This window comes from Oryctolagus cuniculus, unplaced genomic scaffold (assembly GCF_964237555.1).
Source record: "Oryctolagus cuniculus unplaced genomic scaffold, mOryCun1.1 SCAFFOLD_50, whole genome shotgun sequence".
Taxonomy (NCBI): Eukaryota; Metazoa; Chordata; class Mammalia; order Lagomorpha; family Leporidae; genus Oryctolagus; species Oryctolagus cuniculus.
In genome coordinates this window covers 383,102-455,190 of record NW_027208298.1, presented here as the reverse complement: position 1 = coordinate 455,190, position 72,089 = coordinate 383,102, and the positions used below count along the sequence as shown (strand labels likewise).

Sequence of the window (72,089 nt, the reverse complement as noted above, 5' to 3'; positions counted from 1 at the left end):
TACTTTGCCGTGGGCACAGTAAACAGGCAAAACCTCCCTTTCAGACCAAACAAAGGGAGTGAATGTTTAAAAGTGATGACATAGCTTTCCTCATGGACATTCTCTACCTCAGAAAAACACTACTAGAATATGCCAGTGACTATAGACTTCCAGTTTAGGCCACTGGAGACTAGGGATGGGACTTGAGCACTCCCTTGACTTGCATCCTCTGGTCTGTTTTAACAAAACAAGGATCAGAAGAAAGCTAGGTATCAGACACAATGTAAAGATAGGTAGCAAGCCTATTAACAGCAGCTCTCTTCAGTGATCTGCCCTCAAAGAGACCCAACAGGTCAGTCCATTGCAGTGGCTTTCAATGTGGAAAGCTAGGGCTTCAGCAGAAAGTCAGCTCATGGAGAGCCTTGGCAGCTCTGCCAGCAAAGAGGTGGATCATCGGAAATGGAACTGTCCTGGAGTTGAAGACACCCAGGTCAGAGCCACATATCTTTCTAGCTCTAAGCTGAAAATCCCTTCACTCAGCCCAGCTTCCAAAGTAACCACTGCTGCTGAGGGGTTGGCCAAGTACAGCCAGTAATATTGCAGACAGAAATGTAAATTTCCTGTTAGAGTTGCCAACTTCCTTTGCCTGGCCAGCTCTCCTCCCATGCCAGATAGGTAATAGAAATCAACAGGGTGTTTTCCCCAAGGAGGTTCACACCTCCCTTGGGATGTACCCATTGGGCAGAGATAGATAGGCCTGGGCCACATAACTGACAAGGCATTAAAGCCCAACAGATTATTATCTGGCCTCTTCTGTCAGTTTATATTTTCCTCCCAATTGGGGGACTTATTTGTGGCTTTGAAAGCACCTTTCTTAGGTTCTCCAATAATGACTATGTCTTTTGTTCTAGACCCTATCTAGCTCATCTGGGGCCTTGTTCCTTTGTAATTATAGCTTCTACTCTAACATCAATGCCTCTACTCCCAACCTGTATGTATTTATGGTGCTCTAGCCCAATTAATATTGCATAATTGTTCAGTATTTCTCTACAGACAAACTCCTCTATCCGAAAAAAAAAAATGATGAGTGGCTTTTCTCCTGGTTTTGGCTGGGATCAGCTTTAAACCACATCTGTCAAACAGTCCTCACAAGGGTCTAGAGACCACTCTCATTTCCTCTTTTATATGAGATCCTCTCATTACTTGTTTAATGACACTCTTAGGATCATTGGTTGCTTTACTCACCCTGTCTTTTATACTACCGTGTCTGTTTAAGTGTTTACAGGTGATAATGGAATGAACCAGGCCTTCAGCAACCAGGTGGTGAAAAAAAATGCTGCTACAAGGATATACTGGGCTCCCCACCAAGGAGAAGTGAAGTGGCTTGAGACGTCACTCCATGCAGGCAGAGTGTACCTCATCACCCCATGTCAGTGGAAAGTAGCTCTAAACAGATAATCAGGGCCAGTGCTGCAGCAAAATGGGTTAATGCCCTAGCCTTAAGTGCTGGCATCCCATATTGGCACCACTTCAAAACCCAGCTGCTCCACTTCTGATCCAGCTTCTGACATGGCCTGGAAAAGCAGTAAAAGATGGCCCATGTCCTTGGGCCCCTGCACCCATATGGGAGACCCAGAAGAAACTTCTGGATCCTGGATCCTGGCTTCAGATCAGCATAGCTCCAGTCATTGCAGCCATCTGGGGAGTGAACCAGCAGATGGAAGTCTCTCTCTTTGCCTCTCCTTTTCTCTCTATGTAACTCCAACTTTTGATAGTTTATGAACTTAAAATAATCACTTTAACAAGTAAGATGGCATTGGTACATTCTACCTTGATGGGATTGAATTGAAATCCCCTGGGACATTTCTAGCTCTACCATTAGGGGTAAGTCAGAGTGAGCAGGTGCCAAATTGTACATCTCCTCCCTCTCTTATTCCCACTCTTACATTTAACAGGGATCACTTTTCATAAATCTAAATGCCTAAAAATTATTGTGTGTTACCTAAAGAGTTCAACCAATGGTATTAAGTAGAACAACAACAAAAAACACTAAAAGGAATAAAACAGTAAGTTGTTCCTTGACAGTCAGGACAAGGGCTGATCAAGTCATTGTTCCTTTTAGTGTCCATTTCTGTTCAACAGGTTTCCTTTTAAGTGATCAGTTAGTTGTCACTGATCAGGGAGAACATATTATATTTGTCCCTTTCAGACTGGCTTATTTAACTCCGCATCCTATTGAATGGGGAAAAATTGGAAGCATTTACACTGAGATCTGGTACCAGACAGGGATACCCATTCTCAGCATTGCTTTTCAATATAGTACTGGAAGTTTTAGTCAGAGCCATCAGGCAAGAAAAAGAAATTAAAGGGATACAAATTGGGAAGGAAGAACTCAAACTATCCCTCTTTGCAGATGATATGATTCTTTATTTAGGGGATCCAAAGAACTCTACTAAGAGACTATTGGAACTCATAGAAGAGTTTGGCAAAGTAGCAGGATATAAAATCAATGCACAAAAATCAACAGCCCTTGTATATACAGGCAATGCCATGGCTGTGAAAGAACTGCTAAGATCAATCCCATTCACAATAGCTACAAAAACCAACAAATACCTTGGAATAAACTTAACCAAGGATGTCAAAGATCTCTACAATGAGAATTACAAAACCTTAAAAAAAGAAATAGAAGAGGATACCAAAATATGGAAAAATCTTTCATGCTCATGGATTGGAAGAATCAATATCATCAAAATGTCCATTCTCCCAAAAGTAATTTATACATCCAATGTGATACCAATAAAAATACAAAAGACATTCTTCTTAGATACGGAAATAATGATGCTGAAATTCATATGGAGGCACAGGAGACTTCGAATAGCTAAAGCAATCTTGTACAACAAAAACAAATGCAGAGGGTCACAATACCAGATTTCAGGACATATTACAGGGCAGTTGTAATCAAAACAGCATGGTACTGGTACAGAAACAGATGGATAGACCAATGGAACAGAATAGAAACACCAGAAATCAATCCAAACATCTACAGTCAACTTATATTTGAACAAAGAACTAAAAGCAATTCCTGGAGCAAGGACACCTATTCAACAAATGGCGCTGGGAAAACTGCATTTCTACATGCAGAAGCATGAAACAAGACCCCTACCTGAATACCTTACAGAAAATTCCACTCAACATGGATTAAAGACCTCAATCTACAACCAGATACCATCAAATTATTGGAGAACATTGGAGAAACCCTGCAAGATATAGGCACAGGCAAAGAGTTCTTGGAAAAGACCTTATAGTCATAGGCAGTCAAAGGCAGAATTAACAGTTGGGATTACATCAACTTGAGAAGTTTCTGTACTGCAAAATAAACAGGAAAGTGAAGAGGCAACTGAAAGAATGGGAAAAAGTATTTGCAAATTATAGAACCGATAAAGGATTAATAACCAGAATCTACAAAGAGATCAAGAAACTCCACAACTACAAACCAAACAACCCACTTGAGAGATGGGCCAAGGACTTAAATAGATATTTTTCTTTTTTTTTTTTTTTTTTTTTTTTTTTTTTTATCTTTTATTTAATGAATATAAATTTCCAAAGTACGACTCATGGGTTACAATGGCTTCCCCCCCCATACCGTCCCTCCCACCAACAACCCTCCCCTTTCCCACTCCCTCTCCCCTTCCATTCACATCAAGATTCATTTTCGATTATCTTAATATACAGAAGATCAGCTTAGTATACCTTAAGTAAGTATTTCAACAGTTTGCTCCCACACAGAAACATAAAGTGAAAAATAATAGATGATTTTTTTAAAATGATGATGAAATCAGATCAGACCTATTGTCATGTTTAATCCCAGTGAGAGTCAAGTTGGGAATTGAAAATTTCTTTCTTTTTTTTTTTTTTTTTTTTTTTTTTTTACAGAAGATCAGTTTAGTGTACATTAAGTAAAGATTTCAGTCGTTTGCACCCCCATAGAAACACAAAGTGTACAGCACGTTAAGGACCGAGATCCTACATGAGGAGTAAGTGCACAGTGACTCCTGTTGTGGACTTTACCAATTGACACTCCTGTTTATGGCATCAGTAATCTCCCTATGCACCAGTTATGAGTTTCCAAGGCTATGGAAGCCCCTTGAGTTCTCCGACTCTTATCTTGTTTAGACACGGTCATAGTCAAAGTGGAGGTTCTCTCCTCCCTTCAGAGAAAGGCACCTCCCTCTTTGAAGACCTGTTCTTTCCACTGGGATCTCACTCACAGAGATCTTTTTGCCAGAGTGTCTTGGCTTTCCATGCCTGAAATACTGTCATGGGCTTTTCAGCCAGATCCGAGTGCCTTTAGGGCTGATTCTGAGGCCAGAGTGCTATTTAGGACATCTGCCATTCTATGAGTCTGCTGAGTATCTCACTTCCCATGTTGGATCACTCTCCCCTTTATTTATTCTATCGGTTGGTGTTAGCAGATACTAGACTTGTTTATGTGCTCCCTTTGACTCTTAGTCCTTTCATTATGATCAATTGTGAACTGAAATTGATCACTTGGAGTAGTGAGATGGCATTGGCACATGCCACCTTGATGGGATTGAATTGGAATCCCCTGGTATGTTTCCAACTCTACCAATTGGGGCAAGTCAGCCCGAGCATGTCCCAAATTATACATCTCTTCCCTCTCTTATTCCCACTCTTATGTTTCACAGGGATCACATTTCGGTTAATTTTCAACACTTAAGAATAACTGTGTGATAATTACAGAATTAAACCAGTCATATTAAGTAGAACAGACAAAAAAAAATACTATGAGGGATAATGTATTAAGTTGTCCATTAGCAGTCAGAGCTATGCTGATCAAGTCACCATTTCTCATAGTGTCCATTTCACTTCAGGAGGTTTCCTTTTTGGTGTTGAGTCAGTTGTCACCGATCAGGGAGAACATATGGTATTTGTCCCTTTGGGACTGGCTTACTTCACTCAGCATGATGTGTTCCAGATTCCTCCATTTTGTTGCAAATGACTGGATTTCGTTGTTTCTTACTGCGGTATAGTACTCTAAAGAATACATATCCCATAATTTCTTTATCCAGTCTACCGTTGATGGGCATTTAGGTTGGTTCCAGGTCTTGGCTATTGTGAATTGTGCTGCAATAAACATTAGGGTGCAGACCGCTTTTTTGTTTATCAATTTAAACTCCTTTGGGTAAATTCCAAGGAGTGGGATGGCTGGGTCGAATGGTAGGGTTATATTCAGGTTTCTGAGGAATCTCCAGACTGATTTCCATAGTGGCTTGACCAGTTTGCATTCCCACCAACAGTGGGTTAGTGTCCCTTTTTCCCCACATCCTCTCCAGCATCTGTTGTTGGTAGATTTCTGTATGTGAGCCATTCTAACCGGGGTGAGGTGAAACCTCATTGTGGTTTTGATTTGCATTTCCCTGATTGCTAGTGACCTTGAACATTTTTTCATGTGCCTGTTGGCCATTTGGATTTCCTCTTTTGAAAAATGTCTATTGAAGTCCTTGGCCCATCTCTTAAGTGGGTTGTTGGTTTTGTTTTTGTGGAGTTTTTTGATCTCTTTGTAGATTCTGGTTATTAACCCTTTATCTGTTGCATAGTTTGCAAATATTTTTTCCCATTCTGTCGGTTGTCTCTTCACTCTCCTGACTGTTTCTTTTGCAGTACAGAAACTTCTCAATTTGATGCAATCCCAATAGTTGATTTTGGCTTTGACTGTCTGTGCCTCCCGGGTCTTTTCCAGAAATTCTTTGCCTGTGCCAATATCTTGAAGGGTTTCTCCAATGTTCTCTAATAACTTAATGGTGTCAGGACGAAGATTTAGGTCTTTAATCCACGTTGAGTGGATTTTTGTGTAAGGTGTAAGGTAGGGGTCTTGCTTCATGATTCTGCACGTGGAAATCCAGTTTTCCCAGCACCATTTATTGAATAGACTGTCCTTGCTCCAGGAATTAGTTTTAGATCCTTGATCAAATATAAGTTGGCTGTAGATGTTTGGGTTGATTTCTGGTGTTTCAATTCTGTTCCATTGGTCTATCCATCTGTTTCTGTACCAGTACCATGCTGTTTTGATTACAACTGCCCTGTAGTATGTCCTGAAGTCTGGTATTGTGATGCCTCCGGCTTTGTTTTTGTTGTACAAGATTGCTTTAGCTATTCGAGGTCTCTTGTGCCTCCATATGAATTTCAGCATCATTTTTTCTAGATCTGCGAAGAATGTCTTTGGTATCTTGATTGGGATTGCATTGAATCTATAAATTGCTTTTGGGAGAATGGACATTTTGATGATGTTGATTCTTCCAATCCATGAGCATGGAAGATTTTTCCATTTTTTGGTATCCTCTTCTATTTCTTTCTTTAAGGTTTTGTAATTTTCATCGTAGAGATCTTTAACGTCCTTGGTTAAGTTTATTCCAAGGTATTTGATTGTTTTTGTAGCTATTGTGAATGGGATTGACCTTAGCAGCTCTTTCTCAGTCATGGCATTGCTTGTGTATACAAAGGCTGTTGATTTTTGTGCATTGATTTTATATCCTGCCACTTTGCCAAACTCCTCTATGAGTTCCAATAGTCTCTTAGTAGAGTTCTTTGGATCCTCTAAGTACAGAATCATATCGTCTGCAAAGAGGGATAGTTTGACTTCTTCCTTCTTGATTTGTATTCCTTTGATTTCTTTTTCTTGTCTGATGGCTCTGGCTAAAACTTCCAGAACTATGTTAAATAGCAGTGGTGAGAGTGGGCATCCCTGCCTGGTGCCAGATTTCAGTGGAAATGCTTCCAACTTTTCCCCATTCAATAGGATGCTGGCTGTGGGTTTTTTATAAATTGCTTTGATTATATTGAGGAATGTTCCTTCTATACCCAATTTGCTTAGAGTTTTCATCATGAAAGGGTGTTGAATTTTATCAAATGCTTTCTCTGCATCAATTGAGATAATCATATGGTTTTTCTTCTGCAGTCTGTTAATGTGGTGAATCACATTGATTGATTTGCGAATGTTGAACCATCCCTGCATACCAGGGATGAATCCCACTTGGTCTGGGTGGATGATTTTTCTGATGTGTTGTTGTATTCTATTGGCCAGAATTTTATTGAGGATTTTTGCGTCTATGTTCATCAGGGATATTGGTCTGTAATTTTCTTTCAGTGCTGCATCTTTCTCTGGCTTAGGGATTAAGGTGATGCTGGCTTCATAGAAAGAATTTGGGAGGATTCCCTCTTCTTCGATTGTTCTGAATAGTTTGAGAAGAAATGGGATTAGTTCTTCTTTAAATGTCTGGTAGAATTCAGCGGTGAATCCATCTGGTCCTGGGCTTTTCTTTGTTGGGAGGGCCTTTATTACTGTTTCAATTTCTGTTTCAGTTATGGGTCTATTTAGGTTTTCGATGTCTTCATGGTTCAATTTAGGTAGGTTGCATGTGTCCAGGAATCTATCCATTTCTGATAGGTTTTCCTGTTTGCTGGCGTACAGGTCCTTGTAGTAATTTCTGATGATTCTTTTTATTTCTGTGGTGTCTGTTGTTACGTTTCCTTTTTCATCTCTGATTTTATTGATTTGGGTCTTTTCTCTTCTTTTTTTAGTTAGTTGGGCCAATGGGGTGTCAATTTTGTTTATTTTTTCAAAAAACCAGCTTCTCGCTTGGCTGATTTTTTGTAATGTTTTTTTTGGATTCAATCCTATTAATTTCTTCTCTGGTTTTAATTATTTCTCTTCTCCTACTAGATTTGGGTTTGGTTTGCTGCAGTTTTTCTAGGTCCTTGAGGTGCGCTGAAAGCTCATTTATTTGGTACCTTTCCAATTTCTTGGTATAGGCACCTATTGCTATAAATTTGCCTCTCAATACTGCTTTTGCTGTATCCCATAAGTTTTGATATGTTGTGTTGTTGTCTTCATTTACTTCCAGAAAGTTTTTGATTTCTCTTTTGATTTCTTGAATGACCCAGTGTTCATTCAGGAGCATGTTGTTCAGTCTCCATGTGTTTGCATACTTTCTGGGGTTTCCTGAGTTGCTAATTTCCAGCTTCATCCCGCTGTGGTCTGAGAAGCTGCATGGTATGATTCTAATTCTTTTAAATTTGCTGAGACTTGCTTTATGGCCTAGTATGTGGTCAATCCTAGAGAAGGTTCCATGCGCTGCTGAGAAGAATGTGAAGTCTGTAGATGTAGGGTTGAAAGTTCTGTATATATCTGTTAGATCCATTTGGGCTATAGTGTCATTTAAATCTGCTGTTTCCTTGTTGATCTTCTGTCCGGATGATCTGTCTATTTCTGAGAGTGGAGTATTGAAGTCCCCCAGTACTATTGTATTGGAATCTAAATCTCCCTTTAAGTCCCTTAACATATCTTTTAAATAGACCGGTGCCCTGTAATTAGGTGCATATACATTTATAATAGTTACATCTTCCTGTTGAATTGAACCCTTAATCATTATATAGTGTCCCTCTTTGTCTCTCTTAACAGTTTTTGTATTAAAGTTTATTTTGTCTGATATTAATATGGCTACACCTGCTTTTTTTTGGTTTCTGTTGGCATGGAATATCTTTTTCCAACCTTTCACTTTCAGTCTGCATGCCTCTTTGTTAGAGAGATGTGTTTCTTGTAGGCAACAAATAGTTGGGTTGTGTTCTGTGAGCCAGTCAGCTAAACGGTGTCTTTTAACTGAAGAATTCAGACCATTAATGTTCAATGTGACTATTGATATGTAGTGACTTTGCCCTGCCATTTTCCCGGAAATATTTTCTAGTATATGCTTTGAGCTTCCCATGCTCTTTTACTGGTAGGTGTTCTTCCCTTCCCTTCTTTCATATTGATGGCCGTGTTTCTGTGTTTCTGAGTGTAGCACATCTTTAAGTATCTTTTGCAGGGCTGGACGAGTGGCCACAAAGTCTTTCAATTTCTGTTTGCTATGAAAGGTCTTTATTTCACCTTCATTCACAAATGAGAGCTTGGCAGGATATAATATTCTGGGCTGGCAATTTTTCTCTCTTAGCACCTGTGCTATGTCTCGCCATTACCTCCTAGCTTGTAGGGTTTCTGATGAGAATTCAGCTGTGAGTCTGATTGGAGATCCTCTGAGAGTAATCTGACGTTTCTCTCTTGCACATTTTAGGATCTTTTCTTTATGTTTCACTGTGGTAAGTTTAATTACCACGTGTCGTGGTGAGGATCTCTTTTGGTCATGTTTATTGGGGGTTCTATGAGCTTCCTGTACTAGGATATCTCTGTCCTTCTCCAAACCTGGAAAGTTCTCTGCTAGTATCTCACTAAAAAGGCCTTCCAATCCTTTCTCTCTCTCCATGCCTTCAGGAACTCCTAGAACTCGAATGTTGGTTTTTTTGATAGTATCCTGTAGATTCCCAACAATATTTTTTAGGTTTCTAATTTCCTCTTCTTTTCTTTGGTTTGACTGTATGTTTTCCTGTGCTCTATCTTCTAAGTCCGATATTCTCTCTTCTGCTTCACCCATTCTGTTTTTAAGGCTTTCTAATGTGTTTGTCATTTGATCTATTGAGCTCTTCATTTCATTTTGATTTCTCTTCACTATAACACTTTCCTGTTCTACTAGTTTCTGAGTTTCATTTTGACTCTTCCTTAAAATTTCGTTTTCACGAGAGAGATTTTCAATCTTGTCCATTAAGGATTTCTGTAGTTCAAGGATTTGCTTTTGAAAACTTCTAAATGTTCTTATCATAAATTTTTTGAAATCCGTATCTTGCATTTCTTCTATCTCATCATCTTCATACTCTTGGCTTGGGGTGTTTTGCTTATTTGGAGGCATCATAGTGTCATCGTTGATCTTGCTCCCTCTATTTCTGTGTTTGTTACTCGGCATAGTTAATTCTTCTTGCGTCACTGTGCGTTTTTTTTTTCTTTTCTTTTTTTTTTTTTTATTTATACTGTGTCCGTGTTAAGTGGACTGCCTGCTGTTGGAGGAGCCTTGGAGGCTTGAGATGGGTGCGGCCTGAGAGCTCTGCCTGGTTCTTCCAGGTTAAGGGTGTGCAAAGGTGACACCCTCAGGTTATGCGTGGTAAATCTCTCTCTTTTTATTTATTTATTTATTTTATTTATTCAGGGGGTAAGTAACACCGCAGGGCAAGGCTGTGCAGAATTGATGGTATTTAGCTTCCAGTCTTTGGCTCCTCTGGACTCCCACTGGGTTGCCTAGGCTACTGAATTGTAGTGACTCAGTTCCTTAGCTCTCCCCCATTGATATGTAAATCCAGAGCGCAGGCCTGCTCTTTGTCTCTTGGGAATTCTAGCCTTCCAGCCTTGTAACCTTTGCAAGGTTAGGGGGAAGAGAAACCCCGAAGCTTTTTTTTTTCCTTCTTTCAGGTAGTGAGTTTGCTGCACTTTCCGGCCCCCCTCTAGATTCTGACCCCCGTTTCCCCACCAATGTCTCGGGTTATTGAGCTCACCTCCCCTTCCAGCGCCGATGTGTGGAGCGTCCCAAGTCTCCCCGCTGTTGTCTGTGTGGCATGCACTCCCCTTGGAGCACTCAGATATTTTTCAAAAGTGGAAATCCATGGGTGTGGGGACCCATGAGCCGGCCATTGGCCCACATGCTAAGGCTTAGCTTGCTGACCATTTGCAATAGTTACTGCTGTGTGGATGTTTATGGTTTCTGTTGAGCTGTGATATCAGGACCGTTTCATAACCCCAGGCTAGAATCAAAACAACTATGGCCTTGGGGCTTCCTGTACTTCTTTTCCCACTGACCAAGGCTAAGAAAACACCAGGTGGAAGCTTGTTGTTAGCACCCGAGTCGTCTGCTACGTGACCAGGAGCTTGATTGGATGAAGGTGCGTGATCACCTTTATGGTTGGACAAGGAGCACATGGACTGTGCATGATCAGGCACCCGATTGGAGCACCGCTGCATGGACTGTAGCATGGACTAAGCTTTCATTACATGCTTCTGCAATGATATACTATATAAGCCATTTGTGATGTGGTACAGGAGCTTCCCCTTTCTTTTGGAGCTCCCCTTGCTCAAGGGTTTCTTTTTCTATCCTGTTTAAATAAAAGTCTACTGAAGACCGATCAGCTGGGAGCAGCATCGTTCCTTTGTGGGCAAGGGAGCGACACATGGGCCAGTGCCATGGATCACTTATTTAATCCCCTGCATGCGGTGCCGGAATCATATAAGGGAATCAGGTTCTAGTCCCCGCTGCTCCTCTTCCAGCCAATCTCTCTGCTGTGGTACTGGAAGTCAGTGGAGGATGGCCCAAGTGGTTGGACCCTTGCACCTGCATGGGAGGACAGGAGGAAGCACCTGGCTACTAGCTTTGGATCAGCATAGTTCTGGTCATAACAGGCATTTGAAAGGTGAACCAATGACAGGAAGATCTGTCTCTCCTTCTCTCTCTCTCACTATCTGTCAAATAATAATAATAAAAAAAAGAAAAAATCCATACAGCCAACAGATAATAATAATAAATATTCTTATATAATATAATATATAATAAAAATTAATAAAATTATAATAATTATTATAATATAATAATAATCCAAATAGCAAACAGATCACTAGCCATCAGGGAAATGCAAATCAAAACCACAATGAGTTTTCACCTCACCCCAGATAGAATGGCTTACATACAGAAGTCAAATAACAACAGATGCTGGCAAAGATGTGGGAAAAAAGGCACATTAATCCATTGCTGGTGGGAATGAATACTGGTAAAGCCAATATGGAAGACAGTTTGGAGATTCCTCAGAAACCTGAACATAGCCTTACCACATACCCAGCCATCCCACTCCTTGGAATTTACCCAAAGGAAATGAAATCGTCAAATAAAAGAGCTGTCTGCACCTCAATGTTTATTGCAGCTCAATTCACAATATCTAAGACATGGAATCAACCTAAATGCCCATCAACAGAAGACTGGATAAAGAAATTCTGGGATATGTACTCTATAGAATATTATGCAGCAGTAAAAAAGATGAAATATGGTCATTTGCAACAAATTGAAGAATCTGGAAAACATCATGCTGAGTGAAATAAGCCAGTCTGAAAGGGACTAATATCATATGTTCTCCCTGATTGCTGACAACTAACTGAGCACTTAAAAGGAAACCTGTTGAAGCGAAATGGGCACTATGAAAAACAATGATCTGATCAGCCCTTGTTCTAACTGTTGAGGAACAACTTACTATTTTATTCCTTTTAGTGTTTTTTTTGTTCTACTTAATATCATTGGTTGAACACTTTAATTAACACACAATTTTTCTTGGGCATTTAAATATATGAAAAGTGATCTCTGTTAAATCTAAGAGTGGGAGGAGATATACACTTTGGCACCTGCTCATTTGGACTTGCCCTAATGGTAGATCTAGAAATGTGCCAGGGATTCCAATTCAATCCATCAAGGTGGCATGTACCAATGCCATCTCATTAGTCAAAGTGTTCAGTTTAATGTTACAATTGATCATAATGATAGTATTAAGTGTCAAAAGCAAAACATAAACAATACTAGTGTATGCTAATAATAACTGAAGAATAACAACTGAAGGAGATAATGGTCTGACATGGGTAGCAGGATACACAGCAGACTTATAGAATGGCAGCTGTTCTAAACAGCACTCTGTCCTCATAATCAACCCTTAAGACATTTGGCTCTGGCTAAAAAGCCCTTGAGAGCTTCTTAGGTATGGAAAGCCAAGACAGAGTGCCAAAAAAATAACCTAAATGTAAGATCTCTGTGTGTGAGATCCCATCAGAAAGAATGGGCCATTACAAAAGGAGGTACCTTTCTCTGAAGGGAGGAGAGAACTTTCACTTTGACTATGGCCTTCTCCTAATAAGATAGGAGTTTGTGAACTCAAGAGGGTTCCATAGCCTTGGCAACTCATGACAAGCGCCTTGACTGATTACTGACGTCATAAATAAGAGTGTCAATTGTTAAATCAACAACAGGGGTCACTGTGCACTTACTCCCCATGTAGGATCACTGTTCTTTTTTTTTTACTTTTATTTAGTAAATACAAATTTCCAAAGTACAGTTTATGAATTACAATGGCTTCCCCCCTAATAGCTTCCCTCCCACCTGCAACCCTCCCATCTCCCGCTCCCTCTCCAATTCCATTCACATCAAGATTCATTTTCAATTATCTTTATATAAGAAGATCAATTTAGTATATATTAAGTAAAGACTTCATCAGTTTGCACCCAGACAGAACATAAAGTGTAAAATACTGTTTCAGTACTAGTTACAGCATTAATTCACATTGTACAATACATTAAGGACAGAGATCCTACAAGAGGAGTAAGTGCACAGTGACTCCTGTGTTGACTTAACAAATTGACGCTCTTGTTGAAGGCGTCAGTAATCTCCCTAGGCTCTAATCATGAGTTGCCAAGGTATGGAAGTCTTTTGAGTTCACTGACTTCGATCTTATTTCAACAAGGTCATAGTCAAAGTGAAAGTTCTCTTCTCCCTTCAGAGAAAGGTACCTCCTTCTTTGATGACCTGTTCTTTCCACTGGGATCTCACTCACAGAGATCTTTCATTTAGGTCCTATTTTTTTTTTTTTTTTTTTGCCAGAGTGTCTTGGCTTTCCATGCCTAAAATACTCTCCTGGGCTCTTCAGCCAGATCCCAATGCCTTAAGGGCTGATTCTGAGGCCAGAGTGCTGTTTAAGACATCTGCCATTCTATGAGTCTGCTGTGTATCCTGCTTCCCATTTTGGATCATTCTCTCCCTTTTTTATTCTATCAGTTAGTATTCGCAGACACTAGTCATGTTTGTGTGATCCCTTTGACTCTTAGTCCTATCATTATGATGAATTGTGACCTGGAATTGATCACTTGGGCTAGTGAGATGACATTGCACAAGCCACATTGATGGGATTGTATTAGAATCCCCTGGCACGTTTCTAACTCCACCATTTGGGGCAAGTCAGCTTGAGCATGTCCCAAATTGTACATTTCCTCCCTCTCTTATTCCCACTCTTACATTTTACAGAGATCACTTTTCAGTTAAATTTCAACACCTAAGAATAACTATGTGTTAATTACAGAGTACAACCAATGATATTAAGTAGAACAAAAAAATTTGAAAAGAGATAAAGTATTAAATTGTACATGAACAGTCAGGACAAGGGCTGATCAAGTCACTGTTTCTCATAGTGTCCATTTCACTTCATCAGGTTTCCTTTTTGGTGCTCGGTTAGTTGGCACCAATCAAGGAGAACATATGATATTTGTACCTTTGGGTCTTGCTTAATTCACTCAGCATAATGATTTCCAGATTCCTCCATTTTGTTGTAAATGACAGGATTTCATTTTTATTACTGCTATATAGTATTCTGTAGAGTACATGTCTCATAATATCTTTATCCAGTCTACTGCTGATGGGCTTTTGGGTTGATTACAGGTCTTAGCTATTATGAGTTGATCTGTAATAAACATTAAGGTGCAGACAGTCTTGTTTTTGCCTATTTAATTTCCTTTGGGTAAATTCCAAGGAGTGGGATGGCTGGGTCGAATGGTAGGGTTATATTCAGGTTTCTGAGGAATCTCCAGACTGACTTCCATAGTGGCTTGACCAGTTTGATTTATCACCAACAGTGGGTTAGTGTCCTTTTTTCTCCACATCCTTGCCAGCATCTGTTTTTGGTAGATTTCTGAATGTGAGCCATTCTAACCGGGGTGAGGTGAAACCTCATTGTGGTTTTGATTTGCATTTCCCTGATTGCTAGTGATCTTGAACATTTTTTCTTGTGTTTGTTGCCATTTAGATTTCCTCTTTTGAAAAATGTCTATTGAGGTCCTTGACCCATCTCTTAAGTGGGTTGTTTGTTTTGATCTCTTTGTAGATTGTAGATGCTGGTTATTAATCCTTTATCTGTTGCATAGTTTGCAAATATCTTTTCCCATTCTGTCAGTTGCCTCTTCACTTTCCTGACTGTTTCTTTTGCAGCACAGAAACTTCTCAATTTGATGTAATCCCAAATGTTAATTTTGGCTTTGACTGCCTGTGATTCCAGGGTCTTTTCCAAGAAGTCTTTTCCGGTACCTGTATCTTGCACGGTTTCTCTAATGTTCTCTAATAAATTGATGGTCTTAGGTCATAGATTTAGATCTTTAATCCCATTCAAAATAGGCACAAAAAAACACAAATACCTTGGAATAAACTTAACCAAGGACGTTAAAGATCTCTTCAATGAGAATTACAAAATCTTAAGGAAAGAAATAGAGGAGGCTAACAAAATATGGAAAAATCTTTCATGCTCATGGATTGGAAGAATCAATATCATCAAAATGTCCATTCTCCCAAAAGTAATTTATACATCCAATGTGATACCAATAAAAATAGCAAAGACATTCTTCTCAGATCTGGAAAAAATGATGCTGAAATTCATATGGAGACACAGGAGACCTCAAATAGCTGAAGAAATCTTGTACAATAAAAACAAATCCAGAGGCATCACAATACCAGATTTCAGGACATACTACAGGGCATTTGTAATCAAAACAGCATGGTACTGGTATAGAAACAGATGGATAGACCAATGGAACAGAATAGAAACACCAGAAATCAATCCAAACATCTACAATCAACTTATATTTGATCAAGGATCCAAAACCAATCCCTGCAGTAAGGACAGTCTATTCAATAAATGGTGCTGGGAAAACTGGATTTCCACGTGCAGAAACATGAAGCAAGTCCCCCAACTTACACCTTACACAAAAATCCACTCAACAATCAGTATTTATTAAGATTTTTTGGACTCGTGGCATCCCCACAAGGAACACTGCTTGACCATGCTCCTCCTGTGTCTGGGGAAAAAACCTCACTTAAATCACAATGCCAAGAATTATATGTTAAACAATCAATAGCCAGGGCAAACAGAATGTGAAGCATGTTAATTAGATGTCTTAGCAAATAAGAACTCTTACATTGTCTGCACATTGATAAATAGAAATTAATTCAGTCTCCAGAATTTTAGGAATAGCAATTTAATATAAAATAACATTGCTGTTATAGCCTTGATGCACATCCGAGGTTTGATTTACACCATGATTTACTTTACTCAATTTAAAATTTTTCCCTAAACTCCATTACTAACTCTGAGAGGGAGAGAAAAAGAAGTTTAGTGATAGAGACAAAGAGAAATCCTATTCAATGCCTCACACCTCCTCAACCCCAGTGCTTGTACCTGGGTCGAGGCTACAACCAACAACAGGGAGTCAGACCCAAGAATTTTACATGGATGGCCAGGACAAAGTTACATGAAGATTCACCACTTCCTCCAGGGAATCAGTAGCCCAGGTGAGGAGCAAAAACCAGAGCCAGAAACTGATGCCATTCTCTCAGATCACTAGGCTAAACACCCAACCCACCAGTTGTATTTAAAGGAAAAATCAATTTCATTTACTTCATATATCTTAAATGCCACTTCAGTCTGGATTATCGGTCATAAACTCTGAATATGTGACAGCAAAACAAGTGGAAATCTTTAGAATCCCTTAGAACTTGCTCTTTTCTTTAAGTCTTTCAAAGAATTCTTTTCAGGCCTTATGAGAATAATGTAGCACTTGGGGAGGAAGATGCAGCCCAGGAGCCCTGCACTGGAGGCCAAGATGGAGAAGACCTCCACAGCCACCATGACCTTCCCCTTGGTGCTGTGGTAGACAGGCAGGAAGCTCACCCAGACACTGCAGAACACCAGCATGCTGAATGTCAGGACCTTGGCTTCATTGAACGTGTCAGGCAGGTTCCTGGCTAGGAAAGCCAAGGTGAAGCTCACCAGGGCCAAGGAGCCCAGGTATCCCAGGACACAGTAGAAGGCAGTGACCGAGCCCTTATTGCACACCAGGATGATGTGGCCATGCTCAGAGTGTGTATCTAACTCAGTGAAGGGAGGAGAGATTCCCAACCAGATGCCACAGAGAGCCAGTTGGATCAGGAAGCAGATGGGAATGAAGGAGTTAGAAGCTCCTGATACCAGCAATCGCCTGATAGTTCTTCCAGGTTTTGTAACCTTGAAGGCCAGAATCACAGTGATGGTCTTGGCCAGCACAGCGGAAACAGCCACTGTGAACACAAGGCCAAATGCTATTTGCTGGAGGAGGCAGGTGGCTGTGTTGGGACGGCCAAGGAAGAGTAAGGAGCAGAGGAAGCACAGGAGGAGGGCAATGAGTAGGATGTAGCTGAGGGTCCTGTTATTGGCCTTGACGATGGGAGTGTCTCAGTGCTTCACAAAGACCCAGAGGACCGCAGCCGTGAGGACAGAGAAGCACAGAGCCATGCAGGCCAGAGCTATCCCCAGGGATTCCTCAAAGGCTAAGAAGGTCACCAGCTTGGGGAGGCAGTGGTTTCTCTCCATGTTTGGGTACTCGTGATCTGCACATGGGATGCACTGCTCTGCATCTGAGGAAAAAGAGAGACTCAGGATTGATACTTAATTGCTGCCTTTTTCTATCCAGGAAAGGCGTCAGTTTTGCACTGCCACTTTGAGAACAGACTGCCTCTATCATATACCAAGATGCACTAGGGTAACTCTGCATTCCCAATCCAGGGAGAATGCCTTCTTCCTAGAATCAGTAGGTGCTCCTAGCTTTTGTCTCAGAGACAATCTGAACACACACAAGCACCTATGTGATGAGCTATGAATTCTCATATGATGGTAATTTATTTTTGTTTCTTGTTTCATATACTTAGTGGGTGTTGCACATCACTCTGATAAATTATTTGTTATAATCTTTACACCTGATAAATCTATTCTTTCTCTGAAGTGTGAAAAATTAAGTGCTTTCTACTGCTGCATTAATGGTCATTGAATTATTATTTTTGAGCAATAAAAACTATTTTTTGGCTGGTGATGTGGCTCAGCAAGTTAATGCCCTGGCCAGCACCCCATACAGGTGTAGGTTCCAGTCCCAGCTGCCCCTTGATCCAGCTCTCTGTTATGGTCTGGGGTAGCAGTAGAAGATGACCCAAGTCCTTGGGCCCCTGCACCTGCTATGGGAGACCTGGTAGAATCTCCTGGCCTCTGGCTTCAGGTCAGTGCAGCTCTGGCCATTGCAGCCATCTGGATAGTGAACCAGCAGATGTAAGACTTCTTTCTCTGTCTCTACTTGACCCTGTAACTCTGTCTTTCAAATAAATAAAATAAATCTTTTAAAAAGTATTATCTGCTCTGTATTTTGAATAATGGAAGCATTTTCTAATTAGTGTATGTCTACTTTACATAATTTGATATATTTGGCTTTCATAGGTAATTCCTTAAATGTTTATCTTGTGCAAAGACCCTTTTTAATGATGCCAATCTGCATCCTTTATGATTATATATTGTCTTCATATTTCACACTGCATAATGCTAAATATGGTACAAGAGTAATAAAACATTTCTGTATCAACTTGCACCGTCCCTGTACATTGCATTTATGCATGAAAATACAAGGATTTGCTCATCTAAGGAAGCATAACTAAGCTTGGTGGTGATGCTTTTTACATGTATTGCCTAGATTTAAGCACAGCCCATTGGAAGAGCTCAGATTAGGACTGCCTCTCTCAGAATTGGAGGGTAAAATAAGATGTCTTGTCAAATCAATAGCACAATTAAGCCCAAAAGGATGAGCGCCACCAGAAACCAGTCTACACATAATGTGGTAGACATAGCGATCATAAAATGGATGTATGGAGATAACAAGTGAATGTTTGTATTCATAGCAATGGTTCACTACAATCTCATTATAAATATTCTTGGTTTTTTTTCATTTTTTTAAACTTTTAATTAATAAATATAAATTTCCAAAGTACAACTTTTGGATTACAGTGGCTTTTCCCCCCTATAACCTCCCTCTCACCTGCAACCCTCCCATCCCCCACCTCCCACTCTCTCTCCCATCACATTCCCAATCACAATTCACTTTGGGTTATTTATTCTTATTTTAAATTTTTATCAATGTAAAGAGAACAGATTTCATATATTTTATAGAAACAACTCTAAGATGGTAGCCATACTTCCCTCCTCCCTTCCCTCCCAGAATACTCCTCCTTCCTTCTTTCCTTTCTTGTTTTAACTTTTACAATAATACAAATTCAATTGCTTTATAACCACAGACTTAATGCACCATTAGCCATAATATTCAAGAAGTAAAATGTAGAAACAGCACACTGTTCCACAGGGGTATAGAAAAGAGCTAAAAAACATAATGAAATCCTAAGATGTCAGTTTCATTCTTAAGCAATGCTTTTTTGTAGTCTATATTAACTACTAAATATCAGAGAAAACATATGATGATATTTATCTTTTGGGGACTGGATTATTTCACTGAGCATAATGGCTTCCAGTTGCATCACTGTTGTTGCAAATGGCAGGATTTCATTCCTTTTTTGGCTGAGTAGTATAATTATGACAGTGGAGATATCAGTAGAAATGGATATGGTTTCTACCTGTCTGATTGGAAATGTCTCTGTCTGTGCAAAAAGTGCAAGTATAGCAGCAGACAGGTCTTCCTTCCTGTGGCACTTTCCTGAATCCTGGGCCACAGCTCTGGCTACACACAGATTGAGGAGTCTGAAAGGAAAAAGTAGAAACACTCATCTTGATTATTGGCCACATTGATAGAATTTCAATGCTTAACCCCTCACCACAGAAAATGTGACCTTCAGTTGAAGGTCACCACTGTGTCTCCTCTTATGCCTGCCAAGTCATCATTACCTAGGCAGCTAATGTGGAGCTTCTGTGGTCATCATTGTACTTTATCAACATGTAGCAAATATTACAAATGCAGTTAATCACTTTTATTTCACACATCACCAACTAACATCCTCTGCCATTTATCTCTTATTGAACCACTATATCCAAAATATGTTTAATGTGGGTTTCTATGTGGCAATGATTCTGAAAACTAGAATGTCTGAGAAAAAAATTGACCATGAACTCATACTTAGTTGATTAGAATATTTTATATCACAGATAAAAGAAACAAAAGACATGATACGGAGGCACACCACTGAGAGTAACTATGAAAAATTCAGGTCAACATAGAAATGGTTAGAATGTGTTACAAAACAATAATTGTGTTTAGTACATTTATGATATTTTCCATTCAGGCAGACCATTAATTTTAGAGATAAACACATCACTTGGGTGCAATGCATTGTTGTTATATTTGGTCATGCAGAAAATATATTTTGGAAACATGACAAATTATTGTCAATATCTCAAGATGTTATGTAGAATAAATTGTGGAAGACTGAGTAGCATGTGGAATGAAAAAAGGAAATACTATCTACAAAGAGGTGAATGATAAGTCAACCCATAATCCACTGTGTTCATCATGCATCACAACATAAAGACCTTCACCATATGTGATTAAGGTCTTCAGAATATATAGATATATTTAGGATTTATGTGTCTATACACTAATCTCTCTATTTCTTTTCATTTATAGCCTTCATTCTATTCACTAAACATCTACAAAATGTATGTGCTCGAATTAAAAAAAAAAATCAGGGGCTGGTGCTGTGCCACATTAGGTTAATCCTCCACCTGTGGCACCGGCATCCCCTATGGGCACTAGTTCTAGTCCTGGCTGCTCTTTTTCCAATACAGCTCTCTGATGTGGCCTGGGAAAGCAGTAGAAGATTTCCCAAGTCCTTGGACCCCTTTACCCATATGGGAGACTGGATGGAAGCACCTGGCTCCTGGCTTCAGATCAGCACAGCACGGCCGTTGCAGCCATTTGGGGAGTGAACCACTGGATGGAAGACATTTCTCTCTGTATCTCCCTCTCACTGTCTATAACTCTACCTTTCAAATAAATAAAATTAAAAAAATAATAAATCAGTAGATTATTCCAAGTTGCACATTCATTCAACATGCATTACCTAAGACTATATAAGGATTACCTCTCTCTATATATATATAAGAATACATAATATATATTACCTATATACAGGATAACCTACATATATTTTATATATATATAGGATTACCTATTTATATATATATATATATATATATATATAATATGTAAGGATTATATATATTATAAGGATTGTAATATATATATTATAAGGATTATAATATATATATATATAATAAGGATTATATATATATAAGAATATGTAAGGATTAGCTACATATATAAGTATTACCATGTATTTGGAAACCATGATGTGAACTGAGACTCTGATGCTTACATAAAGGCTTTGTAATTAATCTACTCCCAAGATTCTACTCAGACCTCTATGTAGGCCTGTGGTATTGAAAGGGATCCATACCTCTTTGAACGCAATAGGCCATTCTATCATGTCTTCATTGATAACCATGGCTTGATCACGTGAACTCTTAGAGAAAAACTTTCCAATGTTGACCATCAACCCAAGGCCCACAGGAAAATTCACAATATTCTGGATATCATATTGTACCACATCGTGCCTTGTTTCATGGAAAGATATGTCACTTCCAGCACTGTTCCTAAACTGGATTTTCTTCAGGAGTGGGTGAAGCTAGAGGACAAACATAATTGTAAGATGTACAGCATTCAAGTTTAGGTGCTAGCGATGGGATTAAAATGGTGGAGAAGAGAGGGTGATGGCTGCTGTAGCCTAGGAGAACATAGTTTAAGAAAAAGTAGAAGGACTGCAGGCTCAGGGAAGTGTTAGGAAGAAAACAGCAGAGGAAATTCTACACAAATTGGAGGGACACAGTGGATCTATGTGGAGGGTAAGGACATGCACAACTCAGGACCCCAGCAGCTGAGAGCCTCTGCACCAGTGTTGGAGAGTGAGGTGAGACCAGTCCGCAGGAGCCCAAGCCACTGGCGAAAAGCTGCAGGAAGAGCTTAGAGGGAATCCAGCTTGGAGTCCCATGGGGGATAGTGTACCTGACAAACTACAGGAAAATAAACAAAGTAGGGGGCATGTTTTCTCTCTCCAATTACCCTGCAACTGTGTCCTGTAACAAGCTGATAGAGAACAGGCATAACCTTGGACATACATAACAGCTGCACCAGCAAACAGCCAAGCAGAGACTCCTGAGTCTGGTGAGGAGGACAGGGGGCTGAGTGCTTGTGACTATGGGAGGCTTGTGTGCAGGAATGTGTTGTGTTCTTACCTGAGCTTCTTCTAGAGTTCAACAAAGTAATCATAAAAGTCACATTATTAATGCTTTTAAAATTTGACATAAGCCTATTTTTTAGATACACATTTTTCTAAAACTGAAGATTTCCAGCAGTCCCTGTTGATCCAAAACAAGACAAACATATAAGAGGACTCAGCCTGTGGCTGAGACTTTGGGCACTCACTGCTTGAGGCGCCATATGATCAGGGCTCCCTGGTGAGCTGGCCAGGGACATTGCTGGAGAATCTGAGCTTACACTGAGGACTGCACAGATCCTCTGTGTGGTCCTTATGGCAGAGCAAACAAATAATATACACACTGGAGCTAGCACCCAGTAACTGGCCTCCTTTGAGTAGAGGAGCTCAGCTGAGTCTACACCAACAGACAAAAACAAACCTATCTGATCAAAAAAAAAAAGAGAGAGAAAGAGATAGAGATTTACTATGCCAAACCTGGGTGTGTCACCTCAGATACAAACCTCACCCTGGAGCACTGAAAAGAGCTTCCTGGACATATCTACCACAAAGCTCTAGGGATTCCCTGGAAGCAGACATTCCATTAATCCACACATAATCCAAAGATGAAAGCCACCACAGTGATAAAACACAGAAACCAACTAGTATCTCCACAAATGACGATCAACAAATGCACCAGTTCAAGAAACAGAATAAGCAAGACACTATGATGGCCACAAAAGTACACAACACTTCAATACGAGATTGTGAAGACAATGAGATTGAAGAAATCCCAGAAATGGAATTCAAGTTACAGGTTATTGAGTGGTGTACATGCACTAAGCAGTCACTTCCCAGGCTCATAATCCTCAGGGATTCTTCTTAGGAGAGACTTAGTTGGGTTTGGGTGGTCACCATGTCATGGGTTCATGTGAGGGGAACTATTCTATCATTGCCTGAAGAAATGATGGGAAGTGATTTGATACAAACAGTAAATTATATTAGCTGGCTTAGGCATGCACTCTGCTGTATCCATGACCAGGAAGGAGGTTTAGTTGGGGCTTTAGGGAAGGTAAGCTTTGCACTTAAACATGGGTCTGTCATGGATGGGTGTGCTAAAGGATAATTTTAATGATGGTAACCAGTTGTGTTCTTACCTGAGCTTCTTCTAGGGTTCAACAAAGTAAACTTAAAAGTCAGAATATTAATGCTTTTAAAATTTGACATAAGTCTAGTTTTTTAAAGATATACATTTTTCTAAAATTGAAGATTTCTAGCAGTCCTTGTAGATCCAAAATAAGACAAACACATGAGTTATATGTGTTAAATTATCTATACTTAGAATTTTATATCTCACTAATGCTTAAAATTGATACCGTGTGGGTTTTTCTCTGCTCTCCTATAGAAACTTAGTTGAGAATTTGATTAGCTTTTTAAACCTTATCTGGCAGTATATGACAAAAACCATGGAGTTCTACTTCAGTAAAAAAAAAAGTGCAAATATATTAGGGTTTCATGCCTGTCCTGTTTTGGAGGAGGTTTACCTGCCAAGGGAGAAGCTTAGGTTGAGCTGCATCTCCTGGAGATCCCATTTCTACTTTCTCTAGAAACATCTTATGGAGGGCATGGGCCACTGCATACACAGCATTGTAGATGAAATAGCTAGAGTCAGATATGGTCATTATGTCGATGTCTCCTGGGGAAAACATTAAGGAAGTGTTTGGTGGGCAGTCTCCTATTTCTCCACATAGTGACCCAGAAGGTAGGCAGGTGAAAATGTGAAACCAGAGTTTAGTGAAGTAAAAGTCTTCTGGGTAGTGGGAAGGGTCCACTGTCTTGAGAAAATGTTTGAGGCCTGGGATTTCCCCCTTGTGTGGTGAAAATGAGAAGCCTCCATGGAAAGAGTGCAGTGCACGGTATGTCTCATGCACAACAATGTTCCACTTTGCTACCATGATCCACACCTTGCCCACAGTTAAAAAGTATCCTCCTGCAAAGTCCACATTGGTGAGTCTCCTTACTTCACCATAGAGTACGTGCACATTTGCAGAAGAAAGGCTGATCCCAGTCATGAAAGTGATATCAGTGGAGGCATACAGTCTCTTAGTGGCAGGGAGCTTTTGCGTGAAGGCCACACAGAGACCTCTCTTTACTATCTCTGTCTCAAAGTACCGAAGGAACTGCTCTCCTTTCATATCATCAGATACAAAGAGCGCCACCCAAGTCCAGCCAAAATGCAGCAACAAGGAGATCATTCCATGGACCACAGAGCTGTCACTGGTGGCCATCTGATAGAGTGAGGGAAACTGGTCTTTATCATTTAGCAGAGGATCGAAAGGGCCATAGGTGATCTGAAAGCCAAAGTAGTCATGACTGTGAATTATCTTTGTTGGGGTAAGGCTGAGATATTCTCTCCAAGGGAGGCCTTTGAGGAGAATGTTACTGGGTAAAAAGAAAGATTGCTCTAGAGATAGCTGAATTCTGTTATTCTGCACACAAAGAACACCATGCTTCTCATGCCCTTAGCCTTTGGAAGAAAGGTGATAGCATGAAAATGTGTCATATCCCTATTTTCTCTTCACATCCTGCAGTGCAAACTGGGAAGGCATCAATTCTGAATGCAATACCACCAAGATAATATCCTGCTCTCTCTCACCCAAATGTGGGATAGAACCCATGTGGCATGTAAACCATGACAAAGTCTGTATGGATCTCCTGATACACTGGATTTCATTTCTTTTCACAACATCACATAACTTGTCATGAAAATCACAGTTACTCACTCTGATTTTTGGTGAAATAATTTTTCCAGCTTAGAATCCTCTTATGGGACTGAAGTCTTTTTTTTTTGGTAGTAATGGGCCTATATTGCTGATGGTGTGTACTGGGTCTTACATAAATCACTGATCTCCTAATGCAGATCTTGGAAGGCAGCTGTAATGTCTTGATTAATTGAAACAGTTAACCCTCATGGAAGACCTGAACAGAATTCCTATACCCAGGGCCTACAATTGCCAGACTCCCAGCACATTAGTGAGTGTACCAATGAATGGAAGACCTCTGTTATGTCTCTTTCTGCCTCTCAAACCAAAATGTTAGGAAAAACCATCTGTGATGTCAGGAATTGTAAATAGAACACTCAGTGAGATTCTTCTGAAGGAATCTTTCAGTGCAGGTGAGTGAGGGAGGTTTGGATGATGGAGTGCAGGAACACCCATTTCACTGGAACTGAGCCTCAAACGCTCTTAGCAAACTTAGGGAAGGCATGGTCCTCTGTGATGTCCCAAAGGAAAAGCAAATGTCCAGGTTTTCAAATCCCCACATCTACATTATCACTTGTGGATGCCACCTTGGACAGTACACTTCTTGGTGCTGTGGAAATTTCCTTTGAGATACTTAGCTGTGAATACAATGAAGTCAATAAATCCAATGGTAGGGATGGATATATTGGCCCTAGGTAGGAATCTGAGTGGAGACCCTCAGCATTCACTGCCACTTCCCTTTCTTCCTACCTCCTTCCTTCTGTTAATTTCACAGGCCAGGGTTTTCCCACTTAAAATCATGGTGGGATATATATTCTTGGTTTCTTTTTTTTTTTAGTATTGGATTTCTTTTTTTTTTAACTTTTATTTAATGAATATAAATTTCCAAAGTACAGCTTATGGATTACAATGGCTTCCCCCCCATAACGTCCCTCCCACCCGCAACCCTCCCCTTTCCCACTCCCTCTCCCCTTTCATTCACATCAAGATTCATTTTCGATTATCTTTATATACAGAAGATCAGTTTAGCATACATTGAGTAAAGATTTCAACAGTTTGCTCCCACACAGAAACATAAAGTGAAAAATACTGTTTGAGTACTAGTTATAGCATTAAATCTCAATGTACAGCACACTAAGGACAAAGATCCTACATGAGGAGTAAGTGCACAGTGACTCCTGTTGTTGACTTAACAAATTGACACTCTTGTTTATGGCATCAGTAATCACCCTAGGCTCTTGTCATGAGCTGCCAAGGCTATGGAAGCCCTCTGAATTCACTGACTCTGATCATATTTGGACAAGGCCATGGTCAAAGTGGAAGTTCTCTCCTCCCTTCACAGAAAGGTACCTCCATCTTTGATGACCCGTTCTTTCCACTGGGATCTCACTTGTGGAGATCTTTCATTTAAGTTTTTTTCCCCCCCAGAGTGTCTTGGCTTTCCATGCCTGAAATACTCTCATGGGCTTTTCAGCTGGATCACATGCCTTAAGGGCTGATTCTGAGGCCAGAGTGCTGTTTAGGACATCTGCCATTCTATGGGTCTGCTGTGTATCTCACTTCCCATGTTGGATCGTTCTCTCCCTTTTTTATTCTATCAGCTAGTATTTGTAGACACTATTCTTGTTTATGTGATCCCTTTGGTTCTTAGTCCTATCATTATGATCAATTGTGAACAGAAATTCATCACTGGGACTAGTGAGATGGCATTGGTACATGCCACCTCGATGGGATTGAATTGGAATCCCCTGGTATGTTTCTAATTCTACCATTTGAGGTAAGTCAGCTTGAGCATGTCCCTAATTGCACATCTCTTCCCTCTCTGTTTCTAATTCTACCATTTGAGGTAAGTCAGCTTGAGCCTGTCCTGAACTGCACATCTCTTCCCTCTCTTATTCTTGGTTTCTACATTGCCTTTTCAACACAGATGAGAGAATGGTGTTAGGAAAAACTTAAACATTCTTCTCTGAAATTCAGAACCCATGTACCTGTGGGGTTTTGTAGAGCTCCAAAAGGGTTCCAATTTCAGCAGAAAATGTTGCTGTGATTCCTGCAATGATGGCGACTGATTTGTCTTGTTTTTTTTGCAGTTGTAGTTAGGGACAAATATACCCTGTCCTGAGAGCCAGTGCAGAGTGCTCCACAAGGTGAGCTGATCACTGGGAAAACCATTGTAGAATTGGTAACCCAGGGACATGTTTGGTAATAAGTAGGGATTCTTATTGATCTCCTGGATGGCAAAGTGAAAGGCCAGGGCATGTTGGTAGTTCTTCCACAACCACCTATGAAGAGGGTCAGATTCATGGAAAGGAGTGAGTTCTTCAGTGCAGATGTGGGAAAGAAGCAAACTGCCTATGCAAACACTTCTCTTCATGAACTTTTTAGACAAGCCTTGATGTACCTCAATATGGAATCTGAGTCTTACTCAGAGACAGAAATCAAGATGCAATTTTTGTTTTCTGTTAGTTCTGAAAGAGTTTAAATGCAACTGATTTGCCAATTGTTTAAATATTATCCCCTCTAAACGCATTCACCTGAATTAATTTTTCATGTTCCATTTCTGCAATTTTCTGCTCTGATGTATCAAATCTTGTAAAAGAAGCGTCATTAAATTATATTTACTTTGAAGCCGGCACCGCGGCTCACTAGGCTAATCCTCCCCCTTGCGGCACCAGCACACCGGGTTCTAGTCCCGGTCGGGGCGCCAGATTCTATCCCGGTTGCCCCTCTTCCAGGCCAGCTCTCAGCTGTGGCCAGGGAGTGCAGTGGAGGATGGCCCAAGTACTTGGGCCCTGCACCCCATGGGAGACCAGGATAAGTACCTGGCTCCTGCCATCAGATCAGCGCGGTGCACCGGCCACAGCACACAGGCCGCGGCGGCCTTTGGAGGGTGAACCAATGGCAAAGGAAGACCTTTCTCTCTGTCTCTCACACTCACTGTACACTCTGCCTGTCAAAAAAAATTAAAAAAAAATAAAAATAAAATAAAAAATAAAAAATTATATTTACTTTGGAGGCCGGCACTGTGGTGTAGTGAGTGGAGCCGCTGCCTATAGTGCTGACATTCCATATGGGTGCCAGTTCAAGTCCCAGCTGCTCCTCTTCCAACCCAGCTCTCTGCTATGGCCTGCAAAGGCAGTGGAGGATGACCCAAGTCCTTGGGCCCTGGCACCCATGTGGGAGACCCAGAGGAATCTCCTGTCTCCTGAATTCAGCTGAGCACAACTCTGGCCTTTGCAGCCAGTTGAGGAGTGAACCAGCAGTTGGAAGACCTCTCTTACTCTCTCTCTGCCTCTCCTTTTCTCTCTGTGTAACTCTGGTTTTCAAATAAATAAATTAATATTTTAAAAGTATATTTATTTTGAAAATAAGCATTTGATTTGGGATTTCTTCTTTTTCCTGTTTTATTATTAATATGAAGAGAACTGATTTTGTGTATTTCAAAAAAACAATTCTAAGAATATGACACTTCCCTCCCTGCCTCTTCATTTATTTCTTTCTTTTTTACTTTTAATTTTTAACAACAAACTTTCAACTCACTTTATAATCACTAAATATAGTGATTGTTTATATTTATAATTCAACAAGTAAAAATAATAGATTTAGGGCTTCTAAGTAATAAGAACTCAAATTATATCACTTTGTTGTCCTTTCTCCTCTTCACTGAACTTTCTTAACATTTCACATTGAACATTCTTTTCCTTTTTTGTGAAAAAATATGAATTCCTGAAAATTGCTCTGAACTTTCTCTAATTTATACATTTCATCCATAATTTCATTCATATGAAAAATCTCACTTCTTAATAATGTATATGCGACTGGAGGTTTGCATTGATTCTTATGTTTCAATGTGGGGATTAATACTAATATATATTTTACTTTTTTTTAACTTTTATTTAATGAATATAAATTTTCAAAGTACGATTTATGTATTACAATGGCTTCCCCCCCATACCGTCCCTCCCACCCACAACCCTCCCCTTTCCCACTCCCTCTCCCCTTTCATTCACATCAAGATTCATTTTCGATTATCTTAATATACAGAAGATCAGCTTAGTATACATTAAGTAAGGATTTCAACAGTTTTCTCCCACACAGAAACATAAAGTGAAAAATAATAGATGATTTTTTTTAATGATGATAAAATCAAATCAAACCTATTGTCATGTTTAATCCCAGTGAGACTCAAGTTGGGAGTTGATAATTTCCTTTTTTTTTGTTTTACAGAGGATCAGTTTAGTATGCATTAAGTAAAGATTTCAACAGTTTGCACCCGCATAGAAACACAAAGTGAAATATATTGTTTGAATAATCGTTATAGCATTAATTCTCAATGCACAGCACATTAAGGACAGAGATCCTACATGAGGAGTAAGTGCACAGTGACTCCTGTTGTGGACTTTACCAATTGACACTCCTGTCTATGGCATCAGTAATCTCCCTATGCTCCAGTCATGAGTTTCCAAGGCTGTGGAAGCCCTCTGAGTTCTCCGATTCTTATCTTGTTTAGACAAGGTCATAGTCAAAGTGGAGGTTCTCTCCTCCCTTCAGAGAAAGGTACCTCCTTCTTTGAAGACCTGTTCTTTCCACTGGGATCTCACTCGCAGAGATCTTTTGCCAGAGTGTCTTGGCTTTCCATGCCTGAAATACTGTCATGGGCTTTTCAGCCAGATCCGAATGCCTTTAGGGCTGATTCTGAGGCCAGAGTGCTATTTAGGACATCTGCCATTCTATGAGTCTGCTGAGTATCTCACTTCCCATGTTGGATCACTCTCCCCTTTATTTATTCCATCGGTTAGTGTTAGCAGGTACTAGACTTGTTTATGTGCTCCCTTTGACTCTTAGTCCTTTCATTATGGTCAATTGTGAACTGAAATTGATCACTTGGACTAGTGAGATGGCATTGGTACATGCCACCTTGACGGGATTGAATTGGAATCCCCTGGTATGTTTCTAACTCTACCATTTGGGGCAAGTCAGCTTGAGCATGTCCCAAATTATACATCTCTTCCCTCTCTTATTCCCACTCTTATGTTTAACAGGGATCACATTTCAGTTAATTTTCAACACTTAAGAATAACTGTGTATTAATTACAGAATTAAACCAGTCATATTAAGTAGAACAGACAAAAAAAAAACTACTAAGAGGGATAATGTATTAAGTTGTTCATTTACAGTTAGGGCAATGCTGATCAAGTCACCATTTCCCATAGTGTCCATTTCACTTCAACAGGTTTCCTTTTTGGTGTTCAGTCAGTTGTCACCGATCAGGGAGAACATATGGTATTTGTCCCTTTGGGACTGGATTATTTCACTCAGCATGATGTGTTCCAGATTCCTCCATTTTGTTGCAAATGACTGGATTTCGTTGTTTCTTACTGCGGTATAGTATTCTAAAGAGTACATATCCCATAATTTCTTTATCCAGTCTACCATTGATAGGCATTTAGGTTGGTTCCAGGTCTTAGCTATTGTGAATTGAGCTGCAATAAACATTAGGGTGCAGACCTTTTTTTTGTTTGCCAATTTAAATTCCTTTGGGTAAATCCCAAGGAGTGGGATGGCTGGGTCGAACGGTAGGGTTATCTTCAGGTTTCTGAGGAATCTCCAGACTGACTTCCATAGTGGCTTGAACAGTTTGCATTCCCACCAAAAGTGGGTTAGTGTCCCTTTTTCCCCACATCCTCGCCAGCATCTGTTGTTGGTAGATTTCTGTATGTGAGCCATTCTAACCGGGGTGAGGTGAAACCTCATTGTGGTTTTGATTTGCATTTCCCTGATTGCTAGTGACCTTGAACATTTTTTCATGTGCCTGTTGGCCATTTGGATTTCCTCTTTTGAAAACTGTCTATTGAGGTCCTTGGCCCATCTCTTAAGTGGGTTGTTGGTTTTGTTTTTGTGCAGTTTCTTGATCTCTTTGTAGATTCTGGTTATTAACCCTTTATCTGTTGCATAGTTTGCAAATATTTTTTCCCATTCTGTCAGTTGTCTCTTCACTCTCCTGACTGTTTCTTTTGCAGTACAGAAACTTCTCAATTTGATGCAATCCCAATAGTTGATTTTGGCTTTGACTGCCTGTGCCTCCCCGGTCTTTTCCAGAAATTCTTTGCCTGTGCCAATATCTTGAAGGGTTTCTCCAATGTTCTCTAATAACGTGATGGTGTCAGGTCATACATTTAGGTCTTTAATCCATGTTGAGTGGATTTTTGTGTAAGGTGTAAGGTAGGGGTCTTGCTTCATGCTTCTGCACGTGGAAATCCAATTTTCCCAGCACCATTTATTGAATAGACTGTCCTTGCTCCAGGAATTAGTTTTAGATCCTTGATCAAATATAAGTTGATTGTAGATGTTTGGGTTGATTTCTGGTGTTTCAATTCTGTTCCATTGGTCTATCCATCTGTTTCTGTACCAGTACCATGCTGTTTTGATTACAACTGCCCTGTAGTATGTCCTGAAATCTGGTATTGTGATGCCTCCGGCTTTGTTTTTTTTTGTACAAGATTGCTTTAGCTCTTCGAGGTCTCTTGTGCCTACATATAAATTTCAGCACCATTTTTTCCAGATCTGAGAAGAAGGTCTTTGGTACTTTGATTGGTATTGCATTGAATTTATAAATTGCTTTTGGGAGAATGGACATTTTGATGATATTGATTCTTCCAATCCATGAGCATGGAAGATTTTTCCATTTCTTGGTATCCTCTTCTATTTCTTTCTTTAAGGTTTTGTAATTTTCATCGTAGAGATCTTTAACGTCCTTGGTTAAGCTTATTCCAAGGTATTTGATTGTTTTTGTAGCTATTGTGAATGGGAATTATCTTAGAAGTTCTTCCTCAGCCATGGCATTGTCTGTGTATACAAAGGCTGTTGATTTTTGTGCATTGATTTTATACCCTGCTACTTTGCCAAACTCTTCTATGAGTTCCAATAGTCTCTTAGTAGAGTTCTTTGGGTCCCCTAAATACAGAATCATGTCATCTGCAAAGAGGGATAGTTTGACTTCTTCCTTCCCAATTTGTATCCCTTTAATTTCTTTTTCTTGCCTAATAGCTCTGGCTAGAACCTCCAGAACTATATTGAATAGCAGTGGTGAGAGTGGGCATCCCTGTCTGGTACCAGATCTCAGTGGAATGCTTCCAACTTTTCACCATTCAATAGGATGTTGGCTGTGGGTTTTTCACAGATTGCTTTGATTGTATTGAGGAATGTTCCTTCTATATCTAATTTGCTTAGAGTTTTCATCATGAACGGGTGTTGTATTTTATGAAATGCTTTCTCGGCATCTACTGAGATAATCATATGGTTTTTCATATTCTGCAGTCTGTTAATGTGGTGTATCACATTGATTGTCTTACACACATTAAACCATCCCTGCATACCAGGGATAAATCCCACTTGGTCTGGGTGAAATAAGCCAATCCCAAAGGGACAAATACCACTTGTTCTCCTTGATAGGTGACAACTAACTGAGCACCAAAAAGGAAACCTGTGAAAGTGAAATGAACACTATGAGAAATGGTGACTTGATCAGTCCTCACCCTGACTGTTGATGAGCAGCTTAATATGTTATCCCTCTTAGTATTTTTTTTGTTTGTTCTACTTAATATTTTTGGTTGAATACTGTAATCAATACACAATTATTCTTAAGTGCTGAAACTTAACTGAAAAGTGATCGCTGTTAAATATAAGAGTGGGAATGAGAGAGGGAAGAGATGTGCAATTTGGGACATGCTCAAGCTGACTTACCTCAAACGGTAGAGTTGTAAACATACCAGGGGATTCGAATTCAATCCCATCGAGGTGGCATGCACATATGCCATCTCACTAGTCCCAGTGATGAATTTCTGTTCACAATTGATCATAATGATAGGACTAAGAACCAAAGGGATCACATAAACAAGAATAGTGTCTGCAAATACTAGCTGATAGAATAAAAAAGGGAGAGAATGATCCAACATGGGAAGTGAGATACACAGCAGACCCATAGAATGGCAGATGTCCTAAACAGCACTCTGGCCTCAGAATCAGCCCTTAAGGCATGTGATCCAGCTGAAAAGCCCATGAGAGTATTTCAGACATGGAAAGCCAAGACACTCTGCGGGGGGGAACCTAAATGAAAGATCTCCATGAATGAGATCCCAGTGGAAAGAATGGGTCATCAAAGAAGGAGGTACCTTTCTTTGAAGGGAGGAGAGAACTTCCACTTTGACCATGGCCTTGTCCAAATATGATCAGAGTCAGTGAATTCAGAGGGCTTCCATAGCCTTGGCAGCTCATGACAAGAGCCTAGGGTGATTACTGATGCCATAAACAAGAGTGTCAATTTGTTAAGTCAACAACAGGAGTCACTGTGCACTTACTCCTCATGTAGGATCTTTGTCCTTAGTGTGCTGTACATTGAGATTTAATGCTATAACTAGTACTCAAACAGTATTTTTCACTTTATGTTTCTGTGTGGGAGCAAACTGTTGAAATCTTTACTTAATGTATGCTAAACTGATCTTCTGTATATTAAGAGAATCAAAAATGAATCTTGATGTGAATGAAAGGGGAGAGGGAGTGGGAAAGGGGAGGGTTGCGGGTGGGAGGGACGTTATGGGGGGGAAGCCATTGTAATCCATCAGCTGTACTTTGGAAATTTATATTTATTAAATAAAAGTTAAAAAAATAAAAAATTAGAAAGTAAAAAAAAGAGATTAGGAGAATGAAAATGAAATAAAGAACTTCAGAATTGAAAAGAAAAAAGGTAGATGTCCATGTTAGCAGTTGTCATGAGAAAAAAAAAAAAAAAAACTACTCCACCAAATCTATTAGAATTGATAAACCAATTCAGCACATTCACAAGGCACAAAATCAACAAACAAAAACCAACATTTCAATATACCAATAATTATCTCATTAAATGGAAATCGAGAAATAAATCTCTTCTGTGTATAAAGTTAATTGAAAATGGATCTTAGTGCAGAATGTAACTGGGAATGGGGAAGTGAAGAGGAGGAGGGGTGTGCGTATGGGTTGGAGGGCGTGTATATTGGGCAGAATCACTACATTCCTAAAGTTGAAATTTATAAAATGCATAAAGTTTGTAATCCATAAATAAAAAGTTTCTTTGAAAAAAATATTTCAACCGTTAGATAACAACTTAGGAAAACATTTACCAGAAGGTCTAATGCCTTCTATAAATTCTAAGAATACATGTGACAACTAACAGAGCACCAAAAAGGAAACCTGTGAAAGTGAAATGAATACTATGAGAAACGGTGACTTGATCAGTCCTCACCCTGACTGTTGATGAGCAACTTGATATGTTATCCCTCTTAGTATTTTTTTTGTTTGTTCTACTTAATACTTTTGGTTGAATACTGTAATCAATACACAATTATTCTTAAGTGCTGAAACTTAACTGAAAAGTGATCACTGTTAAATGTAAGAGTGGGAATAAGAGAGGGAAGAGATGTGCAATTCGGGACATGCTCAAGCTGACTTACCACAAACGGTAGAGTTACAAACATACCAGGGGATTCGAATTCAATCCCATCGAGGTGGCATGTACATATGTCATCTCACTAGTCCCAGTGATCAATTTCTGTTCACAGTTGACCATAATGATAGGACTAAGAACCAAAGGGATCATATAAACAAGAATAGTGTCTGCAAATACTAGCTGATAGAATAAAAAAGGGAGAGAACGATCCAACATGGGAAGTGAGATACTCAGCAGACCCATAGAATGGCAGATGTCCTAAACAGCACTCTGGCCTCAGAATCAGCCCTTAAAGCATGCAGATCTGGCTGAAAAGCCCATGAGAGTATTTTAGGCATGGAAAGCCAAGACACTCTGGCAGAAAAAAAAAAAAAAAAAAAAAAAAAAAAAAAAAAAAAAAAAAAAAAAAAAAACCTAAATGAAAGATCTCCGCAAGTGAGATCCCAGTGGAAAGAATGGGTCATCAAAGAAGGAGGTACCTTTCTCTGAAGGGAGAAGAGAACTTCCACTTTGACCATGGCCTTGTCTAAATATGATCAGTCAGTGAAATCAGGGGGCTTCCATATCCTTGGCAGCTCATGACAAGAGCCTAGGGTGATTACTGATGCCATAAACAAGAGTGTCAATTTGTGGCCGGCACCGCGGCTCACTAGGCTAATCCTCCACCTTGCGGTGCCAGCACACCGGGTTCTAGTCCTGGTCGGGGCATCAGATTCTGTCCCAGTTGCCCCTCTTCCAGGCCAGCTCTCTGCTGTGGCCCGGGAGTGCAGTGGAGGATGGCCCAGGTGCTTGGGCCCTGCACCCCATGGGAGACCAGGAAAAGCACCTGGCTCCTGGCTCCTGCCATCGGATCAGAGCAGTGCGCCGGCCGCAGCGCGCCGGCCGCGGCGGCCATTGGAGGGTGAACCAACGGCAAAAGGAAGACCTTTATCTCTCTCTCTCTCACTGTCCGCTTTGCCTGTCAAAAAAAAAGTGTCAATTTGTTAAGTCAACAACAGGAGTCACTGTGCACTTACTCCTCATGTAGGATCTTTGTCCTTAGTGTGCTGTACATTGAGATTTAATGCTATAACTAGTACTCAAACAGTACTTTTCACTTTATGTTTCTGTGTGGGAGCAAACTGTTGAAATCTTTACTTAATGTATGCTAAACTGATCTTCTGTGTATAAAGAGAATCGAAAATGAATCTTGATGTGAATGAAAGGGGAGAGGGAGTGGGAAAGGGGAGGGTTGCGGGTGGGAGGGACGGTATAGGGGGAAGCCATTGTAATCCATCAGCTGTACTTTGGAAATTTATATTCATTAAATAAAAGTTAAAAAAACAGGAAAAAATAAATAAAATAATGGTTTTCACTTAGGAGAAAAAAAAAAAAAACACTTCTTGGGATTCCTGCAACCCATAGTAGAGTGCCAGTGTTTGAGCTATGGTCTGCTTCTGATTCCAGCTACCTGCTGATGCACACGCTGGGACACAGCAGTAACAGCTCAAATACTTGGGTCTCTGCCATCCTGGATTGACTTCTGAACTTCTTCTGTGGCCTGGCCCAGCCCGGCTATTGCTGGCATTTGAGAAGCAAACCAGTAGATGGAAGATATCACTTTCTCTCCTTTCTCTGTTTCTCTGCCTTTCAAAGAAAATGGAAATAGAAGTTCTTCCTCAGCCATGGCATTGTCTGTGTATACAAAGGCTGTTGATTTTTGTGCATTGATTTTATACCCTGCTACTTTGCCAAACTCTTCTATGAGTTCCAATAGTCTCTTAGTAGAATTCTTTGGGTCCCCTAAATACAGAATCATGTCATCTGCAAAGAGGGATAGTTTGAGTTCTTCCTTCCCAATTTGTATCCCTTTAATTTCTTTTTCTTGCCTAATAGCTCTGGCTAGAACCTCCAGAACTATATTGAATAGCAGTGGTGAGAGTGGGCATCCCTGTCTGGTTCCAGATCTCAGTGGAAATGCTTCCAACTTTTCACCATTCAATAGGATGTTGGCTGTGGTTTTTTCATAGATTGCTTTGATTGTATTGAGGAATGTTCCTTCCAAACCCAGTTTGCTTAGAGTTTTCATCATGAACAGGTGTTGTATTTTATCAAATGCTTTCTCGGCATCTATTGAGATAATCATATGGTTTTTCTTCTGCAGTCTGTTAATGTGGTGTATCACATTGATTGTCTTGCGCACATTAAACCATCCCTGCATACCAGGGATAAATCCCACTTGGTCTGGGTGGATGATCTTTCTGATGTGTTGTTGCATTCTATTGGCGAGAATTTTATTGAGGGTTTTTGCATCTATGTTCATCAGGGATATTGGTCTGTAATTCTCTTTCAGTGCTGCATCTTTCTCTGGCTTAGGAATTAAGGTGATGCTGGCTTCATAGAAAGAATTTGGGAGGACTCCCTCTTCTTCGATTGTTCTGAATAGTTTGAGAAGAATTGGAGTTAGTTCTTCTTTAAACGTCTGGTAGAATTCAGCAGTGAATCCATCTGGTCCTGGGCTTTTCTTTGTTGGGAGGGCCTTTATTACTGTTTCAATTTCTGTCTCAGTTATGGGTCTGTTTAGGTTTTCGATGTCTTCCTGGTTCAATTTAGGCAGGTTGCATGTGTCCAGGAATCTCTCCATTTCTGATAGGTTTCCCTGTTTGCTGGCATACAAGTCCTTGTAGTAATTTCTGATGATTCTTTTTATTTCTGTGGTGTCTGTTGTTACATTTCCTTTTTCATCTCTGATTTTATTGATTTGGGTCTTACTGCTAACGCTAACTGATGGAGTAAATAAAGGGGAGAGTGATCCAACATGGGAAGTGAGATACTCAGCAGACTCATAGAATGGCAGACGTCCTAAATAGCACTCTGGCCTCAGAATCAGCCCTAAAGGCATTCGGAGCTGGCTGAAAAGCTCATGAGAGTATTTCAGGCATGGAAAGCCAAGACACTCTGGCAAAAGATCTCTGCGAGTGAGATCCCAGTGGAAAGAACAGGTCATCAAAGAAGGAGGTACCTTTCTCTTAAGGGAGGAGAGAACCTCCACTTTGACTATGACCTTGTCTAAACAAGATAAGAGTCGGAGAACTCAGAGGGCTTCCATAGCCTTGGAAACTCATGACTGGAGCATAGGGAGATTACTGATGCCATAGACAGGAGTGTCAATTTGTAAAGTCAACAACAGGAGTCACTGTGCACTTACTCCTCATGTAGGATCTCTATCCTTAATGTGCTGTACATTGAGATTTAATGCTATAATGAGTACTCAAACAATATATTTCACTTTGTGTTTCTATGGGGGTGCAAACTGTTGAAATCCTTACTTAATGCATACTAAACTGATCCTCTGTTAAAAAAAAAAAAAAAAAAAAGAAAAGAAATTATCAATTCCCAACTTGACTCTCACTGGGATTAAACATGACAATAGGTCTGATCTGATTTCATCATCATTTAAAAAAAATCATCTATTATTTTTCACTTTATGTTTCTGTGTGGGAGCAAACTGTTGAAATCCATACTTAATGTATACTAAGCTGATCTTCTGTATATTAAGATAATCGAAAATGAATCTTGATGTGAATGGAAGGGGAGAGGGAGTGGGAAAGGGGAGGGTTGTGGGTGGGAGGGGCGGTATGGGGGGGAAGCCATTGTAATCCATAAGTCGTACTTTGGAAAATTATATGCATTAAACAAAAGTTTAAAAAAAAGAAAATGGAAATAAATAAAAATAATAAATAATAATTTTAAAAAGAAAGAAATCGTATTCACAGTAGCTTCAAAAATTAAATATTTAGGAATAAATTAACCTGAAAAGATAAAGTTATCTAGAATGCAAATAATAGTGAAATTTATTAAACATTTATGAGAGGCATCATTACAGACACACAAAAAAAACGGAAGGATGTCTCTTGTTCATGGATTAGAACAATTAGCTGTGTTAAAATGCTATCTAAAGATTCATTGCAATCCCCATTAAAATTCTAGTGACTGAAAAAAGTAAAAGAGGAACAAGAAAGAAAGGAAGAAAAAAAAGAAACAACGAGAAAAAATTCTAGTGACATGATTTATAGATTTAGAAAAACAGGGGCTGGCACTGAGGCGCTGGCATCCCACATGGGCGCCAGTTCTAGTCCTGAATGCTTCTCTCCCAATCCAGCTCTCTGTTGTGGTCTAAGAAAGCAGTGCAAGATGGCCCAGGTCCTTGGGCTCCTGCACCCACGTGGGAGACCTGGAGGAAGCTCCTGGCTCCTGGCTTTGGATCGGCACAGCTCCTGCGATTGCGGCCATCTGAGGAGTGATCCATCGGATGGAAGACCTCTCTCTCTCTCTCTCTCTCTGCCTCTCCTTTTTCTGTATAACTCTGACTTTCAAATAAAGGAAAAAAAAGAAAATAAAAACAGTCTTAAAGTTCATATGAAAGCACAAAAGACTGAGAATAGAACAGGAATTTTAAGAAGAAAAACTCAAATTGGAGGCATTACTATCTCTTAAAGGAATTATTTTCTTCTGATTCCACTTACAAATCTTGATGCAATCATTTCACATAATAACGAATGCAATATAATATAGTGTCAGTTTATGACATATACATGTTTTAGAATATTCATTTGGTGCAACTAAAGTGAATAACAGTGCATGTTTATCAAACATTTTAGAAACAAAGGACAACTTTTAAGAACCAATGATAAAGTAAGATTGAATCTGGAAACTAATTTCTGCAGGCAAAAGAATATTTATGGTTGCTCCACTTGGGAATTTTTTTCTGATTGTTTAAATTATAGAAAATGCCAATGGTACAAATAATACCCAGAACATTGAGGAACAAATAATACTCCTTGCCTGCTATGAGCCAACAGAAAGATCTTCATTTCAAAAGCAGACTTAGATATTAAGATATTATGATGATAACAGTATACTATGCACTGCTATAAGCTCTTCCATGGATAAAATGTGAAAATAATATGCAGCCAAAACCCAGTCAAAAAGATCACAAAGACATGAATCAGTTTACAGAAAATGTCCAGAATAGACAGCTCCACAGAGACCAAGGATGGATTAGTGTTATCCAGTGCAGGAGGGAAGGTCAGAGGGATGGGGATGCACTGAAAACAGGTATTTAGATTTTGAAGGGGAGATGAACGTCTCCTAGTTAACAAGCAAGTATTTGGCAATAAGCACTGAGAGTTTTATGAAACGGCATACCTCGTGTCCTATTAATTAGCCCAATTATCTGAGTAAGAAAAAATATGCAAGCTTTATTAACTAAAAATGATCATTATATATTACTCAAAATCACACACAATTAATGATTTCCTAAATATGCACATTGAGTAAACAGGTGTGCATTATTAACATAAAATAAAACTTGGTTGGCATGGAAACAGTAACACTATCCATCAGTTATAGGGAAATACATTCATGATATATGGAAGCGTAATTGAGGAGAAACTGAGTCTGTCTGCCTATAACAGGGCTTACCTTGGTTGAGGCCTAGAACATTCTAGGACACAACAAGCACATGATGGTTGGCACTCTTCAGCACACAGGGAGTGTGGCCAGACATGTTTTGGGCTGGAGGACATAAGGCAGAGTACAGAGTTTGGCCTCTAAACTTGTGGCATAAACAGAACTCTCCTCTGGGAATCATGAACAAGGCAGGTCCTCACTTTCCCTACACAGAGCCCCACCACTGGCAGAATGCAAACAGAAATCAGCTGCCACCTAAGCAGAGAATCCACAAGCATGAAACATTTTCCATCACATGTGCCATTACACATTGGGACTAGCAATGAAGAAAATACAAAGAGGTAAGGAAACTCAAAGTGAAACACTGAAAAAGAATGGAAGTATTTAACAGTACACATTAGAAGTAATTACAAGGTGTGATTCTGACCCAAAGATCAGCACCCCCACTTTCTCACTAGCACAACACTACCTGCGGAGGTAGTAGGTGCTATACACGAGAAAGAACTGACAAGGACAGACTCACATCATTTAAACAAATTGCACACTGCAAAACTCTCCTATCACATGAGCATGTGGATCTCTGGGGCAATTGAGAAGCAAACTCCTCTGCTGGCACCAACAAGGTGTGTAGACACAGGCCTTTTACTAAACCCCTCCTTAAGCACCAATGCAGTGACTGAGTTACCAGACACACCACTAATGCAAAGCTCAGAATTATCACAGTTTCTGCATTGTTTCTGGAGAAGAAAATGTCAGATTTTGAGAAAAAGCCATTAACTATGTATGGGAAATTATTTCCCTTGCTTCTGATGTTCAGGATCAGGGTTCAAATGCCTCCAGTGTAGTAGGATTTAATTATTGATCTGTGAGGGTACCGGGTCTGCCTCATGGCTTCAAGTCACAAGCAAAATGAGTATTGCCCTTGTCGGCAGTGGCTACCTAGACTAAGGCCCTCCCAACATTGACCTCAGGACATAGTCTTAGGACTCCTGTGTGCTTCCTTCACAGGTGCTAGCAATAGGGGACCTGAGGTCCCAACCATCTCACTGACTCCAAGAACAGAACCCCAGGGCTTAATTACAGAGACCTGGCCAATGGAGTAGGCACAAAAATTGTGATGCCTCTCCTATGTCTCTGAAGGAGTCAGAAAGCAAATGGAAATGAAAGGTAGTGAAATGTTAAAGAAAGGAGAGGACCTTAGCGTTCATGGAACTGTGTTTCTGCCATTCTTAGAAGAATTATCAGAACTCGCAAGAGGTGTTGAACACACGCAGACATGAGCATGTACTCAAATGCAGGCATAACAACACTTAACAGCTAGAGAATATCTAAAATATAGTGGATAAGATTGAAATTGACATTTTGAAATTTGATGGCTATTTACAGCCCTTGGATTACTGTTGAGGAACAGTGTTTTTTCCCTCATCTTATTTGCTTACTGTAGGGTTAATCTTATAAGGGAAAAGTAAATTGAAAATAGATTTGTAAAATTAGGAGTAGGAATAGGAAAGGAAGAAGGGTGAGGGCAGAGGAGGGAGGGAAGGATTATTATTCCTGATTCTGTATATATGAAAGCAATGAAATATGTGTACCTCAAATAAAACTTGAAAAACACATATGCACACACCTTGAACTTACCAAGATGCCACCATGTTATACTCAGGCTTGAGTAAAAAGGATAATTGGACCATCTCTCTTTCTGGGCCCATGTAGTACAGGGGAAAAAACACTCCCAGCACTAGGTCTCCATCTCTGAAGACACTTGGCTTCAGATACTCATGGCAGTTCTCAACAATTCTGTCCTGTGAATTAGATAAATCCTGCAGGAGTAGGTAGAGAAAAATCAGAGGCAATGACATGTTACTGTCTCCCCAAACTATAGTGAGAGCCTTAAGTCTCAACTGAGAGGAGGAGACACAGAGCTGGATCAGGTCTGAGGGCTCATCAATCAGCAGTGACAGTGGAGCTCTGTGTAGAGCACAGCTGACTCCAGGTATTGACGTGTGCCCTCTGCCTGTAGGAACCTGTGTGCCAGTCTGGTGAGCTAGACCAGAGCACAGCTAAAAGCAGAATGCAGAGTTCAAAACAAGACACAGTGCTGAGACCTGGCTCTGAGTGTCCTGTGATCAGAGCTGCTCTGGGTTCCCTGTATTTTCAATGCTTCCCATTTGTCTCATCAAGAAACTCAGGGGATCCACCTGTCTGAGGCTCTGCACCTGTTGTCCTGCATTATGGGGGAAAACCCTTTGGAAAAACATGTTTTGCACTTGTCTACCTCCTTTGCCTTTAGGGTTGCATCATAGTCCAACAAGGCTTTGGCAATCATAGCATCTTGGTACAAAGCTCTGTTAAATAGTATGCACAGTGGCCAAGGGTTTTGTGAATAGACATCTTTGAGGAATTCAGCAGGGTTAGAAAAAGTTGGTTTTGGAATAAACAAAACACCCAGCTGCATCTTCCCACATGATGCTGTAGACATTAGGTGAAGGGCTGACATCAGTCACAGATGACTTCTGACACCACAGGAATGCTCATCATTATCGTGCCTAATGTCACTCCCAGGGCCACGGTATTCTGCTGCCAAAAAAATGGGCTTCCTTATTAATAAGTGAATAAGCCTGGCACTGCAGCTCACTAAGCTAATCCTCCGCCTTGCAGCGCTGGCACACAGAGTTCTAGTCCTGGTCAGGACGCTGGATTCTGTCCCAGTTGCCCCTCTTCCAGGCCAGCTCTCTGCTGTGGCCACGGAGTGCAGTGGAGGATGGCCCAAGTGCTTGGGCCCTGCACCCCATGGGAGACCAGGAGAAGTACCTGGCTCCTGCCATCAGATCAGCGTGGTGCACCGACCGCAACGCGCCAGCCGCAGTGGCCATTGGAGAGTGAACCAACGGCAAAAGGAAGACCTTTCTCTGTCTCTCTCTCACTGTCCACTCTGCCTGTCAAAAATAAATAAATAAATAAATAAAATTAAAAAATTAATAAGTTAATAAACCACATTCTAGAGAGAGGAAGTACTCCGTCCTCCACACCTACTCTTCCCCCACAGCTGAGCTCCCCATCCATCATCCTGATGCCCTCCACATAGAGAATGCTTGAATCACCAAGGAGGAGCAGCATCAGTGATTTCAATATGACAACTGAAAGAAACTGTGTTGGTTCTCAATCACTTATTTTCTGTTGTCATATCTATTTTCTCCCACTTTTCAGAGACAATAGAATGTCCTTCATGTGTATTTTCATTTTGAAATTCATAACTTTAAATTATGTAGATGTATATCTACCAGAGAATGATTTGATACCTGTACACAATGTTGAGTGGTATAATACAACTGTTTTGTGTTTCAGCTTTACTTCATTGCCTTATTTTTTCTTGTGTTGACCACACTTAAAAGTCTACTATGTCAACACTTTCTGAAGTATACAACATGTTGTTCACTGAGTTATCTCATGATTTGTGACAGTTCAATTGTACTCCTTGGTCTTGCCTAATTTTGACTGCTGTGATTAACATGTTCTGAGTTTCCCACTTCCTAGTGTTTTAATCACAAAGCTCTATTTATTTTTTTCAAAAAATATTTATTTATATTAAAGTCAGAGTTACACAGAGAGAGAAAGAAAGGCAGACAGAGAGAGAGGTCTTCCATCAGCTGGTTCACTCCCAATATGTCCCCAATGGTTAGAGCTGTTCCGATCAGAAGCCAGGAGCCAGAAGCCAGGAGATTCTTCCGGATCTCCATGTGGGTGCAGGGGCCCAAGGACTTGGGACATCTTCTACTGCTTTCTCAGGCCATAGCAGAGAGCTTGATTGGAAGTGGTGAGCCAGGACTCTAACTGGCATCCATATGGGATGCTGGCACTACAGGCGGCAGCTTTACCAGCTATGCCACAGCAACAGCCCCAAAAGCTCTCTTTCTAAAGTTGACTTTGGACACCAGACCTAGGGGTGAGGAGGGGATATATTGTGTGTGTGTGTGTGTTTGATGTATTTCATGCATCCAAATATCCTCAAGACTCATCCATGTTGTCAAGTAATAAGATTTTCCTTATTGTTAGGATTGAATAATATTGCATTGTATGTACAGACCACATTGTCTTTATACATTTATCTATTGATGGACACTTAGGTTGATTCCACCCTTGGAATTTTTGAATAATGTTGCAATGAACATGGGAGTGCAGATGTCTCTTTCACATGCAAATTCCAAATCCTTTAGATATATAATTACAGGTAGCACTGGGACTGCTGGGTAATATGAAGGTTCTATTTTTCATCATACAATTTTCATTATATTTATACTAATTTACCTTTCTACCTTCATCCTTGTTAAGATTTATTTCTTCTATGTTTTTTAAATATTTATTTTATTTATTTGAAAGTCAAATTTATACTGGGGAGGAGGAACAAACAGAAAGAAAGAGAGGGGGTGAGAGAGAGAGAGAGAGAGAGATTAAGAGAGAGAGAGATCTTCCATCCACTGGTTCACTCCTCCTAAATGGCCACAACAGCTAGGGCTGGACCAAGCCAAAGCCAAGAGCCAGGAGCTTCTTTCAATTCCCCCATGTGTGTTCAGGGGCTCAAGCACTTGGAACATCTTCTATGGTTTCCCAGGTCATTAGCAGGCAGGTGTATTAGCAGTGGAGCAGTCAGATCTGAAACTATCACCTATATGGAATACCAGTGTCACAGGCAGTAGCTTTACCTGCTATGCTACATTGCCAGCCCCCTTTTTATGTTTTTTCTAATAACTCTTCTAACATGTGTGTGGTGATATCTCTTTATAGTATCAGTTTGCAACTCTCTGATGATTAGTGATGATGAACATTTATTCATATACCTGTTCACTGTGAAACTTCTTTTCAGAAATATTTATTCAAGTCTTTTGGAAGCATTTAGTTCTGTTTTTTTTTTTTTTCTACTTTAAGTCCATGAGTGCAGCAGCCATTCCATCTCTCTTGATTACAGCAAGAAATCAGTGTCTGCCTGTTACAGAAAAAGAAAAAAAAATCATGATTTCTTTTCCTGTGTTCCCACAGCTGCAGAAGCTGCACTGGTACAGCTGTGCCATGTCAGGATGAAGTGGTGCCCTAAGGAATCCTGAAGGTAAGTTTTGGGGTCCCACCCAACTGCTTAGGCTCCAGGACCCAGGGAATGTCCATTGGTTAGATTCCTAAGGGTTTCATGAGGGTGACATTTCTGGATGGACATGCAGAGCTAGATGAGGAAGCTGGGGTTGAAGGTAGGGCTGTCCCCTGCCCTGTGCCCTGATTGCTGTTCCCCAACAAGCCCTAACTGCTGGCTTTTCCCCCCAGCTGCTGTAGAGGGCCAGCACCCAGATGATCGTGGTGGTCTTGGAAGCGGGAACAGAGCTGCAGCTTCGCCTGGGAGCTGAGGGCCTGGTGCTGGCCCCACAGACAGCCCTGCAGCTCACCTTGGGTCATGTGGTAGTCGTGGTGGTCCCTGAGCACGTCCTGACAGCAACAGAGGGGCTCTGGTTTCCTGCTCAGGCACGCTGGCTCCTGCTCACAGGTGCTGACCCCACCTGGGAGATCAGCATGGAAGACGGGTCTGCTGTTCCCCAGGGAGCAGTCACTGTGTGTGTCCCACAGGCAGACAGGGAGGCTGGTGCCCCCATGGCCCCCAGCCACTGTTGGCATGCCCAGGCAATGCAGTGCCAGGAGCTGCTCCTCTCATTGACCCAGCCCCCTCTTTCTCACCCCTCGCTACAGAGCTGCTGCCACTCTGGGCTACTCCCATATGCCCAAGCCTCACCCAGAGAGGCATCCTCTGCCAGCTGAGTTCCAGTTGAGTCTCCATGGCCTGGAACCCCTGGCCTGCTCTGTCCTCAGACCTCTGCCTCCCTCTCCCAGCACAGGTCCCAGAGCTTGCATCAAGGCCCGCCCCAGGCCAGGCTGCAAGGCACACAGATGTCTCTTCCAACACTGATGCACCAGGAGCCCTCAGGCCCCACACAAACTGCAGAGATGCTTACATAAAGGCCATGGACACCTGCCCCTTCTGGATTCACCCATCCCTGACATCACCCCCGAGTATGCGCGGGGGACACTGCAGATGTGTGGTGCTTTCAGATCTGCCACAGGTGCTGGAGAGATAAATAGTGGTAGTGATGAATTTGGGGTGTCAGTGATTTCCAGTGTCCTCACTGTCAATGGGATGAGAATTTTGGGTGACACCATTGTAAATACCTAAAATCCAATTGTAAATACTAGAACACTGTGATAAAAATCAAAATAGCAGCACTGTGAGTCCTTACACATCTTGCAATTATTGAAGGTGAATTTGGACAGTTTGGGATTGTCAGGTTTATCTGGGGCCTGTAACTCTTGTGAAACCTCTGTACATACCTGATGTGTATGATGAACTAAAGTTTCTTATGGAGTCCTGTATGTGTGAAACACACCCTGGATTTAGACTTTGGTGAGATGGCATTGGTATATGCCACCTTGATGGGATTGAATTGGAATCCCCTGGCATGTTTCTAACTCTATCATTCAACCAATACTATTAAGTAGAACAAAAAAAATACTAAAAGGAATGAAATAGCAAATTTTTGCTTGACAGTCAGGACAAGGACTGATCAAGTCATTGTTTCTCATAGTGTCCATTTCACTTCAACAGGTTTCCTTTTAGGAGCTCAGTTAGTTGTCACCAATCAGGGAGAACATATGATATTTGTCCCTTTGGGACTGGCTTATTTCATTCAGCATGATGTTTTCCAGATTCCTCCATTTAGTTGCAAATGACTGGATTTCATTTTTTTATTGCTGAATAGTATTCTATAGAGTACATATACTATAATTTCTTTATTCAGTCTCATGTTGATGGGCATTTTGGTTGACTCCATGTCTTAGCTATTGTGAATTGGCTACTCCTCTTCTTATCCAACTCTCTGCAATGTCTGGGAAAGCAGTGGAGGATGGCCCAAGTCCTTGGGCCACAGACCCATGTGGGAGACCTGGAAGAAACTTGTGACCCCTGGCTTCAGATGAGCCCAGCACCTGCCATTGCAGCCATTTGGGAAGTGAACCAATGGAAGGAATTCCTCTCTCTCTCTCTCTCCTTCTCTGTTACTCTGCCTATAAATGAAATAAATAAATCTTAAAAAAAGAAAATCAGCCATTTTGAATGTCTGTATCCAATACAGAAGGCTTGGGGTCTAGTCCTAGCTCTTCTCCCATTTCCAGCTTCTTGCTGATGTGACCTTGGGAGATGAAAGTGGTAGCTGAATGTTTAGGTCCATGCCACAGCTGTCTGAAACCTGCATTGGGTTCTGAGCTGGTCCAGACCCTGGTCTGCCTATTGTAGCCATCTCTCTCCCTGTCTCCCCAATTCTCCCTCTCACCATTTCTCTTTCAAATAAATTTTCAAAAAATAATGAGTAGCGGGGCCAGCGCTGTGGCACAGCATGTTAACGTCCTGGCTTAAAGCGCCAGCATCCTATGTTGGCTCCAGTTCGAGTCCCGGCTGCTCCACTTCAAATCCAGTTCTCTTGTATGGCCTGGGAAAGTGGTAGAAGATGATCCAAGTCCTTGGGTCCCTAAACCCACATAGGAGACCAGAAGGAAGCTCTTGGCACCTGGTTTTGGGTCAGCACAGTTCTGACCATTGCAACCATCTAGGGAGTGAATCTAGGGAAGATTCTCTCTCTCTCTCTGCCTCTCCTCTATGTGTAACTCTGACTTTCAAATAAATCAAAATCTTTTGAAAAATGAGTTAGTAATACATCTTCAGAAAATAAAAATAAAGTATAAACCCTCCACATCTACATTTTTGCAATTAAAATTTCATCATGGTTATAAAAACATAATATCCACAAAGTTAATCCTTCCTTCTTGAATGAATTTGTTAAGTCTCAAGAAAAGGAAACATCATATTATTCAACCCCTATAAGATGGGTGGGTGGGGGTTTGAGGAAGTTACAGATATGATGTCTTTAAAAGATTTATTTATTTACTTGTTAATTGAAATTCAGATTTACAGGGAGAGACAGAGAGAGCAAGCAAAATTTTCCATCTGCTGGTTCACTTCTCCAATGGCCTCAATGGCCAGGCCTGGGCCAGGCTGATGTCGGAAGCCTGAATCTCCATTCTGATCTCCCACAGAGAAGGCACAGGCTTAGGTAATTGGGCCATTACCCGCTGCTTTCCCAGGGTCATTAGCAGAAAGCTAGATGGAAAGTAGAGTAACTGGGACTTGAACCAGCTACTGGGACTTGAGCCAGCCATAGAAAGTGGCAGTCAGTGTCACAGTGGCAGCTTAGTGCACAGAGCCACATTGCTGACCTTGTCTTTTCATTCTAAATAAAAGGAATCCTACTCTTTTTCTTTTAAGATTTATGTATCTGAGAGGTAGAATTGCAGAGAGAGAGAGAGAGAGAGAGAGAGAGAGAGAGAGATTTAAAGGACTTCCATCTGCTGGTTCATTCCCCAAATGGCCCAAACAGCCAGAGCTGAACCAATCCAAAGCCAGAAGATTCTTCCAGGCCTCCCAATCAGGTGCAGGAGCCCAAGCACTAGGACCGTCTTCCACTGCTTTCCCAGGCCATGAGCAGAAACCTGAATTGGAAGTGGAGCAGCCAGGACACAACCTGGCATCAATGTGGGATGCTGGCACCACAGGTGGAGGCTTAGCCCACTATGCCACAGTGCTGGCCCCAGGAATAGTACTCTTGACCCAGTGTCTGTATGTCATGCCACATTTCCATCATCAATTTCTCTGATATGTGGTTGTTCTCAGTATCTCTTAGTACACGAGCCTGATGCTTAGGAGGAAGAAGGAACCGACAATGCCTGCACACTCATGGAAAAGTGCTCCCCCATCATATTTGGTCATGGCCCATGCTGGTTTCCAGTTTCACATGACTATACATTTTTGGACCCTAGACTTCATTTTTATACAGCTTCATTCTCAGTACATTTAGGCTTTGTTCCCACATTTTGTGGAAAGCAGGAGTCATGTTTAAATCACATGCAGTAGTTTCTCTTGATGATTTTCTTATTTGCAGGACTGGATGTCCTAGCTGGTGATTCTTGTGAGTGAATTGATAATACAGAAAGAGGGACACTTTTTTCTTGGTTTCCTTAAAAATATTTTTTTTTATTTCTTTGAAAGTTAGAGTTAAAGAGAGAAGAGAAGGAGGAGGATGGAGGGAGGGAGAGAGAGAGACAGAGAGACACACACACACAGAGAAAGAGATACAGAGAGATAGATACAGAGAGAGATATAGAGATACAGAGAGAGAGGTCTTCAAATCATTGGTTTACTCCCGAAATGGCCACTACAGCTGGGGCTGGGCCAGGCTGAAGTCAGGAGCTAAGAGCTTCACCTGGGTTTCCCACATGGGTGAGGGGCCCAAGCACTGAGGCTGTCTTCTGCTGCCTTCCCAGGTGCATAAGCAGGGAACTGGGGAAGAAGGTGAGCAGCCGATGCTTGAATCAGTGCCCATATGCGATGCCGGCATCTCAGGCAGAGGCTTAAACTGCTACGCCCTAACACCAGCTCTAGAAGGAATATGCTGACCACTTGATCCACTAATCTCACTGCTTCCTGGTGAGTTGGACGAGATTTGCTCTTTTATCCAGAAAATATTTCATAGTAGTGATGTTCACATTTTGCTATACTATATCATTCATTCCCTGAAATAATTGCTTATGAATGTTTACACTGTTAAATTTGATTTTTGAAAAGAATATTACAAAGAATGTTACTCATAATTTGTATGAACTCCTCAGAGAAGTAGAGATAAATTCATCACCTTATGTGAGTTTCTGATTAGAACTCCACCTAATTGTCCAAACAGACCACCTGGGATGTCCTTAAAGGAAAGAGTGTTTGGGGTGAAAAAGATTTACTTTATTTATTTGAGAGAGAGCAAGATCCCAATTGCTGTTTCATCCCCAAATGCATGCAATCATGGGGTAGGGATAGGCCAGACCAAGTATTGGGAATTCAATCCCAGTAACCTCATAGGTGGCCAGGACCCACCTACTTGAGCTATCACCTGTTGCTTCCCAAGGTACAAGGACATGGAGTAGAGCCTGAACTTGAACTCAGTTACTCCAGTATTGGAGTGTGCATATGAAGCATGCTCCACAACTCCCAGCCCAGAAAAGACTGGAAAAGACTCATGGCATTGAGAAATACTGAGGGATATGAAGATCACCTTAAGTGAACTTATGTAGGAGTTGTGGACATGCTTTTGAGATTATGTTTCTGAGTGTGTATGCAAGAGTGTGGTAGGGAGGGTGTGAGCTTTCTCTCTCTCTCTCGCTCTCTCTCTCTCTCTTTCAAGATTTATGTCTTGGGGCTGGCACTGTGGGGTAGTGGGTTAAGCCTCCACCTGCAAGGTCGGCATCCCATATGGCAGCCGGTTCGAGTCCAGCTGCTCCTCTTAGGATCCAGCTCTTTGCTATGGTCTGGAAAAGTGGCTGAAGTTGGCCCGAGTAAGTCGGCCCCTGCACCCATGTGGGAGACCAGGAAGAAGCTGCTGGCTCTTGGTTTCAGATCAGTCCAGCTCCATCTGTTGTGGCCATTTGGAAAGTGAGCCAGTGGGTTGAAAATTCTCTCTGTCTGCCACACTCTCTGTATGCAACCTCTCAAATAAATACATAAATGTAATATTTGTATATTTCTTTGACATCAGAATTACAGAGAGAAATAGAGAGATGGAGAAAAAGAGATCTCTCATCTGCTGTTTCCCTCCCCAAATGGCTGAAATGGATAGGGATGGCCCAGGCTGAAGCCAAGAGACAGGAAATCCATCTAGGTCTCCTTCATGGGTGCAGTGGCCCAAGGATTTGGGCCATCCTTTGCTGTTTTCTGAGGCACATTAGCGGAGACCTGGATTAGAAGTGGAGCAGCCAGGACTCAATCCAGTGCCTATATTGAATGCCTGTGCTACAGCCATGGACTTAACCTCTTGCACCACAACTCTGGTTCTGAGCTTCTGACTCTTGGAAGTGGACATCACTGTCTTGAGAACGACCCTCCCTGTCTGTTCACTGTGGCCTTGAACAAAGGTGGCATCTTCCAGCCTACAATGTGCCTTTTGAAATGTGTGCTTGTGAAAGAAAATAAATACAACAAACACAGAACTCATTTTTGTATTTTGTTCAACCAAAAGAAGCCAAGTAGCATCATTACAAACATAGGATATCAAATTGTAAAGATTTGACTAAACTTCTTCTTCTGAATTCAAATCTAGGATGTATATCATGAACCCAGTGCATCTCCATATAAAATTTGAATACCTAAGTTTATTTATAGAATTCAGGAGAGTTACAAACACCATCTTCCACAGCACAGCTCTAGGGACACTGGCAAAATCCCCTTCCTCCAAGTACACCAAATACAGAGCTCCACTTCTCTCCCAAGCATCTCCAGCTGGTGACAGTCTGGTGAGAGCCCACGGCATTTCTGCACAGCCCCCCACACCCAGAGTGTCCCCCTCATTCAGCGGGGTGTGAGGTCAGGGAGGCGGCAATCTCGGAAGGGGCAGGTGTCCATGGTCTTGCTGTCAGCTTGTCTGCAGTTTGTGTGGGGCCTGAGGGCTCCCGGGGCATCAGTGTTGGAAGAGACATCTGTGCACCTTGCAGCCTGGCCTGGGGTGGGCCTTGATGGGAGGGGCTCTGGGCCCTGGGCTGGGAGAGGGAGAGGGAGGCAGAGGTCTGAGGGCAGAGCAGGCCAGGGGTTCCAGGCCATGGAGACTCAACTGGAACTCAGCTGGCAGAAGACGCCTCTCCAGTTGAGGCTTGGGCATGTGGGAGTAGCCCAGAGTGGTGGCAGCTCTGTAGCGAGGAGTGAGGAAGAGGGGGCTGGGACAGTGAGAGGAGCAGCTCCTGGCGCTGCATTGGCTGGGCATGCTGATGGTGGCTGGGGGCCTTGGAGAATACCAGCCACCCTGTCTGTGGCACATACGTATCGGCTGCTCCCTGGTGAGCATCTTCCAGGTGGGGTCAGCACTTTGAGTGGGATGCAGGAGGCCTGGGCAGGGAACCAGAGCCCTCTACTGCCTTAGGATGTGCTCAGGGAACACTACCACCACCACATGGCCCAGCATGAGCTGCAGGGCTCTCTGTAAGGGCCAGCACAAGGCTCTCAGCTCCCAGGTGGAATTGCAGCTCTGTTCCACTTCAAAGACTACCAGGATCATCTGGGTGCTGGCACTCTTCAGCCCTAGATGGGGCAGAAGCCAGGAGTTAGGGCTTGTCAGAAAGCAGCTGACAGGGTACAGGTGGCTGTGTCCCTACCTGAAACTCAGCCCCCAAATCCAGCTCTCCATGGACACCCAGAAATGTCACTTTCCTGAAACCCTCACAAGATCACCAAGGGACGTTCCCTGGGCCCTGGAGCACATCAGGCATGTGGACCCCAGGACATACCATCAGGGCTCCATGGAGTACTGCTTCATCATGACATGGACACGGCTGCCCTTCCTGTGCAGCTTCTGCACCTAGGGGAACACGGAGGGTGTTGAGGGGAGGCGGCTGTCCCGCAGGAGTCCCAGTGGAGGGGCATAGTTGCTCCCACCACGGAGGTGGCTGCAGCCCTGGGCATCCTAGAGAAAGTCCCTCCCCCGTTCCAGTCAGCCTTGGAAGGGGGTCTTTCCTAGTGGGGGCAGTCAGGTGAGAGCATAGAAAATGCCTTACCTGGCCTGGGACCCTGCTGCAGTCTCTGCCGTTTGGGGAGGTTGCCTTGTGTCCCGTGTGGCCTGCAGGAGAATGGGACTCAGTCAGCTGAGACCAGCGAGACCTGTTACACAAAGCCCCTAACTCATTGCAGCCCTGCAGCCCTGAGCCCATCCCAGTCCCCCAGATTCAACGCCCAATGCTGGGGCTGCCCGAATCCCTCTTCTCCCCTGAGGGTGGGGACTTCTGATCTGCCAAGGCCCATGTGGATAGTACAACATCAATTGGGGGCCATAACAACCACTCAGCTTAAAAAGGAGTCTGCTCTGCTGTTCTGCAATCTGGGTCCCACCTGCAGATCCTTTAGCACAGGCGGAACAAAAGAGCATCACTGGACCCAAGGGGCTGATGTTCCCACCCCTGAAACTGTGCTCACCTCAGCACACACCGACATGGGACAGGAACCTACGAGGCATCTCTCTCTCTCTCTCTCTCTCTCTCTCACACACACACACACACACACACACTCAATCTGTCACCTAGACACTCTCCTCCAACATACCTGCTGTCTCCAACAGGGCCGCTGGTCCCTTCTGGGCAGGAGTCACTGGGGCTCCTTGGGCGCCAGCAGCCGCTCATGGTACAGATTCTCTGGTCTGTCTGTGCCAACCCCAGGCGATGTCTGCTTCCTGCAGATCTCCCGTTGGCTCCTGCTCTTTCTCTTCACCTGAGGCAGAGGGATCAGCCCCCCAGCTGGGACCCCAGGCAACTTGAGTGCTAGGGAGATGTTCCTGCGGCCTCACACGGGCAGAGTGAACTCGGACAGAGGGAGCTCCTGGGAACGCATCCAGGTGTGGGAGGCAGAGGTGGAGCCAGGGAGGAATGGTAGCCTTGGCTTCCTCCTCATATTTACAGCCTGATGAGCTTATGGGGGGAAGGGTTTGCTAGGCAGAACTCAATCAATCAGAATAATGATCGGCTGGCAGTCTATCAATGAAAGTCAATCCAATAGAACCTCCCCTGATTAAAATCCCATCCAGTAAGAACTGCCTATGGTATGCAATTTTGTTAAACACTTCTCTTGCTCCTTGATGTGATTGTTTTTCCCATAACCATTGTGCAATTTTACAGCATTTGATTTTTATAGAGTAGTTTATTTATTTGAAAGTCAGAGTTTACAGAGGGAGATGGAGAGGCAGAGAGAGAGAGAAAAAATTGTCCCATCCACTTGTTCACTCCCCAGTTGTTTACATAGCCTTAGCTGTGCGGATCCGAAGCCAGTAACCAAGAGCATCTTCTGGGTCTCCCACATGGGTACAAGGGCCCAAGGACTTGGGCCATCCTCTATTGTCTTCCCAGGCCATAGCAAAGTGCTGGGTCAAAAGTGGAGCAGCCAGGACTAAAACCAGTGACCCTATGGGATTCTGATACCGCAGGCAGTGGTTTTACCTGCTATGCCACAGCCACAGCCACAGGATTTGATTTTTGAAATCATTCTTTTTACCTATTTACTACTGGTTTCCTTCCTTCCTTATTTATTTAGAAAGGCAAAGTGGCAGTGGGATAGGGAGACCCAAAGAGCCATCTTGCATCCGCTGGTTCTTTCCACTCCTTTTCCATACTCATCAGGGAGCAGGATTGGAAGCACAGGAGCCAGGACTCCAACCTGTGCCTCTAAGGGATGTGGATGATTCCAGGGTGGCTTATTCCCCTGGGCCACAACAGCAGCACAGTTTCTCCTGAGCCTATTAAAACCAATGGCATATGCAAATTTCTGTGTATGGAAACTTTCTAGTTTTTTACATATAAATATGTTTTCCATATATATTTTTCCTTGCCCTGTGGCTTATCCACTGATGGGATTGTGACTGGGGGAATTAATTGCATTTTTCCCGGTAGCTGTGGATTTCTCACTGTTTTGCTTATCTATTGTCTTCCTCTATAAGGATGAGCCAGAGGGCAAAGATCCAGCATTTTCCAAGAATCCACAGGCTGTATGCATCCTACTCTGAGGGCAGCCAGGCAAAACTTGTGACCATGGGAGAACCTGCGTCATTCTCATCTCCAAACCAGCCCTCCCTGGTGAGTTGAGAATTATTGTGACCACCCAGTGTCCACTGGTGTACTTCTTTCTTTACATAAATTTCTCTCAGTAACTGACAGGATTTTTCTAAAGATTTAGTAATTTATTTGGAAGGCTGGGTTACAGACAAAGATTGGGAGAGAAAGAGAGGGGGAGAAGCCCTCCATGTGCTGGTTCACTCCAAACATGGCCACAACTGCAAACATGGGGCTTCACTCCCTGGTTTTGAGTGACAGTCAATGTCATCTACCCTTAATTATGTGAACTTTCTTGGGATCATAGACCAGATTGTTCTGAAATATTTCTTAATTTATTTCAAAGGAAGAGTTACATAGAACAACAGTAAGAGCTAGTGAGAGATGATCTTCCATCCTCCCCCTCTCTCCTTCTCTCTCTGGCACTCTGCTATCAAATAAAAACAAACCCTAAAACACACAGCTTTTTGTTTTCATCCCCTCAAACCGCCTGTGGTTCCAATGCACTTGGCCTCAAATCTTTTGGATGACAATGGTGCACAGTGCGAGGCAGCTTCCACCAGGAGAAGGGGAGGTGGAGGCACCTGGGATCCCTTCCATGGTTGGAAGTCTGTGTCTTCCACTCTGCTCAAGTTGTTTTCCAAGGGGAGACTGAGAAGAATGATTATTCCTGAGACCTTGAAAAGGAAGCAAGTAGTGCGTGTGTTGAAGGCCAAGCCAAGACCCGGAGCAGGCTCTGCATGGCCAGTCAGACTGACCAGCTGCATCTTCAAGAGTCTGATCACTCGAGTCACTGCCCACCCGGGCAATGTGGTTCAGCACTGGCTGGCAGAGGGGTACCTGGAGAAACCCCAGCAGGTCTGTGCAATCAGGCAACTGCAGGGGCTCTGTGCCAGCAGCAGCGAGGGAGAGCCTTTACCCACTTTGGAATTTGCAAACTCCTGGAAGATGACAGCACCAGCAATCCCAAGCAGATCCCCAGGTCCTGCTGGTGCTGGTTGTCTGCAGCCCAGGCCCAAGCCTACCCCTGAGCCAGCCTCCAAGATGGTAGTGGTGATTCCACCAGCAGATCTGAGTGTCTCCTGGCCTCTCCAGCTGGCAGGTAACTCCTGAGGACATCAAAAGGCAGACAAGGAAAGTGAAGGAGCTGAGGAGGAGACTGGCTGAGGCCCTGCAGGCAGACAAGATCATCAGAGAGGAAGAGAAGGTGGGGAGGGGAGACTGAACATGGGGAAGCTGGAGAGAAGGGGCAGCCACGTGGTACAGGCTCTGTGGGGGTGGGGGAGCCCCCAAGAAAGAGCTTTCCATGTTGGTCTTTGTGTGTAATGTCAGTCCGGCCCCCTTCATGGATCCAATAATCCCCTACTGTACTTTATTAAACTCTGATAGAAAGGAAGTGTGGATTGTGCCTCTTTTTGTGGGGACATGATAAGTTTCCCTTGAGAAAGTGTTTCAGTTTCTCTTTACAGTTTTTTTTTTCATTTTTACATCACCATCTTCATCGGTAATCTATTGAGGGATTATTGCCTTACTCATTTTTCTTCTTCCATTACTTAACATTAAAGGAAATGATGGCCCCTGCTCCAAAGACATTCTCTTCCTCTGATGTCCATGTGAATGATTTTCACTTTTAAAATTTTTTATTCATTTTTTGAGAGGTGGAGTTACAGAGAGTGAGAGGGAGATACAGAGAGAAAGGTCTTGTATCCACTGGTTCTTTCCCCAAATGGTCGCAGTGGCTGGAGCTATGCCAATCTGAATCAAGAGCCAGTAGCTTCTTCTGGGTCTCCCACATTGGTGTAGCGGCCCAAGTGCTTGAGCCATCTTTTACTACTTTCCCAGGCCTTCTCAGATAGCTGGATTGGAAGAGGAGCAACTGGGACACCAACCAGTGCCCATATTGGATGCTGGTGCACTACAGGTAGAGAATTAACCTACTGTGCCACAGGGTCAGCCTCTGAAGTATTTTCAGGTAAACAAATCAGTGGCATTTGGTACATTTGAAATTTTGGACAAGTTTCACCTCTGTTATTTTGATTGATACCATTGTTTACAATTCTTCTATATCAAGCTACTGAAGAACAAAATCTTTTTTAAGGAATATGTAGTTGGCTAATTCCAACATCAGGGTCATGAGCTTCAAAATGTCACAGTTTTGAACATTCCATTTAAAAATTTCATCACAGGACCAGCTTGGTGGCCAAGCAGGTAAAGCTGCTACCTCAGACACTGGTTTCCCATATGGGAGTCAGTTCGAGTCCCAGCTGCTTCATTTCCAACCCAGCTCCCTGCTGATAAACCTGGGAAGAAAAGTGATAGCTGACTCAAGTGCTTGGGCCACTGCCACCCACATAGGGGACCCAGAAGGAACTCCTGACTCCTTGAATCAGTCTGACCTAGCTGCTTATTGTAGAGGCCATTAGGGGAGTGAACCCATGGATACAAAATCTCTTTCTCTCTCAGTCTCTCTCTCTATATATATATGTCTTGAGCTCTGACTTTCAAATCAATAAATAAATCCTTTTTAAAAAGTTATCATGTTTGGTCACACCTTGTTTCCTGAAATGTCAGAAGACAGAAACATTCACACACAAGAGACCAAATTTTTAAGCATGAGGGGAAAATGGCTTTTTCAAGCTTTCCTGATGTATAGTAATACAAATTTAGTACGTTTTATGTATGTATGTTGACAACTTTGGACATCACATACATCATAGTATCAGCATCACCATCAAAGAAGTAGACATTCATGGGCACCAAATCCCCTTAGGTTGGGTGGTAAAAAAAAAATCTTAAGTATGAAAATAATCATGTGGATAGGATTAAGTGTTAAAGTGCTCATAGAAATAGGATTAAGTGTCTGGTAATGATAATAATAATCATAATAATAGATTTAAAAGGAGAGACTGTTCCAACATGGGAAGCAGTCCACACAGCAGACTCATAGAATGATAATCACTTTAAGTAGCACTCTTAACTCAGAAACAACCCTCAAGGCATTCTGTTCTGGCTACAATGCCCACATGTACATTTCAGGCATGGAAAATGAAGACACTACTGCAAAAATGTGTCCTACATGAAGGACATCGGTGGGTGGAACCCCAGTGGAAAGAAGGTGTCTTCAAGAAATGAGGTACTATTCTCTGAAGGGAGGAGAGAACTTCTACTTTGTTTATTGTCTTGTCTAAATCCTGACAATGTTTGTGGATTCAAAAGTCTTCCGTAAGGGCCGACTCTGTGGTGTAGTACGTAAAGCCACTGCCTGCAGTGTTGGCCTCCCATATGGGTGCAATTTCAAGTCCCTGCTTCTCCATTTCCTATACAGCTCTCTGCATGACCTGGGAAAGCAGTGGGAGTTGGCCCAAGTCTTTGAGCCCCTGCACTTGCATTTGAGACCTGGAAGAAGATCCTGACTCCTGGCTTTGGATGGGCACATCTCTGGCCATTGCAGCCATCTGGGGTGTGAACCAGTGGATGGAAGACCTATTTCTCTCTGCCTCTCCTCTTTGTAACTCTGCCTTTCAAATAAAATAAATAAAAAAACATTTTAAAAAAGTTCCATAGCTTAGGCAGCTCTTGTCAGGAGCCTCAGTTAATGACTGGCGTCATACACAAGAGTGTTAATTGTTGAATTAACCACAAGAGTCACTGTGCACTAACTTCTCATGCAGGGCATCTGTACTCAATGAGTTGTCCTCAATGAGATTTAACTGCGAAACCTGTTCTCAAAGTTTTATTTCATTTTAGTGAATTAAGTAGAAGATTTGAACATCCCTTGTCTCGACTGTTGAGGAACAGTTTTTTTTTTTTTCATGCAAATTGTTGAACTCTTTACTTACTACAGAGTTGGTCTTCTGTGTTAAAGTTAATTGGAAGTGAATATTAGTGGAGAATGGGACTGGGAGTGGGAAAAGGAGGAGGGAGTCTGGGCGTGTGGGTGGGAGAGCAGGTATGGTGAGAAGAATCACTATATTCCTAAAGTTGTACTTATGAAATTCATGAAGTTTGTATTCCTGAAATAAATGGCTTCTTTAAAAACAATAAAGTAGGAATTTGCATCCACATGCCTTTCTGAAGTATGAGAATTCACATCAAAAAATACCCAAGGACATTCCAGAAACCCGCTCAAAAATATTACAGAATCCTGATGATTGAATCAACAGCTCCCCCATCATTTCCATGGGTGAGGAAAATTTCTCCCACTTGAGTCCAGGAGGCCATGACCACTCAAGCAAAACTGAGCCTCTCCCAACAGAGAACTTGAGATTTGGAAATAAAAATGGGATTGCTTAGGACACTTGGTCTGGGATAGAAGCAAAAGATGGCCCATTTATTATATGTAGAATATATTTACAACTGACTCAACACCAAAAAGGAAACCTCCTGAAGTGAAATGGACACTATGAGAAATGGTGACTTGATCAGCATAGCTCTGACTGCTAATGGACAACTTAATACATTATCCCTCATAGTATTTTTTTTTGTCTGTTCTACTTAATATGACTGGTTTAATTCTGTAATTATCACACAGTTATTCTTAAGTGTTGAAAATTAACTGAAATGTGATCCCTGTTAAACATAAGAGTGGGAATTAGAGAGGGAAGAGATGTATAATTTGGGACATGCTCGGGCTGACTTGCCCCAATTGGTAGAGTTGGAAACATACCAGGGGATTCCAATTCAATCCCATCAAGGTGGCATGTGCCAATGCCATCTCACTACTCCAAGTGATCAATTTCAGTTCACAATTGATCATAATGAAAGGACTAAGAGTCAAAGGGAGCACATAAACAAGTCTAGTATCTGCTAACACCAACCGATAGAATAAATAAAGGGGAGAGTGATCCAACATGGGACGTGAGATACTCAGCAGACTCATAGAATGGCGGATGTCCTAAATAGCACTCTGGCCTCAGAATCAGCCCTAAAGGCACTCGGATCTGGCTGAAAAGCCCATGACAGTATTTCAGGCATGGAAAGCCAAGACACTCTGGCAAAAAGACCTCTGTGAGTGAGATCCCAGTGGAAAGAACAGGTCTTCAAAGAGGGAGGTGCCTTTCTCTGAAGGGAGGAGAGAACCTCCACTTTGACTATGACCGTGTCTAAACAAGATAAGAGTCGGAGAACTCAAGGGGCTTCCATAGCCTTGGAAACTCATAACTGGTGCATAGGGAGATTACTGATGCCATAAACAGGAGTGTCAATTGGTAAAGTCAACAACAGGAGTCACTGTGCACTTACTCCTCATGTAGGATCTCGGTCCTTAACGTGCTGTACACTGAGGCTTAATGCTATAACGAGTACTCAAACAGTATATTTCACTTTGTGTTTCTATGGGGGTGCAAACAACTGAAATCTTTACTTAATGTACACTAAACTGATATTCTGTAAAAAAAAAAAAAAAAAAAAAAAAAAAAAAGAAAAGAAATTTTCAATTCCCAACTTGACTCTCACTGGGATTAAACATGACAATAGGTCTGATCTGATTTCATCATCGTTTTAAAAAAATCATCTATTATTTTTCACTTTATGTTTCTGTGTGGGAGCAAACTGTTGAAATACTTACTTAAGGTATACTAAGCTGATCTTCTGTATATTAAGATAATCGAAAATGAATCTTGATGTGAATGGAAGGGGAGAGGGAGTGGGAAAGGGGAGGGTTGTTGGTGGGAGGGACGGTATGGGGGGGGAAGCCATTGTAACCCATGAGTCGTACTTTGGAAATTTATATTCATTAAATAAAAGATAAAAAAAAGAATATATTTAGTAACTCAAGGGATATATAGGTTAAATTAGTCGAAGAGATTAAAGTCTAGGAAAAAGACAAATAGCTATATATAAAAAAAATAGCCAAGAGTTTATTTCACATCTAATTATTTTTTTCTTGTAGTTACATTACTTGAAATAGTCTGTGCTTTTATTTACAGTCCATCATTTGGAGTAATTTACAATGAATTTGTCTAAGGGTCCCAAAGATGTATACCTAATATACCCTATATTAGGCATCATAATCCCTGAAGATAAGGATTAGCTCACACTATGAATAGTTGTAATATCATGCGGAGATTTGGAAGTTTTGTTTTTGGTCATGCAGTAATCCTTATGATATCAAAAGAAAATGACATCCTCCTATATTAGAGATGTAACATAACATAAGTAGTATGTATACATAGGTTTAAATTTATAGAATGTACACATTTTTTTAAGTTTGGGCCTACAAGATAACACAAGGTGTCTTTAAACAGAAATTGTGCATTCTGAAAAATCTATGGATCGATTTGTATTTGCTGAACCAAAATTGAGCTTGAATTATTGAATGTAAATAGAATTTTAAAATAAACCTACCACTCTATGTGTGACCTACCCAAAAATCATAGTGACTTATCCATCCATGATTTGCTTATGTTACTGAAAAAATAGGTTTAGCTTCCATAAAGATGCAACGAAATCTTTAGGATGTTTGCAAATAGCCCATACCCTAGCCAACTTTGAACTACATCATACACCTATCTTGATTGTGTTAAGTCAATTCCCAACTTGTTGGAAGGGTTCATGGACAAACATTTCTCACCATCTGAACCTATTACATGGTGGCCACCAAAAAACAAACAAACAATAACTAATTTCTACCAAAAAGAAACATTGAGGATAGGGAGGTCAAGGAAAAATAATAAGGACAGATGAGTACACATGCACTTCCTGCCTCTCATTTGAGTGCTCTCACTCTCTTTCCAAATATCCCTGTCCTACAGCTTCAGCATCTTCTAAGGAAAAGCCCATTTACAAACAGTGCTGGGCTCTGGCCTCAGAATCAGCCCTAAAGGCATTCGGATTCGGCTGAAAAGCCCATGAGAGTATTTCAGGCATGGAAAGCCCAAACACTCTGGCAAAAAAAAGGACCTAAATGAAAGATCTCTGTGAGTGAGATCCCAGTGGAACGAACAGGTCTCCAAAGAAGGAGGTACCTTTCTCTGAAGAGAGGAGAGAACTTCCACTTTGACTATGACCTTGTCTAAATAAGATAAGAGTCGATGAACTCAAAAGGCTTCCATAGCCTTGGAAACTCATGACTGGAGCATTAGAGACATCACTGATGCCATAAACAGGAGTGTCAATTTGTAAAGTCAACAACAGGAGTCACTGTGCACTTACTCCTCATGTAGGATCTCTGTCCTTAATGTGCTGTATATTGAGATTTAGTGCTATAACGAGTACTCAAACAGTATTTTTCACTTTGTGTTTCTATGTGGGTGCAAACTGTTGAAATCTTTACTTAATGTATACTAAACTGATCTTCTGTATATAAAGAAAATTGAAAATGAATCTAGATAAGAATGGAAGGGGAGAGACAGTGGGAAAGGGGAGGGTTGTGGGTAGGAGGGAAGTCATTGGTGGGGGGAGCCAATGTAATCCATAAGCTGTACTTTGGAAATCTATATTCATTAAATAAAGGTTAAAAAAAACAGTGCTGGGGAAGGAGATTCCTCTTATGATCAAGGCACCGTATTGCACACCACAATGTCCATAGTGTGTGGATTTTCCTCTAGGTCTTGAGTTGTTGGATAAAATTGGAGAGTTTCCCTGCCAAGCGTGCACATTACCAAGGCTTGGTTATCAATGCAAAGATGATAAAATGGCCTACTGAATTCAAGGAGGTATGGTTCCATGAGAAGAATTTGAAACAGAAGGAGGTGAGAAGAGATGATGTGTGAAATTTTAAATATGCGTTCAATTCTCATTTCACATGCATGCATAAAATATTATGTTCCTCACACAAGTCATCATCCAGTGTCTATCAAATGTGCAGGTTTCTATCAGCAGTTAGAGAATGGTAGTAACAAAGCTAATACAAGGAGGAAAGAAGCAAATTTAGTAGAAAGAAGCAAACTAATTCACAGAGATTCTACATATATTCCAACTGAAATAAATGAGTTTCCAGGCTGCTTGCCTCAAGCCTGCTTTCACCCGACTCCCAGGGTCTGTGTGGTGACTCCTCACCTCTTGCCCCCACCACGCTCCTCCTCTCAGAAATCAACTGCAACAGTGGATCATGGCTGCTAAGTGGGATATTGTTGTGCATGAGACACAACACATATTGACTTCTTTCCATGGAGGCTTCTCATTTTCACACCAAAAGAGAGAAATCCCTGGCCTCAAACATGTTGTCAAGACAGTGGACCCTTCCCACTACCCAGAAGATTTCTTCCTCAGTCAACTATGGCTTCATGCTTTTCACTGCTTACCTCCTGGGTCACTTTGTGGAACAACTGGAGTCTGCCCACCAATTGCTTCTTTTGATTTTTTCCCAGGATGCATTGACATGCTGATCATATCTGACTCCAGCTATTTCATCTACAATGCTGTGTATGCAGTGGCCCATGCCCTCCATAAGATGCTTTCAGAGCAAATAGAAAAGGGATCTCCAGGAGATGCAGCTCACCCTAGGATTCTTCCATGGCAGGTAAACATCTCCCAGAACAGGACACTCACTGAACACCTGTTAGCATCCTCAGGTATTTTTATTGCAGTAACACGTGACCATGTTTTCATGCTGAGACTGGCATGATCAGGTATGATGGAAAGTGGGCTCTTTCATTCTTCACTGGGCATATATACATCTATAATAGTTATCTGAGTGTGGAGGATTTGTTATCTGCTATTGAACATTTTAAAAAACAATTTATGCTATGGAACATGTTGAAAGTATTTAAAAACAGTATACATACTAAGAGATTCACATAAGTCTACAGATAAATGAGTTTTCATCATTGCATCACACTCAAAATCAACACCCAAATTCAGAACATAGTATTACTAGTATCCCAAAGATGCTCTGTATCCCCAACTCAATTTCTTTAAAAGCTTTAAAGAACCAGAGCAGTTCTAGGAGATCCTAAATTATTATTCTCAGGCATTTCTTCATATTATAACTTTGTAAACAAAATCCAAAGTGAAGCACCCTTTCAACATTGTGAAGTAAGCAAATTATAAACCATTGTTGGTTAGTCATTTATATAGTAATTATTATGACCCTGTCCCACATGACAATAATTGGGTTTGAAATTTGGCTGATTCCTGACCCCAGATTCTCAAGAAAAGAAATGCACCGAATGAGTGGTAATGACTCAGAGCTATTGGGTCCCTGTCAGTTACTTTTTTCTTACCTCCTGGCTCTTGCCTCAATCCAGGCTCAGCCACTATGTGCACTGAGAGGTGAAGCAGCAAAAGGTTGGTCTCTCAACTATCTCTCTTTCCATGCTTCTCTCTCTTCCTCTCAAAAACCACAAAGCAGTCTAGAAATGTTTTCATATAAAGTAAAAGAAATCGCTGTTTAAGCTGAAACACAGCAGACCATCAACTTATAAATGACAATGTCATTTTATATAATAGGCCTATGGAGAGGGATAAAGCAATAAAAGGACACAGAGGTCTGACCTGCTGTGATCACAGCGACACAAAGGCAAGGTCTCAGCACTGTGACTGACTTAGAAATTTCTCCCTTTGGCTTCTAGCTGGGTCCTTATCTGGATCACCAGACTCTCATGGGCATTCTGTAGGCTGAAAAAAACAGCAATCCTGGGATTGGCTGTGCCCTACACAGAGACCAGTTCTCCCTGACGAGGGCTGACCCTGAAGATAGCATCTACTCCACGTTCTCCCCATTTCAGTTGAGACTCTGGTCTCTGACTTTATGCTGGGGAGATCTTGACATGTCATCATGTCTGCTTTTTCTCTGCTTGAAACTCCACCCCCTGCACACTTCCCTTGATATGTTGGTCAGCAGCTACCAAACTTATCTGAGGATAAATGTCTACACCGAAAGTCTACAGATAGAGACACAACCAGACTCTTATGTTCAAGCCAGAAAACACAGTGTCAGCATCTTGGTAAGCTCAAGGTTGTGTGTATGTGTTAAGTATCATTGTGACTGCATGTGACTGCATGTTTGTGCCTGTGTGTTTTGTCCGTATTGGCAATTCTGAAAAATGTGTGGCAGAAAGGCAGATGAATGAAAGCAGAGGTTCTCAGCCTTGTTGTGCCTTCCATGGAATTTTCCGTTTGCTCCCCAGCCTTTCAGAGGCAGAGGATAGGCATCAAGATTTCTGTGCCCACCCTATAAGCACATCCCCTGATCCAACTTTGGGGATCTTGGCAAAGATAAGACTGTTGGGACCCAGGACCATTACTGCAAATGTCCAGATCTGTCTGGAGAGGAGCCTAGCTATTGTGATGCATGCACTACTTCATTCAATGTTGCTGCCTTGCTTATCACTGTTCCATCTTATGTCTGACATTTCTTATCAGAAGACAAGAACCTCTAATTCACTTTGTCACCCTTTGGGATGAGCTTCTTTAACTGCCCAATATTTTAATATCTTTTTTTAACTTTTATTTAATGAATATAAATTTCCAAAGTACGACTTATGGATTACAATGGCTTCCCCACCATATCGTCCCTCCCACCTGCAACCCTTCCCTTTCCCACTCCCTCTCCCCTTCCATTCAAATCAAGATTCATTTTCGATTATCTTAATATACAGAAGATCAGCTTAGTATTCATTAAGTAAGTATTTCAACAGTTTGCTCCCACACAGAAACATAAAGTGAAAAATAATAAATGATTTTTTAAATGATGATGAAATCAGATCAGACCTATTGTCATGTTTAATCCCAGTGAGAGTCAAGTTGGGAATTGATAATTTCTTTTTTTTTTTTAAAAGAGGATCAGTTTAGTATGCATTAAGTAAAGATTTCAACAGTTTGCACTCCCATAGAAACACAAAGTGAAATATACTGTTTGAGTACTTGTTATAGCATTAAATCTCAATGAACAGCACACTAAGGACAGAGATCCTACATGAGGAGTAAGTGCACAGTGACTCCTGTTGTTGACTTTACAAATTGACACTCCTGTCTATGGCATCAGTAATCTCCCTATGCTCCAGTCATGAGTTTCCAAGGCTACGGAAGCCCTCTGAGTTCTCCGACTCTTATCTTGTTTAGACAAGGTCATAGTCAAAGTGGTGGTTCTCTCCTCCCTTCAGAGAAAGGTACCTCCTTCTTTGAAGAGCTGTTCTTTCCACTGGGATCTCACTCACAGAGATCTTCTGCCAGAGTGTCTTGGCTTTCCATGCCTGAAATACTCTCATGGGCTTTTCAGCCAGATCCGAATGCCTTTAGGGCTGATTCTGAGGCCAGAGTGCTATTTAGGACATCTGCCATTCTATGAGTCTGCTGAGTATCTCGCTTCCCATGTTGGAACACTCTCCACTTTATTTATTCTGTCAGTTAGTGTTAGCAGGTACTAGACTTGTTTATGTGCTCCCTTTGACTCTTAGTCCTTTCATTATGATCAGTTGTGAACTGAAATTGATCACTTGGAATAGTGAGATGGCATTGGCACATGCCACCTTGATGGGATTGAACTGGAATCCCCTGGTATGTTTCTAACTCTACCATTTGGGGCAAGTCAGCTTGAGCATGTCCCAAATTGTACATCTCTTCCCTCTCTTATTCCCACTCTTATGTTTAACAGGGATCACATTTCAGTTAATTTTCAACACTTAAGAATAACTGTGTGATAATTACAGAATTAAACCAGTCATATTAAGTAGAACCGACAAAAAAAAAAAAAAAACTACTAAGAGGGATAATGTATTAAGTTGTTCATTAACAGTCAGGGCTATGCTGATCAAGTCACCATTTCTCATAGTGTCCATTTCATTCAGGAGGTTTCCTTTTTGGTGTTCAGTCAGTTGTCACCGATCAGGGAGAACATATGGTATTTGTCCCTTTAGGACTGGCTTACTTCACTCAGCATGATGTGTTCCAGATTCCTCCATATTGTTGCAAATTACTGGATTTCAAGTTTCTTACTGCGGTATAGTATTGTAAAGAATACATATCCCATAATTTCTTTATACGGTCTACCGTTGATGGGCATTTAGGTTGGTTCCAGGTCTTGGCTATTGTGAATTGTGCTGCAATAAACATTAGGGTGCAGACTGCTTTTTTGTTTGCCAATTTAAACTCCTTTGGGTAAATTCCAAGGAGTGGGATTGCTGGGTCGAATGTTAGGGTTATCTTCAGGTTTCTGAAGAATCTCCAGACTGACTTCCATAGTGGATTGACCAGTTTGCATTCCCACCAACAGTGGGTTAGTGTCCCTTTTTCCCCACATCCTCGCCAGCATCTGTTGTTGGTAGATTTCTGCATGTGAGCCATTCTAACCGGGGTGAGGTGAAACCTCATTGTGGTTTTGATTTGCATTTCCCTGATTGCTAGTGACCTTGAACATTTTTTCATGTGCCTGTTGGCCATTTGGATTTTCTCTTTTGAAAAATGTCTATTGAGGTCCTTGGCCCATCTCTTAAGTGGGTTGTTGGTTTTGTTTTTGTGGAGTTTCTTGATCTCTTTGTAGATTCTGGTTATTAATCCTTTATTTGTTGCATAGTTTGCAAATATTTTTTCCCATTCTGCCGGTTGTCTCTTCACTCTCCTGACTGTTTCTTTTGCAGTACAGAAACTTCTCAATTTGATGCAATCCCAATAGTTGATTTTGGCTTTGACTGCCTGTGCCTCCCAGGTATTTTCCAGAAATTCTTTGCCTGTGCCAATATCTTGAAGGGTTTCTCCAATGTTCTCTAATAACTTGATGGTGTCAGGTCGTAGATTTAGGTCTTTAATCCACGTTGAGTGGCTTTTTGTGTAAGGTGTAATGTAGGGGTCTTGCTTCATGCTTCTGCACGTGGAAATCCAATTTTCCCAGCACCATTTATTGAATAGACTGTCCTTGCTCCAGGAATTGGTTTTAGATCCTTGGTCAAATATAAATTGGCTGTAGATGTTTGGGTTGATTTCTGGTGTTTCAATTCTGTTCCATTGGTCTATCCATCTGTTTCTGTACCAGTACCATGCTGTCTTGATTACAACTGCCCTGTAGTATGTCCTGAAATCTGGTATTGTGACGCCTCCGGCTTTGTTTTTTTGTACAAGATTGCTTTAGCTATTCGAGGTCTCTTGTGCCTCCATATGAATTTCAGCATCATTTTTTCTAGATCTAAGAATGTCTTTGGTATCCTGATTGGAATTGCATTGAATCTATAAATTACTTTGGGAGAATGGACATTTTGATGATGTTGATTCTTCCAATCCATGAGCATGGAAGATTTTTCCATTTTTTGGTATCCTCTTCTATTTCTTTCCTTAAGATTTTGTAATTCTCATCGTAGAGATCTTTAACGTCCTTAGTTAAGTTTATTCCAAGGTAATTGAATGTTTTTGTACCTATTGTGAATGGGATTGATCTTAGCAGTTCTTTCTCAGCCATGGCATTGCCTGTGTATACAAAGGCTGTTGATTTTTGTGCATTGATTTTATATCCTGCCACTTTGCCAAACTCCTCTATGAGTTCCAATAGTCTCTTAGTAGAGTTCTTTGGATCCTCTAAGTAAAGAATCGTCTCATCTGCAAAGAGGGATAGTTTGACTTCTTCCTTCTCAATTTGTATTCCTTTGATTTCTTTTCCTTGTCTGATGGCTCTGGCTAAAACTTCCAGAACTATGTTAAATAGCAGTGGTGGGAGTGGGCATCCCTGCCTGGTGCCAGATTTCAGTGGAAATGCTTCCAACTTTTCCCCATTCAATAGGATGCTGGCCGTGGGTTTTTTTATAAATTGCTTTGATTATATTGAGGAATGTTCCTTCCAAACCCAGTTTGCTTAGAGTTTTCATCATGAAAGGGTGTTGAATTTTATCAAATGCTTTCTCTGCATCAATTGAGATGATCATATGGTTTTTCTTTTGCAGTCTGTTAATGTGGTGAATCACATTGATTGATTTGCGAATGTTAAACCATCCCTGCATACCAGGGATGAATCCCACTTGTTCTGGGTGGATGATTTTCCTGATGTGTTGTTGTATTCTATTGGCGAGAATTTTATTGAGGATTTTTGCGTCTATGTTCATCAGGGATATTGGTCTGTAATTTTCTTTCAGTGCTGCATCTTTCTCTGGCTTAGGGATTAAGGTGATGCTGGCTTCATAGAAAGAATTTGGGAGGATTCCATCTTTTTCGATTGTTCTGAATAGTTTGAGAAGAAATGGGATTAGTTCTTTAAATGTCTGGTAGAATTCAGCAGTGAATCCATCTTGTCCTGGGCTTTTCTTTGTTGGGAGGGCCTTTATTACTGTTTCAATTTCTGTTTCAGTTATGGGTCTATTTACGTTTTCTTTGTCTTCATGGTTCAATTTAGGTAGATTGCGTGTGTCCTGGAATCTATCCATTTCTGATAGATTTTCCTGTTTGCTGGCATACAAGTCCTTGTAGTAATTTCTGATGATTCTTTTTATTTCTGTGGTGTCTGTTGTTACGTTTCCTTTTTCATCTCTGATTTTCTTGATTTGGGTCTTTTCTCTTCTTTTTTTAGTTAGTTGGGCCAATGGGGTGTCAATTTTGTTTATTTTTTCAAAAAACCAGCTTCTCGCTTGGCTGATTTTTTGTAGTGTTTTTTTTTTTTTTTGGATTCAATCCTGTTAATTTCTTCTCTGGTTTTAATTATTTCTCTTCTCCTACTAGATTTGGGTTTGGTTTGCTGCAGTTTTTCTAGGTCCTTGAGATGCGCTGAAAGCTGATTTATTTGGTGCCTTTCCAATTTCTTGATATAGGCACCTATTGATATAAATTTGCCTCTCAATACTGCTTTTGCTGTATCCCATAAGTTTTGATATGTTGTGTTGTTGTCGTCATTTACTTCCAGAAAGTTTTTGATTTCTCTTTTGATTTCTTGAATGACCCAGTGTTCATTCAGGAGCATGTTGTTCAGTCTCCATGTGTTTGCATACTTTCTGGGGTTTCCTGAGTTGCTAATTTCCAGCTTCATTCCGCTGTGGTCTGAGAAGCTGCATGGTATGATTCTAATTCTTTTAAATTTTCTGAGACTTGCTTTATGGCCTAGTATGTGATCAATCCTAGAGAAGGTTCCATGCACTGCTGAGAAGAATGTGAAGGCTTTAGATGTAGGATTGAAAGTTCTGTAGATATCTGTTAGATCCATTTGGGCAATAGTGTCGATTAAATCTGCTGTTTCCTTGTTGATCTTCTGCCCGGATGATCTGTCTATTTCTGAGAGTGGAGTATTGAAGTCCCCCAGTACTATCGTATTGGAATCTAAATCTCCCTTCAAGTCCCTTAACATATCATTTAAATGGACTGGTGCCCTGTAATTAGGTGCATATACATTAATAATAGTTACATCTTCCTATTGAATTGAACCCTTAATCATTATATAGTGTCCCTCTTTGTCTCTCTTAACAGTTTTTGTATTAAAGTTTATTTTGTCTGATATTAATATGGCTACACCTGCTTTTTTTTGGTTTCTGTTGGCATGGAATATCTTTTTCCAACCTTTCACTTTCAGTCTGCATGCCTCTTTGTTAGAAAGATGTGTTTCTTGTAGGCAACAAATAGTTGGGTTGTGTTCTTTGAGCCAATCATCCAATCGGTGTCTTTTAACTGAAGAATTCAGACCATTAATGTTTACTGTGACTATTGATACGTAGTGACTTTGCCCTGCCATTTTCCCGTAGATATTTTCTAGTATATGCTTTGAACTTCCCATGCTCTTTTACTGGTAGGTGTTCTTCCTTTCCCTTCTTTCATATTGATGGCCGTGTTTCTGTGTTTCTGAGTGTAGCACATCTTTAAGTATCTTTTGCAGGGCTGGACGAGTGGTCACAGAGTCTTTTAATTTCTGTTTGCTATGAAAGGTCTTTATTTCACCTTCATTCACAAATGAGAGCTTTGCAGGATATAATATTCTGGGCTGTCAATTTTTCTCTTTTAGCACCTGTGCTATGTCTCGCCATTCCCTCCTAGCCTTTAGTGTTTCTGATGAGAAGTCTGCTGTGAGTCTGATTGGAGATCCTCTGAGAGTAATCTGACATTTCTCTCTTGCACATTTTAGGATCTTTTCTTTATATTTCACTGTGGTAAGTTTAATTACCACGTGTCGTGGTGAGGATCTCTTTTGGTCATGTTTATTGGGGGCTCTATGAGCTTCCTGTACTAGGATGTCTCTGTCCTTCTCCAAACCTGGAAAGTTCTCTGCTAGTATCTCACTAAAAAGGCCTTCTAATCCTTTCTCTCTCTCCATGCCTTCAGGAACTCCTAGAACTCAAATATGGTTTTTTGTAATAGTATCCTGTAGATTACCTACAATATTTTTTAGATTTCTAATTTCCTCTTCTTTTCTTTGGGTTGACTGTATGTTTTCCTGTGCTCTATCTTCTAAGTCCGATATTCTCTCTTCTGCTTCAGCTATTCTGTTTTTAAGGCTTTCTAATGTGTTTGTCATTTGATCTATTGAGCTCTTCATTTCATTTTGATTTCTCTTCACTATCACACTTTCCTGTTCTACTAGTTTCTGCATTTCATTTTGATTCTTCCTTAAAATTTCATTTTCATGAGAGAGATTTTTAATCCTGTCCAATAAGGATTTCTGTAGTTCAAGGATTTGCTTTTGGAAACTTCTAAATGTTCTTATCATAAATTTTTTGAAATCCGTATCTTGCATTTCTTCTATCTCATCATCTTCATAATCTTGGTTTGGGGTGTTTTGTTTATTTGGAGGCATCATCGTGCCATCGTTGATCTTGTTCCCTCGATTTCTGTGTTTGTTGCTTGGCATAGTTAATTCTTCTTTCGTCACTGTGCGTTTTTTTTAATTTTTTTTATTTTATACTATGTGTTAGGTGGACTGCCTGCTGTTGGAGGAGCCTTGGAGGCTTGAGATGCGTGTGGCCTGAGAGCTCTGCTTGGTTCTTCCAGGTTACAGGTGTGCAAAGTTGACACCCTCAGGCTATACGTGGTAAATCTCTCTCTCTCTATTTATTTATTTATTTATTTATTTATTTTATTCAGGGGGTAAGTAATACCACACGGCACGGCTGTGCAGAATTGATGGTATTCAGCTTCCGGTCTCTGGCTTCTACCCAAAGAGTCTGTGTAGGCTCCCTTTCTCCTCTGGACTCCCACTGGGTTGCCTATGCTACTGAATTGTAGTGACTCAGTTCCTTAGCTCTCCCCTGTTGTTATGTAAATCCAGAGAGGGGGCCTGCTCTTTGTCTCTTGCAAACTCAAGCTTTGCAGCCTTTCAACCTTTGCAAGGTTGGCGGAGAGAGAAACCCCCCACTTTTTTTTTTCCTTCTTTTTGGTAGTGAGTCTGCTGCACTTTCCAGCCCCCCTCTAGATTCTGACCCCCGTTTCCCCGCCAATGTCTCAGGTTATTGAGCTCACCTCCCCTTCCAGCGCCGATGTGTGGACTCGGAGCCCTGGACGTCACAATTCTTCCTGCTGGTGTCTGTGTGACATGCACTCCCCTTCCTGCACTGGCGCGCAGACCCTGCGGCTCCCGCAGGTTGGCTTCCACGCGGTGGGCGACCTTGTTCTCCCAGTAGGTCCTCCGATTCACAGCCACTCGATCCAGAGAGTTTCCTCTGCAATATTTTCCTGGTTCTTTTTTCTGAGGCTACCGTAACTCCCCTTTTATTAAACTAAATTTTCCCAGACTATCGGTGCGCGCCCTCATTATTCCGCCATCTTGGCTCCGCCAATCTTCTATTTTCATATCTTACCCTTGTTGTACCTTGTATCAGTGAGAAG

At 41.4% G+C, this 72,089-nt stretch overlaps 1 pseudogene; it reads right to left on the bottom strand.

The window, feature by feature from the left end:
- Positions 1-16,458: 16,458 nt before the first annotated feature.
- LOC100355683 (vomeronasal type-2 receptor 116-like) lies at positions 16,459-53,009 on the bottom strand (annotated as a pseudogene).
- Positions 53,010-72,089: the final 19,080 nt, after the last annotated feature.